This window comes from Gopherus flavomarginatus, chromosome 11 (genome assembly GCF_025201925.1).
Source record: "Gopherus flavomarginatus isolate rGopFla2 chromosome 11, rGopFla2.mat.asm, whole genome shotgun sequence".
In the NCBI taxonomy this organism is placed as follows: Eukaryota; Metazoa; Chordata; order Testudines; family Testudinidae; genus Gopherus; species Gopherus flavomarginatus.
This window is the reverse complement of record NC_066627.1, coordinates 11,526,044-11,598,132: the sequence shown is the minus strand read 5'-3', so window position 1 is coordinate 11,598,132 and position 72,089 is coordinate 11,526,044. Positions and strand designations below refer to the sequence as shown.

Sequence of the window (72,089 nt, the reverse complement as noted above, 5' to 3'; positions counted from 1 at the left end):
GGTGGGTCGAGGAACCATAAACCCCCTACAGGCCAAGGTGGATGCTATCCAAAAGTGGCCTGTCCCACGGTCCAAGAAGCAGGTCCAATCCTTCTTAGGCTTGGCCGGATACTACAGGCGATTTGTACCACACTACAGCCAAATCGCTGCCCCATTGACCGACCTGACCAAAAAGACCCAGCCAAATGCCGTTAAGTGGACTGATGAGTGTCAAAAGGCCTTTACCCAGCTTAAAGCGATGCTCATGTCTGACCCTGTGCTCAGGGCCCCGGACTTTGACAAGCCATTCCTAGTAACCACAGATGCATCTGAGCGTGGTATAGGAGCAGTGCTCATGCAGGAAGCAACAGATCACAACTTCCATCCTGTCGTGTTTCTCAGTAAGAAACTGTCTGAGAGGGAAAGTCACTGGTCAGTCAGTGAAAAGGAATGCTATGCCATTGTGTACGCCCTGGAAAAGCTACGCCCATATGTTTGGGGACGGCGGTTCCAACTACAAACTGACCATGCTGCACTAAAGTGGCTTCATACTGCCAAGGGGAACAACAAGAAACTTCTTCGTTGGAGTTTAGCTCTCCAAGATTTTGATTTTGAAATTCAACACATCACAGGAGCTTCTAATAAAGTTGCTGATGCACTCTCCCGTGAGAGTTTCCCAGAATTCAGTAGTTAAAAAGTGTTCTTAAAATGTAGAAGTCTGTTAGTTATATACTTAGTAGTATATGTAAAGGTGCATGTGTTGTAGTAATCTGTTTATTTTAAAGTTCTAGAAGGAAATTGCCGCCAGTGAGCTTCCCCACTGTCTGCAATTTGGGGGGCGTGTCATAAACAGATAGCTAAGGGTTAATGTCTTTTTCACCTGAAGCACCTGACCAGAGGACCAATCAGAAAACCGGATTTTTTCAACTCTGGGTGGAGGGAAGTTTGTGTCTGAGTCTTTTGTCTTCTGCCTGCTTTCTCTGAGCTTTGGAGAAGTAGTTTCTACTTTCTAGTCTTCTGTTTCTAAGTGTAAGGACAAAGAGATCAGATAGTAAGTTATATGGTTTCTTTTCTTTGGTATTTGCATGAATATAAGTGCTGGAGTGCTTTGATTTGTATTCTTTTTGAATAAGGCTGTTTATTCAATATTCTTTTAAGCAATTAACCCTGTATTTTGTCACCTTAATACAGAGAGACCATTTGTATGTATTTTTCTTTCTTTTTATATAAAGCTTTCTTTTAAGACCTGTTGAAGTTTTCTTTACTGGGAAATTTCAGGAAAATTGAGTCTGTACTCACCAGGGAATTGGTGGGAGGAAGAAATCGGGGAGATCTGTGTGTTGGATTTGCTAGCCTGATTTTGCATTCCCTCTGGGGGAATAGGAAAGTGCTTTTGGTTTCCAGGACTGGGAACGGAGAGGGGGAGTCACTCTGTTTGGATTCACAGAGCTTGTGTCTGTGTATCTCTCCAGGAGCACCTGGAGGGGGGAAGGGAAAAAGGATTATTTCCCTTTGTTGTGAGACTCAAGGGATTTGGGTCTTGGGGTCCCCAGGGAAGGTTTTTCAGGGGGACCAGAGTGCCCCAAAACACTCTAATTTTTTGGGTGGTGGCAGCAAGTACCAGGTCCAAGCTGGTAGCTAAGCTTGGAGGTTTTCATGCTAACCCCCATATTTTGGACGCTAAGGTCCAAATCTGGGACTAAGGTTATTACACTCTCTCTCTCTCTCTTTCATAATTCATAATCAAACTGAAACCTGTCTGCCACAGTGAGAGTATGTGATAGAACAAGGAATGATCATAGTTATATTCCTAATCAATCATACACTGTACTTTTATTTACTATATGCATACTGTACGCAGCCATGCACAAAGATAGCACTCTAGTAATTATTATTACTATCAGTGTCAGCAGCTGGTAAATTCAGAAATCCTGGACTAGGCAGAGCTCCTTACTGCCAACAATCAAAGCGCTGGTCATGTGCATTATCACACTAGTGCAAATTGGACTGGCTGTTACAGGTCAATGGGACTGCTTCACTTTATGCCGTCAGAGGATCTGGCCAAGCTGTCACTTGAGACAATACATTGTCAAGGTTGGAGGAACATACAACACAAATCCCACAATTCTGGCACAGGTAGTTTCTCTCTTGCTGCAAGCAACAGGCTCACAACTTGGGCATGAAACTAAAGAACTCAAACGCCAGCACAGACTGATTCTCACTTGCCAGGGAAATGGCCCATTGACTCACACAGCATCCATAGGGGCAGTTTGTCTGTGATGATTTCACCTTAACACCATATAGATGACCTGCTGCCCAGTTATGGCACCAGATCTCACCTCTGTATTTCCATCTGTGTGTACTGATGGGCTAGAAACACCACAGTTAGTGCTGTGTTATATCATATCACTCTGTGATTTTGTGTCTGGGTTGTGTGCGTCAGTGGCCATTCGGAGACTTGGATTCTGTTCTTGACTCTGCCACTGATTGACAGTGTGACCTTGAGCCAGTCATGTCCCCCTCCCATGCTTCAGTTTAGAGAGAGAGCTAGAGAGGACAGCTAAGCCTTTCTATGAAAAATTGCTTAATATCAAGCTCAATGTGGGGGAGGGGGACGTCAGATGAAATTGTCCAGTATTCAACACGTTAGCTGAAAATATTTGTTTCTCAGTTAGCAAAAAAATCCCACAAAAATTGGGGATTTTTGGAACATCTATAAAAAGTCAAAATTTTCTGCTGAAAATAAAAATCTGACAGGCTGTAGATGTTTGACTTAAGAGCAAAAGTCTGTAACAGTTCCAATTACAATTTGTATTTCTGTTACTAAATATGCCTTTGTATAGATATGCTATAGTAATAGAGTAAAATATTAAACTGAAAGAGTAAAATTTACTGTGTTGGTTTTGTAGAATTTTTCCTACTTTCTGATGCATTTAATCCTCCAGTGCTAGGATTCATTGGTCAGTATCTATCTGTCACTCATCACTGAATTATCCAGCAGCTGTTGCCAGGTACCTTTGCTGGATGTCCTGAATTGCTGGGCCTCTCTGCAGTTCATAGGAGACAGAGATTCACTCCATGGATGGGTGCTCCCTGCTCCCCTCCACGGGCAGCTTTGGCTGAGAGACAAAGGACTAAGTGGGTTCAAGGATTGAACCCCTCCACCAGTTCTTGACCTGTTCCTGGCTGCTGAAGGACTCAAACAAGGTCACAGCCCAGGACTTCCCTGTTCTGGGGCTAAATAGCTGAATCTGGCCTCCAGGGATGTGAGCCCCACCCTGATATCAGCTCAAGAGGAAACCACCATGACACCCTGCTCTACCTGATCCTAACCCCACAGAGGGGAACAATACCTAACCTGGATCTCACATGATGACAGAATCCCTAGAAAGACTCTTCACTAAAAAAAAAACACACCAAAGGCCGAGGTCCAAAGCGTTTCCCAAGGTGTTTGCAGAATGAAGTACATATTTGTCGCACAGACGTGTGAGGTACCATGGCTCAGAGCCTAGTGGCACCAAAACTCCAGCTGGCCTGGAATAGCCTGTTCCTTCAAAACTGTCATATAATTACCTCTGGGAGAGCAGGGATTTTGGTTTTCTCCTATATTGCACCAGCAGCACTTGGGATGCAGCTACCAAAAGAACCCATAGCTCAGGCTGCCATGGCTGCTTCATGTTGGTGACTAAGAAATACCCAGAGGCAAAGATTGAACACTTAGGGCAGGGACGGGCAAATTTTTTGGCTCGAGAGCCACTTCTGGAAATAGAAATTGTATGGCAGGCCATGAATGCTCACAAAATTGGGCTTGGGGTACAGGAGGGGGTGAGGGCTCCGGCTGGGGGTGCAGACTCTGAGGTGGGGCTGAGGATGAGTAGTTTGCGGTGGAGGAGGGTGCTCTGGGCAGGGTCCAAGTGGTTTGGAGGGTGGAAGGGGGATCAGGGCTGGGACAGGGGGTTGGGGCATGGGAAGAGGCTCAGGGCTGCAGGCTTCAGGCTGTGCTTACCTCAAGTGGCTCCCGGAAACAGCATCATGTTCCAACTCCTGCTCCTATGTGGAGGCACAGCCAGGGGGCTCTGCGTGCTTCCCCGTCCACAGACACCTCACCTACTGCTCCCATTGGACTTATAGAGGGTGCCACTGAAGCACATAAGAACTGGAGGGGGCCCATGCCGTGGCTTCCAGAAGCTGCGTGGAGCACCACCCCAACACTGTTCCCCAGCTGGAGTGCCGCAGAGCTGAAGCGGGGCAAGCCCCAGACCCTACTCCCCAGCAGGAGCTCAAGGGCTAGTTTAAAACAACTGGCTGGCTGGCCAGTTTGCCCATCCCTGACTTAGAGCAGTGCCCTGAGTAGGTGTAAATTGATACAGTTTGTGATGAAGTGGGGTTTTATTCACCTTGCTATGTTGCATGTTAGTCTTACTGCTCTATACTAATACTGTGTGTACCTCAGTTTCCCTGTGTGGTGCACCAATGCCAAGGTTGTGAGAACTGGATGTGTGACTTTTGCCTAGGCCCTCAGGGCAGCTGAGGCTGCTCAGCGGTCTGCATGTAGGTGATGGCCAGTGCCCTTCATAACCTGAATACCAGGAGTGGGAAGTGACCAGGAAGTAACATTGCCCGGGAAGCATGACAAAGACTGGAGGAGAAGCAACGGGAATATCAGAGGCCAGGCAAGGGCATCTGGGGCAGACTGCGGTGGAGGACTGGAAAGGAGGGAGTCCAGGACTTCTGGTCCAGTGTCTCCCCAAGATGGACTTTGCTGAAATTCACTGACTTTTGTGCAGCCAATCTCTGTTCTACACTATGTACTGGTCTACAAGTAAACCTTTCTGCTTCACAACACTGGCTGAGAGTCACGTCTGATTGTGGAATTGGGCTGCAGGGTCCTCTGGCTTCCCCCACCAAGGGGAAGTGTGCAGAGTGAACAGGGATGTCGACTGCCAAACAGGAAGGCTTAAGCCACCGAGGTTTTTTTGCCCTGGACAGCGTGCCCTGAGGGGAGTTAGCTACCCAGAGTCCTGTCTGGTTTCATGCAGAGCAGGTCCAGAATATCAGACCTTGACTCCGTCACACAGTTTCATTGACTAGCTAGGGCTAGTTACGCCAGCTAAGGGTCTGGCCCTCTGATTTCAATTGAGCTATGGCCGATTTACATGAGTTGGAGATCTGGTCCATTACACAGTTTTGAATCCATATTGTTTTCCCCCAATCACCTGGCTATTTTTTGTGAGCTTGCACACTGGATTGGGAGCTGCCAGTGAGTTAGGTGGTGGACTCCTAATCTTCCCCCTGTTCGTCCATCATGCTGGGGCTCAGACATTTTGAGGTCTTCAGTGACACGCCATTCTCTCTCCATGCCAGTGAGCTCTGTCTCTCTAGCCCACCCATCCATGTGGCATAGCATCTATTCTATCTCAGCAGCATAACACACACAGATACCAGCATCTCAGGTGCTGAAGAATGCCAGAAAGAATAGCAAACAGTTCCCCCTCTACCACACAGTGGGACTACAGAATCTGCAGCACTCAGTGAGTCAAATGCAGCCCTGCCATAAGAGGCCAATTCACGTGAGAGCTGTATTTGTGCTGCTATTCACGCGACCCACAGCTCCAACTGTAGAGGCCCCTCTAACGTACTCAAGTAGTGAAATTCTGCAGCTGTGACAGCAATATTTTTATTATTTATTTTGTTAAACTGATAAAAAACACATACCACAAGGTTATTCACATATGATCCCGTTTTATCTCAGGTGGTACGTGGAATTCAGCAAGAGCGGGTAGGTATAGCAATGTCATCTCAATTTCTCTCTCTGGCATGAGCTTGTCAGGACATCCCTCAGCATTAGTACAAATATGGTCTGGGATACTAGGAAATGGTGGGGGGACTGGCATGATGGTGAAGCTCGCTCCAGGAACTTTTTTCTGTTCTTTTTGTTTTTAAAAAGTGAATGATGGGTGGAATAGCCCATCCCCTCCATATTGTGTCCACCAATTACACCTAATATTTGACACTCCCATTTTGCTTCATTAACTTCTTTCTCCACATCATCTGTTTTTAACAAATAGAATTTTAACAGTTCTTGGATACTGTCAATGTGGCCTTTATAGTAGAAACTAATCCCATTTCTCTTTCTGGTTTTCTTGCACCTTTTCCCATTAACATTGGTTAATAGAAATTATGGTGACATTTTATGAATTTCCCCAGAACTTTTCACAACTGATCTTACCATCACGATACATTTGTAGTCCCAGTTATTACAAGAAGTCTCTGGATCATATCGTTTTGCGAGTAAATTTCTGGAGGAAGGATGGCCTTTGTTTTTTTTTGTCCTGTGTGATAGAGTGCAATAGGATGGTATCAGTTCATGAGCTCTGTGGGGTACTAAGTGGGTCTGTCTGCACTGCAGTTAGACACCACCGTCTGCCATGTACCAGCTGACTCTGTCTCATGGGGCTTGGGCTAAGGGGCGTTTAATTGTGGTGTAGACATTCAAGTCTGGGCTGGAGCCTTGGGTCTAGGACCCAGAATGGTGGGAGGGTCCCAGAGTTTGGGCTGCAGCCTGAACTTGAACTTCTATACTGCAATTAAACAGCTCCTTAGCCCAAAGTCTGCAAACCTTAGTCAGCTAGCCTGGGTCTGCCACAGGTGTCTAGTTGCAAGGTAGACATAGCCCAAGTGGAAATATTGCCATAGTGACTGCACAAGTGTGCACTTGCCCAAGGGCAATCTATTGTGCTACTTTCAAAAGAGATGTCCTGCTCAGAATAGGTGTTCCAGACGTCACTGAAGGACTTTCATTCAGAGCCATCAAGACTGCAGTCTGGAGACATCAACTATGTTTGTCTTTCAACTACTGCTGCAGCCTCTGCAAGAATATGGGCAATGGATGCACCTGTGAGTCATCAAAGCATGTAAGAACATGTGATATGTTCATGTGACCCTGGACTCCATCTTGAAACATAAACTTTCTATAAACAAAGGCTGTGAACTTTCTTTGAGATAGTAAAATTTCTTGCGCATGACAGAGGATATGAAAGACCCCTGAGCCATCTCCATTTTATCTTCATTTTCTGCTTCATTTCTATGGACTGGATTTTTACCAAGCAAACTTGGAACAAGGACTGTTGATCCCCTTATATGTTTGGGTGATTCCAGAGAGACATTTGCAGTCTAATAACTTATTTAATTACTACTATGATCCTGATCTTTGAATGCTGAAAGACCACTTGAATGTATATGATCTATTAACCATTAATAATTCTCTTTTTCATCTTTTATTAATAAACATTTAGATTTTAGTTACTAGAGGATTGGTATCAGAGTGATTATTGGCTAAGATCTAAGTTATATATTGACTTGCCTCAGTGGCTGATCTCTTGGGACTGAAAGGACCCTATATCTGATAAAATTGGTTTTCAGTAACCACTCATCCTTATACTCTTGTGTTTGGGTGGTGAACCAAGGGATGGGATGCCTAAGGAGACTGCATTTTTGGCTTCTTGTTAACCAATGTGGTGAGACAGAGGTTCACTTTTGTTACTCGCTTGGTATAATCTAATGGTAGAATAGCCACCAGTTTGCAGGAGTCTGGCCTATGTCTCAGCAGTTTGTCCTGAATTTGACTTTGTCAGCTGTGACCTGCTAAGGAATGGTGACATACCTAAAGACAGTCCTACCTGACTCTCTATAATGAGGACAAATATGGATCCTATTTCAGTTTTTGTTGTGATGGAGGAGGAGTTGCTATGTAATATTTTCTCTTATGTTATCTTTTGTTCCTGCTGTGTTAATTAAATTACTATTTTTTTTTAGACAAAGCTCTCTGGTCACTCAACTAAATACCGGTCACAGTTCCAGAGGGAATAACAGCAGGCACCAAATCCAATTGACCCTGCTAGGAAATCACAGTTGGTGCATAAGTGTTTATACCCCAGGACCCAATTTAAGCATTGGTGAATAACATAGCTCCCCCTAAAAAAGGGTCAGGCACAAGGCTGCAACATGATGGGTGCACCCAAAGAAACCAGAGGTGTCAGAGGTGCAGTTAGCCCTTTAACTATGATAGGATGGGCTTTTACCTTTTACTTCAAAGTGATCCAGATTTGGCCAATGATCTTTCATCCATACAACTATCCTAAGGTGACAAAACATGCCCTGGCCACATAATTTGGCTATTATTAATTATCATTAATATTATTATTTAATTTATTTGATTACCATGTTTGTACATACTTTTTTACTCACCTCTTCAGGGAATCAGCATTAGACAGATCGCTAGATCTAGATAGATAGATAAATAATCCTTGCAAATTATTGTACTTCTTTTTCTGTTCTTGACTGTAAAGATCCAGATAATTATTCAGTATTATTCATTAAAGAATTTCTGCAAATATTTTTTACTGAAACCAACAATATACCTGAGATACATTGATGGTTGTCATAAACAGACAGTAAAGGATTAAGAAGTTGACCTAGCCTAGCTGACACCTGACCAGAGGAACCAATGGATGGACAAGATGTTTCAAGAAGAAGAAGAGAGGTTCTTCCTTTGTTCTATTCATTAAGTTCTGTGCTGAAGTGAAAAGATCCAGGAATCAACCAGGGTAGTGAGTATTACGGAAGGAATGAATTAGCTTATGTTTATTTCCTTTTGTGACTTTAGTTAATTACCCTCCAGCTGTGCCCAGCTGGAAACCTATTCTAACAAAGCCCTGTTAGAAAAATCTTGTTTCTTTCTTACTTTGAGTTCAGTTACAGTAACAAAGGAATTTACAAGCTGTTTTTTTTCTTTCTACCTCCAGAGAATAGCTAAGGTAGACCAGGGGGGAAAATGTCAGACAAGAGGGAAAAAAAACTATGCAAAAGGAAATAGAGTTAACCAGTTTATAGGCTGAGGAAAACCAGAAAGACACAGCTAAATGCAGTTCAGTGCACTGGTGAGTGTCAGAAGGCCTTTAACCAGCTTAAGGCAACACTCATGTCTGACCGTGTGCTAAGGGCCCCAGACTTTGACAAACCATTCCTAGTAACCACAGATGCGTCTGTAACCCCTTTGGGGTTTAGACAGCATGGCCCCTTTAAATCTTTCTCCCAAGGGGAGGGGGAGAGTAAGAAAAATGGAGGGAAACTCCAGGGGGTGGGACTGGAGCTCCAGGAAGAGGGAGAAGCAGTCGGCAGGCCCTGGAGAAAGAAGCAGGAAGGACCTTCCTGAGGCCTGAGGAGGACAGGCCCACTCGGGGACAGCCCAGGACAGGAGTAGGAGGAGCCCTGTGCCAGCGGGAATTGCCCTAGAAGGACAGGCCGGAGCTGGACCCAGGATCATGACTGCCCAGAGCTGCGTGGGGCTGTGAGTACTGGGGCTGGTGACTGTATTGGGAACAAGGAAGGAGGTTGTAGCTAGTTAAGTGGGGAGGTGGTCGCTCTGTGTGGCTTTGCAGAGAGCGGCCGAAGAGGGCACTGGAGGGGTTTGCTGGGGAAAGTTGACTGGCGCCGAAGATGACCAGGAGCACCCATGACTCACTATCGGACTGGAACTTTACTCAGGCCTCCTGAACTCTGTGTGCAGACACATTGCTCAGCGTCTGCCTTCCAGACTGTGCTACCACTGGGCCTGTGGGGCCTTGGTTTGAATGCAGCCCTGTTTTACAGCTCCTCTTATATTTCCCCTTGTTGTATTTCTCCTCTCATCCCTCTGTAAATCAATACTTCCCTTTGTTATATCCATTGTACTTCTCCTGTGGGTGTGTGTGTTCACTCGGGGGGGGTTGGAACAGGTGCCCCTGGGGTGGAAAGGATTTCTCCTGCTGCATTCCTGTGCTTGCTGTCTCTTGGCCAGAGCTACCTGCAGAGCAGACTCCATCTTGGCCACGAGGGATCTAAAATTACATGTCCCAGCATGGCATGGGAGCAGTTTTAATGCAGGAAGGACCGGATCAAGAATTCCATCCTGTTGAGTTTCTCAGCAAGAAACTGTCTGAGAGGGAAAGCCACTGGTCAATCAGCGAAAGAGAATGCTACGCAATTGTATACGCACTGGAAAAGCTATGCCCAAACGTTTGGGGATGGCGTTCCCAGCTACAAACTGACCATGCTGCACTAAAGTGGCTTCATATCACCAAGGGAAATAACAAAAAACTTCTTCAGTGGAGCTTAACTCTCAAGATTTTGATTTTGAAATTCAACACATTTCAGGAGCTTCTAACAAAGTGGCTGATGTAGTCTCCCATGAAAGTTTCCCAGAATGAACTGGTTGAAATCATTCTTGAAATGTGAAAAATCTTGTTAGTTTTTACATAATCAGTAGTATATGTAAAGGTGCATGTTTTTTATTAATCTATTTATTCTAAAGTTCTAGGAAGAAAATCACAGCCAGGGTGGTCCAGCACTGTCTATGATTTGGGGGGGGGGAGGCCATGTCATAAACAGACAGTACAGGGTTAAGAAGTTCACCTAGCCTAGCTAACACCTGACCAGAGGAACCAATGAATGGACAAGATGTTTCGAGGAAGGAGAGAAGTTCTTCCTTTGTTCTATTCATTAAGTTCTGTGCTGAAGTGAAAAGATCCAGGAATCAACCAGGGTAGTGAGTATTACAGAAGGAATGAATTAGCTTATGTTTATTTCCTTTTGTGACTTTGTCCTTTTGAATTAGAGGAATAATCAAATTGGGTTTTCTTTTGTGTAACTAATGTTTTTTTCCCAGGGGAACATCCTCCGTGTTTTAAATCTGTTGTCTGTGAGAGTAGCTTGCATTCTAAACTCTCAGAGGTATTTCTTTTAACATTTTTCCTTAATTAAAAGTTTTCTTTTTAAGAACCTGATTAATTTTTTCCTTGTTTTAAGATCTAAGGGGTTTGGATTGGTTTTCACCAGGAAATTGGTGGAGAAGTCTCTCAAGATTACCCAGGGAAGGGTTACACTATCTGGGAGGGAGAGATTTTGGAGGGGAAGACAGAGTTTCCCAAATGACTCATAAACAGCTGTTTTAAACGATCTTGGTGGTGGCAGCAACCAGATCTAAGCTGGTAATTAAGCTTAGGGCTTCTCATCAGGGCCGATGCAGCGATTAGGCAAGCTAGGCAGCCGCCTAGGGCGCCAAGGTTTGAGGATGCTGAAAAACGGTGCCCAAAATGTCTGGGATGCCCACCCGGCGCTGCAGCTTTAATCAGCTCTGGCCAGCCGGGAAGTGATGTCATTCCTCCTTTGGCCACCGGGGGCGCTGTGCTGCTCTCTGCTGCTCTGGCTCTGCCACAGGGCCCCGCCCCTGCTCAGCCCCATCCCGCCCCCACTCCCATGAGCTCTGCAGCAGGGGGAAGTGGAGAGATGCGGCCCCAGCCACGCCGCTGAGGAGTGCTGGGGGTGGTTCCCCCCTGCCCTCCAAGCCAGCCCCGCCCCCCCCAGAGGCTTGCCCCCCCATGGAAGCCTGGGGCTCCTCCCAAGAACCCTACCCCCATGGAGGCCGAAGACACCATGCCCTACACCCCCTGCCCTGTCTCCAGCCAGCCCCTGCCACATACCCTGCCCTACCTCCAGCCAGCCCCACACCCCCTGCCCTGTTTGCAGCCAGCCCCTCACCCCTTTGTGTCCAGCCAACCCCTGCCACTCCCCCATGTCCAAAGCCAGCCAGCCCCACACCCTATCAGGTTATTCATTTATTTTCATTAAATATGTAGACTAAATAATGAAATTAATAAATGTTCAAGCTGAATGTGTATTAATTCTAATGAACAATGCCATATTTTGCAGTATTCATTTTTGAAATTTTATAATCGATGCTCTGGGGGAAGGGATGGGGGTGGAGGGCGCAAGGTGGAAGTTTCCCCTAGGGCGCAAAATATCCTTGCACTGGCCCTGCTTCTCATGCAGGTCCCCACATCTGTAATCTAAAGTTCAGAGTAGGGATGAAACCTATGACAATGATATTTTCATACTTTGGGCAAACAATCCAAACTTCTTCACAGATTTCTACCACAACTTCAGCAACCACCACCTATCATCAAATGTTCTCTAGAGTACTCCCACACCCGCATCAACTTCCTGGACACCACAATCAGCAATGGGATCCTAGAGGCAACTCTACACATTTAACTTCACAGATCCACTAAGCATCCCAGCACACCAAGAAGTCTGTTATCTGTAGCTTAGGAGAAAGTCTGGGGTACACACCTTAACATACTTAATGCCAGCTTCACCAAACATGGACACTCCAGCAAAGAAGCAGATCATAGCATGGAACAGGCCACCCAGCTACCCTGAGAGAACCTACTTTAGCACTGGTCCCTTGCACAGCATTCACAACCTAAATGCTGTGGCAGGGCCTGGGAATAGATTGTATCCCAATAAGGCATCTTTAAAGAGCAGGACAGTTTCTTGGTTTCGCCCCCCCAGGACACCTGAAGAGTTGAGATCTTAGTTCATAACCCATTTCCATGTGAATGCTACTGACATCTCAGAGCAGGATGCTGTTGGGATTCCCCCAAGACCTCTTCCACTCAGTGCCCCAGGAACTTAGTTTGACTCCAGTCTCATCACTCAGGTTCCTTTATCCAGCAAAGCTACACTGAGTTGATCAGCCTAAGCATGGGGATGGGTATAGGGCCTACCACACCTCCAAAGTTACACAGCAAACCTCTTCCTTTACATACATTTACACATTGCATTGCATGGTCTATACATTATATCACACATAAGGGGATCGGACTGACATTTTGTAGGAACCAATCCCTGTACAGCATGCTCTGTCCATGTACAAGTTGCATTTTACTTCATCTTACATTCCAGACTTGGTTTATTTCTTCTTATTTTGCCCAGTGTAGATGGTTCCCTGGGTATCCCCTCATTATCTTAGTTAGAACAGACATTCTGTCTCTTAGCTTACTGACCCATTTATCTCCCTATTACTGTCTCCCAAGAAATGAGGCCTCACCTATGTCCATTTACTCATGTCAAACTGGGTTGTCAGATAGGACAGACTGGCTCTGGAGATAAGAAATGAAATAGCTGTTTTCACCTCTAGGCCGTGTGTTTTAACCCAGCTCCAGGGAGCAGTAATCTCGTATTCTGATCTTTCTGGAGACATTGGATTTGTATCCTTGGAGATGTCATGACAGCACCCAACAAACATCCCATCCATCAAAGCAGGAACCAGATGACACCTTCTGAGCCGCCTCTGCAGAGAAAAAGGACAAATCTTGACCTGAAGAGACCATCTCAGACATGGGAGTGGGTAGTTCAGGATCCCAGTCCCATTGATTTCACAGCCTCGCCATGTTGTTATAAAGAGAAGGGTGCTAAATCATTCTTCTTATCCACCGGGACAGGACAAGAAGTAAGGGGCTTAGTTTGCAAGAAGGGAGATTTAGTTTAGAAATTAAGAAAAAAATCTGACTTGTTGGAGTGGTTAAACACTGAAACAAATTCCCTAAGGAGGTTGTGGAATCTCTGTCATTGGAAATTTTTAATAAAAGTTTAGATGAACATCTGTCAGCGATGGTCTAAATAATATGTAGTCCTGCCTTAGTGCAGAGGTCTTGGCTAGATGGCCTGTTGAGATCCCTTCCAGTCCCACGTTTCTATGATTCTATGTAAGGATTAGATTATCATCTCAATTAGACCCACGCCAGTACAGAGGAGCACCTTCACATAGGAAGCAGGTATAAGCAACCTGGGCAGGCTAAGCCTCTCCAAACAGGATGTGGTGCATTTCCCAGTGGAGGTGCGCTGACCTGCTGCATTTGGAGCACTGTCACCTAAAAAGCATCTGGGAGATAATCCTGCCCATGCTGTGCCCCAGGGCCCCCTCCTTTTTGTCCTTTTCCTCCATGGCCCACCTGTTTTTCTCCTCATCCCACCCCTGCTCTACCTCTTCCCCCTGAGGACCCCCTCATCGGCCACTCAGAGTGAAGAGGCATGATCAGCACGCAGGGGGTCTCAGTGGAGTGGGTGAAGAGGTGCGATTAGCAGGGTGGGGGGGAGGCTTGGGATGGGTCAAAGAGGCATGAGTGGAAGGTGGGAGGGCCTTTGGAGAGGGGATATAGAGGTGGGAAGGAGGGCCTCAGGGTCGGGGCAAACACCACTGTTGCTGTGAGAACAACCACTGCTGGCTAGTTCAGACAAAGCCTCTAACATGCAAAATCTGAATTATATGAATGCTCTGACCAGTCACTCATGAATTACCTTACCGGACAACGACACCAGCAAGCTCCCAGTCCCAGACTTATTCTCAAAAATGTGTGTCTTGTACTGCCCAGAACCCTTCTGGACTATGGAGGTTTCGTCAATGGAAAATGACATACACAAACCATGTTATCTCAGTTGGAGGTTCCCAAACACATGGGTTTAGATAAAACAAATTTAACAAGTTTATTAACTACATAAAGATGGAGTTTAAGTGATTACAAATAATGAGGCAAAAAAGTCAGAATTGGTTACAAAGAAAATAAAAGATAAAATGCAAATGAATATCTAATTTAGCAAGGTAAATACATTCAAAACAAAGGTGTTTTTTTTGCAACTCATGCTCTTTTCAGCCTTTTACTGGCTGGAAGTCTCTGAGCCAGGACTCATCCCCCAGTTCAGTGTTTTTGAGGTGTTTTTGATGTCATGAGCAGAGAGAAAGGAAGGACGGAGGAGGGATCTATGTTGTTTGTTATCTATTCTTATACTATTCCCTGCAGTTTGAGGATTATCTCCAGCTGAGGTTCAGGCAACTGCCAATCTGCTTACACAGGACCCCAGCTGTTTCCATTGCCAATATGTACATTTCTCAATTATACCCTTGTTTCTGCCAAAGTACAGCTGCTTACCTAGGTGACAGACAACTGGATTTTGTGACATGTGGCTGAGCTGTTGGTTAGCACTTTCTTTCTGGGGAACTAATCTGAAGCTGTTTTTTTCTAAACTTGGAACATACAGTAGAATCTTATAATTTTACATATAATGCTACCATACATATTTTATCAGTATAATAATGTCCAGCTGGTTATGAATTTTCAAGTAATACCTCACAAGACATACTTGGTAGAACATTTACTTTTGTAAAAAGGGTGAACATAAGAGTACCCTTTGTCACAGTATTTCTGAAACAAACTCTTTTCAGAGTTTTCAATATTCTCACAAACCAGGAATCCTACTGTTTGGTCAGCTTGACTTACAAGTTTTATTTGGTCTAATGCTATGCCATATTGCTCAATAAATACTGACATTCATTCATCACCAGTCAGATCAACCTCCTGGCCACTTAACAGTAACATTTCAAGAACTGAGGCCTCACCAGAAAACAGCAAGGTACAGTGTCTTTCCTCTCATATCTTAATTTAGACACCTGGACAACTAGAATCGTCTGAGAAACCTGAGCAGAGCAGTGATGGCCCATTGACAGTGGAATAGTTTTATGAAGCTGTAGCCCAAGTCTGTTAACATTCAGGAAGTGAACTGTGGTTTACCTATTATCTCAAAAAGGGGGTGGGGGACTAACAATGAGGTGGAAAAATTTGCAGATGATACAAAACTACTCAAGAGAGTTAAATCCAAAGCACAGTGTGATGAGTGACAAAGGGATCTCACGGAACTGGGTGACTGGGCACACAATGGCAGATGAAATTCAATATTGATATATGTAAAGTAATGCACATTGGAAAACATAACCCCAACTATACATATAAAATGATGGGGTCTAAATTAGCTGTTGAGACTCAAGTCATTGTGGATAGTTCTCTGAAAACATCTTCTCAATGTGCAGCTGCAGTCAAAAAAGTGAACAGAATGTTGGGAATAATTAAGAAAGAGATAGATAATAAGACAGAAAATATCATATTGCTGCTAAATAAATTATTATATGCTCACATCTTGAATACTTGGTACAGATGCAGTCACCCCATCTCAAAAAAGATATCTTAGATGTAAGCAGAGTCAGGATATGCTCTACCCTGACATCTGGTGGTGAATTATGGCAAGTATGGAAAATAATTTAGGGGGCTGATTTTGTTTGCATAGCTGCATCCACTCCACCTAGCATGAGCCCACGGCAACCAAAAATGATCACTTTGACAGCCATGGGATCCCCAATTTCTTGGTTATTGGGATAGGAGGAATAAAGTGTTGTTACCCTGATTATGTGAATGAAAGACTATGAGACTGTTTTATGACAGAGAGTCCCACCATAACCTAAGTAGCACTCGCTAGACAAGGAACATCGGTTCCAAAACCCAGTCAATTGAGAGAGGCTGAGGACAGGTATATGTATCTGATGGTATAGGTTCCTTTTGAGGGCCTGCACACCAACTGCACCTCTCTCTCTCCCCCTCCCCACTGTTGAATAGCAGCGCTAATTTTGATTCCATTAGGAGTCTAGCTAGAGGCTGCTGAGCTGAATTCACTTTGGCCCAATGGTGCACCAGCACTGGGGCTCCCCTACTACAAGCTGAGCTCACTAAGAGCTGAAACCAATAAAAGAGCTAAAATTACTGAGCTGAGAACACTGAGTGCTGTGTTAACTAGTGGGGAAGCCTGAAGCTATACTGCTAAGCGGCTGGCCGAGCAGTTTGTAGGATGGTTGGAGCGGTGAGCGGAGCACAGCAGAGTGGAGCTGAGCAGGTTGCAGGTACAGCTGGAGTGATTCATGGGACGGCTGACGGAATGAAGCAGCTTGTGGGACAGCTGGAGTGGCCCACGGAACAGCGAGTGGAGCAGAGCAGAGCAGTTTGCAGGAACAGCTGGAGGAGTGGAGCCGTTCGTGATGAAGGCTGCAGCAGAACTCCACAGAGAGGCAGGGTGGTCGGCCTCGGCCCATGTAAGGTGCCCTTTGATACCATGTGTGCCCCCCCCAATTCCACCCAGGCTGGGGGGGTAAAACTCTGCAGATAAACTTTTGAACTCCTAGGTGCCACTGATCAGGGACAGAGACTTTGGGGTTGTTGGACTTTGGGGTGATTGGACTTAAAACCCTGAGGGGAAAAGGACATTGCCAAGCTTACTTGGAGGTGGCTTTTTTGCCCATCATTTGTGTTATGAATCCTGTTTGTGGTGTTTCCCCAACATAATGCTGCATTGCTTCCCTCCTTTATTAAAAGGATTTTGCTACACTCAGACTCTGTGCTTGTGAGAGGGGAAGTATTGCCTCCTAGAGATGCCCAGGGGGGTGGTATGTAATTATCCCAGGTCACTGGGTGGGGGCTCGAGCCGGATTTGCATTGCGTTATTGAAACAGAACCCTTGGATACTGAACCTGGCCCTGTTGCTGCCAACTCAGAGAGGCAGAAGGGTTACATAGAATTGGAAAAAGGTACAGAGAAGGGCAACAAAAATGACTAAGAGTATGGAACAACTTTCATATGAGGAGAAATTAAAAAGACTGGGCCTTTCAAGTTTTGAAAAGAGGTGGTTAAGAGGGGATGTAATAGAAGTCTGTTAAATCATGAAAGGTGTGAAGAAGTGAATAAAGAAATATTATCTACTCCTTCACATAACATAACACTGGTCACCCAATGAAATTAATAGAAAGCAGGTACATTTTCACACAACACACAGTCAACCTGTGGAACTCATTGGCAGGGGATGTTGTGAAGACCAAGATTATAATGGGATTCATAAAACAATTAGATAAAATTCATGGAAGATAGGTCCATAAATGGCTATTAGGCAAGACAATCTGGGATGCAACCCCATGTTCTAGGTATCAGTATACTTCAGTTTGCCAGAAGCAGGGAGTGGATGATGGGATGTATCACTCAATGATTGCCCTGTTCTGTTCATTCCGTCTGAAGCATCTGACACTGACCACTCTTGGAAGACAGGATACTGGTCTAGATTGACTGTTGGCCTCAACCAGTGTGGCTGTTCTTCTGTTCTTATTTGCTATGCAGGGGGTTGACTACAGGATCATAACATCCCTTTTTTGCTTTCAGATCTATGAATCTGTGAACTTTTCGCAGTGGATCTCTGCTGCTGAGCTGTGCAGGGCTCTAGCGAGTAAAATACACATGGATAAATCACCTTCCCTTAGCACAGGTCCTTGAACGGCAGTGAGGGTCAGAGTCAGCTGTGCACAGCTCGTCTGCTGAGAGCAACGGATTGGACTCAAATACAGTCTTAGAGTGAAGAATGAGAGGACTCTTAGAAAGTTGTGTCTTTGGCTTGTAGATACTACTTGATAGTCAGACAGACAGACAGATAATGACTACAGAATCCTGGTGCTGGACTGAAAGAGCAACAGAGTAAGTTTTCTCATTCAATTTAATTTGTCCGAAAGATAACATCCAGGGGTAGTTTAAGAACAGTAATAGGAATTACACTCAGATGTGCTTTATATATTCCTACCAATTTACTCATCTATGACTGGTTAGAAATAATTTAAAAAATAAATAAAAAATTCCCCCTACAAATAATTAAAGCTTTTCATCAACAAACCAAAACCCATTTTTCTTCAGTGTTTGACACCTGAAAACTTTCATCTTAAAAGTTCAAATTTCAAGCAGAAAACCTAACAAGGTTTTTTTCTGAGTTTTCAGTTTTCCAACAAAACATCACAAATTTTTGAGGAAAGCTAATGCATTCTGAAGGGGAAATATTGTTTTGATAAAATCCCATATTTTCCATTAAGATATGAAAATTCCCAAGAAACTTTAAACTTTAAGAAGGGAAGGAAAAGTTAATGTTGTTTAATAATATATAATTAGAAAACCCATTCATTCTCTGGCATCTCTGTTTATTTCTCTTTCAAAGGAAGGAACAGCAAAGTAACCAACATAGCTGATAGGTCACAGAATATGTGTCATACACACTAGCCCCTTTAAAAACTGGGTTAGAGTTGTACCAAGCATCCAAAGACTGTCTACTGGGGCACAACCCATGGCCGCAGAGGGGGTCAACAGAATCAGAACACATCCTGCTTCAGCAGTGTGTCCAGCATACAACACGGCTGCCAGCTGAGCACAAATACTGTAAATGGGTGCACTGATCATACACGTGCTAAGACACAGCCCATCCCCCAAAGAGCTTACAGTCAAGCAGAGAGGGCAGAGAAAGGAAGGCTAAACTGAAGCACAGAAAGGGGAAATGACTGGTACCGTATCACACAGCAGATCAGTGTCAGAGCCAAGAAAAAAAAGGTGTCCTCTGACTGCCACTGAATCACATAGCACAGATCTAAAGTCACAGCTGGAAACAATGAAACATGCAAGTAACTGAGCAATGCTACTAGTCCATTGTTACACAGATATTCAGAGATTCACAGAGTCTGTGGCCAGAAGGGATTAGTGTGATCATCTAGTCTGGCCTCCTGTATATTGGAGGCCAGCAAACTTCCTCAAAATAATTCCTAGAGCAGATCTGTTAGAAAAAGACCCAATCTTGGTTTGAAAAGTGCCAGTGATGGAGAATTCACCACAATCCCTGTAAATTGTTCCAATGGTTAATCACACACACTGTTAAAAAAATTATATTTTATTTCCAGTCTGAATTTGTCTAGTTTCAAATACAGTTATTGGATCATGTTAGACCTTCCTCTGCTAGATTGAAGAGTTCATATTAAATATTCGTTCCCCCCTCTAGGTAGTTACAGACTGCCCTCAAGTCACCTCTTAATCTTCCCTTTCTTAGGCTAAATAGACTGAGCTATTTGAGGGTCTCCCTACAAATCATGTTTTCTAATCATTGAATCTTTCTTGTGGCTTTTCTCTGCACCGTCTTCAATTTATCAACATCTTTCTTGAATTTTGAGCACCAGAAGTGGACATCATATTTTAGCAATGGTCACACCAGTCCCTAATACAGAGGTAAAATAACCTCTCTACTCATATTCAAGATTTCCCTGTTTATGCACCCCAGATTTCACTAGCTATTGGTCACACTGGGAGCTCATCTTTAGCTGATTATCCATCATGACCCCCAAATTGTTTTCAGTCACTGTTTTGCAGGATAGTGTCCCCCATCCTCTAAGTAAGGTTTGTATTCCTTATTTGCAATATGGAATGTGGGTGCAGCTAGGATTTGGTGCCATAAATCTAGGTAGCAGACAACTGTGTGGTGTTAGGGTGGAATCAGTACAGATCTACCCCCACAGAATGCTGGGTGAGTCCTTGTCATATTTCCCGGAAAAGAGGGAATCAGGTGGAGTTAGTGTTGTAGTATTTTTAGTGTAATGCTCAAGAGGTGAGCCTTCTATTTGTAGCAATAGGGGATCCAACTTGGCCAGAAATGGATTTTGGATGTACTTTGTTCCATCCTTCATACTGCATTTATAAAGCCACACCATGGGCCTATTTCTCCTATGGGGTAAAGTGATGAAGCTCTGTTGACTTTAAAGGAGCTGATCCAATTTACACAACCGTGATAACACAATTGAGTGATTGTCAGAGGTGAGGAGCACTAACATCACCAAGTCATTGAAGGTGATGAGCGCTGGGCAGCTTTGACATTCATACCATGAGGAAGGGGAATCAGGGCCATTCTCTCTGTTACTTTAACCCTGACCATAAACTTTCTCATTCCTTCCCTAGGCATCACACAATGTACTGAGGAAGAAAATGTCCAATCAAAACACTGTGACTGAGTTCCTTCTCCTGGGATTCTCTGACATTTGGGAGCTGCAGATTTTACACTTTGTGGTGTTCCTGGTGATTTACCTTGTGGCTCTGGTGGGAAATCTTCTCATCATCACAGCCATAGCACTTGACCATCATCTTCACAACCCCATGTACTTCTTCCTGGTGAACCTGTCAATCCTAGACCTCGGCTCCATCTCTGTCACCATCCCCAAATCCATAGCCAATTCCCTCATGAACACCAGGTCGATTTCTTATTCTGGATGTGTCACACAAGTCTTTCTCTTTATCTTCTTTATTTCAGCAGATTATGCCTTATTGACTGTCATGGCACATTACCGACATATCGCCATCTGCCAACCACTGCACTATGAGAGAGTGATGAACAGGATGGCATGTGTCCAAATGGCAGCAGGTGTGTGGATCAGTGGTATTCTTTACTCTGCTCTGCACACTGGGAGCACATTTGTGCTATCTTTCTGTGGAGGCAACATGGTGGATCAGTTCTTCTGTGAAATCCCCCAGCTCCTCAAGCTTGCCTGCTCTGATTCAGACCTCAATGAAACTGAGGCTGTTGTCTTCAGTGCATGCTTATCCTTAAGCTGCTTTGTTTTCATAATTGTATCATATGTTCAGATCTTCAAAGCAGTGCTAAGAATCCCCTCTGAGCAGTGCTGGCGTAAGGCCTTCTCCACCTGCCTTCCTCACCTCACTGTGGTCTCTTTGTTAATTTGCACTAGCATCTTTGCCTACCTGATACCCACGTCCAGCTCAGCATCAAGTCTAGATCTCTTGGTCGGTGTTCTCTACTCCGTGGTGCCTCCAGTGATGAATCCAATCATCTACAGCATGAGAAACAGGGAAGTGAAACGTTCATTGAGTAAACTGATAGGCTGGAGGTTATTCAGCAAGAATAAAATGTCCATATTTCTCCTTTGATTACAATTTCATTTTGAGTTTCCTTATAAATATAATCGGCTGATGACAATATTGCCTCCATGTGAACTTACCATGCAACATCTTTATGCAAAATTGAGTATTTACACGTGTAAAAATCCAGACAAACATAACTCAAGACAAATAAGACTTAATTTAGGTTTAGAGTAATGTAAATGAAATCCAGATTCTCTCTCTCTCTCTCTTTCTGTCTCTCTCTCTCTCTCATCAACCTTGCACATAAAATGAGCAACCATAGCAAAGTCGCTAGTGGGGTCTCTGGCTCTTCTTATTTTTTAGGATAAAAACTCTGATCGAAGTATCAATGCATTTGTTCATTTTGGATTTTTTTGTTTGTTTGTCCGTTCTTTAATTTATATTTTTGGAGTTGTTTGATACTTTTATTTGTTTCTTTGTTGCAGTTATGTTTGAGGTGGGAAGGCATGGAGAGATGGTTACTCAAGGCACCATCTGAACTGCTAAACAGCCATCTAACCCCCCTTGTAGACAGTATTATGTTGATGGGAACCACATTTTCTGTCAGCATAGCTACTGTCCCTTAGGAAAGTGGATTAACTACTGTCAGTGTAAAAGCTTCTTCACTTAACCACTACAGGGGTACAGCTGCATCAGGGCACCTATGCCGATGCAGAGTTTTAAGTGTAGACTTGCATTTAGGTACCTGTTAGAGGATGTGGCTTAGCACACACCTATCTGGTCGGTATTTCCCATAGATTAGTTAGGTACCTCCCTACAAAGCATACTGGCTTCGCTGGATCCCATTCTTCAGTGTCTGTCTCTCCCTGTTCATTGTACAGGGAGCTTGGGCACCTAACTCAGGGTTTGCAAATACCAGTGATTTTCTAAGTGCCCAAAGGTTAAGTGCTGAGATGTTCAGGGTTGCAATACAAAATGGCCAACTTTCTAAATGTATCTGAGTGCCTTGTGGGATTTTCAAAAGTTGCTAGGTGCACAACATTCATGAAAACTATGAATTTTAGGTACTTCAGTCCTTTTGAAAGTCCTTTTTGGCATCCAAAAACCTTTGAAAATGTGGCACCCAAGTCCTTTTGTGAATCTATCCCTGAGTGTCTGAAATCCCCTAAGAGGCTTTACACATATAAGCTTGGACAATTAGAGAGAGATCCAAAATGTTCCCAATATTGAGGGCTTTGGAAACTTCAGCTGAGTGTTACCAATGGCTCCTTCCTTCCTTGACCTGCTCCTCACAAACAAGGAAGAATTTGTAGAGGAAACAAGAAAGCATAGGAGCCTGGGAGTCAGTTACCATGAGATAGTCAAGTGCAGGATCTTGACACAAGGAAGAAAGGAGAGCAGCAGGGTATGGACCCTGAACTTCAGAAGTGCAGACTTTGACTCCTGCAGGGAACTGATGGGCAAGATCCCAAGGGGGAATAACATGAGGGGGAATGGAATCAAGGAGAGGTGGTTGTATTTTAAATATTCCTTATTGATGTTGCAGGAACAAATCATCCCGATGTGTAGAAAGAATTGTAAATATGGCAGACAACCAGCTTGGCTTAACAGTGAAATCCTTGCTGATCTTAAACACAAAAAAAGAAGCTTACAAGAAGTGGAAGCTTGGACAAATGACCAGGGAGGAGATAAAAATATTGCTCAGGCATACAGGAGTGAAATTAGGAAGACCACATCACACCTGGAGTTACAGCTAGCAAGGGATGTCAAGAGTAACAAGAAGGGTTTCTTCAGGTATGTTAGCAACAAGAAGAAGGTCAGGGAAAGTGTGGGCCCCTTACTGAACAGGGGAGGCAACCTAATGAGAGAGGATGTGGAAAAAGCTAATGTACTCAATGATTTTTTTTTGCCTCTGTCTTCACGAACAAGGTCAGCTCCCAGACTACTCCACTGGGCAGCACAATATGGAGAGGAGGTGACTAGCACTCTGTGGAGAAAGAAAATGTTCAGGATCATTTAAAAAATTGGATGAGCATAAGTCCCTGGGGCTGGATGCTCTGGATCCGTGGGTGCTAAAGGACTTGGTGGATGTGATTGTAAAGCCATTGGTCATTATCTTTGAAAACTCATGGCAATCATGGGAGGTCTTGGATGACTGGAAAAGGGCTACTGTATTGCCCGTCTTTAAAAAGGGGAAGAAGGAGGATCCGGGGAACTACAGACCAGTCAGCCTCACCTCAGTCCCTGGAAAAATCATGGAGCACATCCTCAAGGAATCAAGCACTTAGAGGAGAAGAATGTGATCAGGAACAGTCAGCATGGATTCACCAAGGGGAAGTCATGCCTGACTAACCTAATTGCCTTCTTTGAAGAAATAAATGGCTCTGTGGATCAGTGAATAGCAATGGATATGTTATTTCTTGAATTTAGCAAAGCTTTTGATATGGTCTGCCACAGTATTCTTGCCAGCAAGTTAAAGAAATCCTTGTCAGAGCTCACAGTCTGGAGCAAAAGTCCATTGTATTGCCCCACATTGTGCAGCACCCACATCCCCTTCTTTCTGCTCTAATTGCACAGGATTCTGCAGTCAGTTATAGGTCTCTCCACAGGGCCAAACTCATCCCTGGTGCATCTACATGAAATCAGTGAATTTGTATCCAGGATACATTAGGCCAATTCTGTTCAGCTATTCTCTACTCACTCGCCTGCTTATGCTTGCGGGAGATAATCACATCTCTGTGGCCCTCATTGGCATTTCATAGAGGATTCCCCTCTTGGTCCAATAGTCTGATTGCTTTAGTTGCTATCAATAGCTGAACTCCTGGGATAATGTTATGTCCTTCGCACAGCAGGCAGCACGTAAATGCAGTGGCAGGGCCAGGAACTTGATTGTTTCCCAATAAGACATCTTTAGAGAACAGGACAATTCCTGGCCTTAGGGTCCCTGGACTTTTGAAAGGAAATGAGGTCTCAGTTCACACCCCATTTCCATGTGAATGCTACAGACTGTGCAGAGTACTATGGCATGGGATAGCTCAGGAGATAAGAGATGAAATCCCTGCTTTCATCTCCAAATCTTCTGTTCAAATCCAAAGGCAATGGCTCTGTGTCCTTCCCTCTTCTGATCTCTGTGAAGAGGGAAGATTTGTGTCTCAACTCCTTGGACATATAATGATAGAATCCACCAACAGCCCATTCATCCAAACTGGGTCCAATTGATACTCGGTTAGCAACCTCAGCAGAGACAAAGAGACCATCTCAGAAGTGGGAGGGGGTAGTTCAATCTCTCAGTCCCAGTCACTTCATGTTCTATCCATGGAGACTGTGATAGCCATCAAAATGGACAATTGTTGCCAGCCAAACATTGGGATATGTTATGTAGGCATGAGTTCAAAGCTGGTGCATACAATAAAAGAGTGAGCTGTGTGATAACTTCAAGTCATTTTAGGTCTCCATCAATGTTTGTATGTGATGTCTTTGTTATTATTAAGACAATATTTGAAATAATTATTTGGAGCCACATTTGCAAATGTTTCTTTTATTCTCCACCCCCAAATTACACCATATTGGCACATGCAAATGACATATTTAGGCTGGAATGTCTATGGAGTCTAAGGTAGTGCACTAGAAAGAAATTTAGAAGAACTCGATGCAGTCCCAGGTCCTCAAAGGTTTTTAGCACTTAACTCCCATGGGCCTTGGCTCATTGATTTGTCAATGGCATATGTAGTGACTTTGGGCAATAGGCAATACTTAATGCACCACAGGAAGACTAGAAGTCACCTGATCCATTCACAACCTATACAATTTGTGTCCCTAATCCAGCAATCAACTTCAACACTTTTCACTCACCCCGACAAGGTTATTCCTCATCTATTCACCATAACACTCTCGCACCTCAACTAATAAGTCCAGTCATGCTACCTCTTCTATCCATCACTTCATGGAAAATTTGCAAGAATGAGTATGCCTCAGGCCACATCCTGAAGGTCAAGAGATTTGGGCTGTAGCATGAGAAGGCAACTCTAGTGTCAATGAGCCACCACCTATTTTCTCAAGTGTCTCAGCAAATAATAATAAACTGGAGTACAATGAGCATCACTACTGAAATAAATAGCACAGCATTGCATGAAAGGAAACTTCAAAGGAATTTGAGATTTAAATTCATAATTATTGTGTGTTTGGACAAGAAGCTACTATTGTGATGGTACCTCCCATAAGGCTTTATGGAAATACGCTTAGAATGTCTTTTATGCTACATATGCCATGTGACATATCTCAAAGGTTATCATCTACTGACTTTATTAATCCTATTAGTATGCATGTATCATTTTTATATTCAGGTTATGAATGTTATGAATATTGGCAATGTACTGGCTTGATTTCTAAATAACCTTAGTAGAGCATTTGGTCAGTTCCTGGAGAAAGGAATGTTGAAATTAAATATCTAATGGAGAATCACATAAAGGACATGGATCTTGAAATTCTCCAATCCACTTAAGAAGTCTACTTGAGGACCTTCAAACTAGCATGTAAACAATGGATGCTACCTGTAAAAACTGTGAGTCATGCATGGACATGTGACTTGCCCGGGTGACTCCTAAACTCCATCTTGCAGCTGGACTTTGCATAGGGGTGAGGAGGGGGGTCTCCACCCACAAGAGAAAGTCTATTTAAACTCTCAGGAGACCCCATCCGTATTGTCTTCAGCTGGCTTAAGAGAGAGCGTCCCCCATACAACTCCCCCCCCCCCTCGCAATGATACTTGGAAGAAACTGGAACAAAGGGCAGTGACTGCAAGAGGTGTAAGTGATTGCTGGACCCAGCCTAAAAGATTAGTCTGTAAAAGGGAGAATTCTGGAACTAGTGAGGATCTTATCTGTATTCAGTTTGATTAGACATAGATTTGCGCATTTTAAATTATTTTGCTTGATGACTTACTTTGTTCTGTCTGTTACTACAGGGAATGTTAAATCCTACTTTCTGTATTTAATAAATTCAGAATATATATTAATACCTGGGGGAGCAAACAATTGTGCATATCTCTCTATCATGGGTATAGAGGGCGAACAATTTAGGAGTTTATCCTGTAAAAGCTTTATACAGGGTATAATGGACTTATATGGGTTTAGACCCATTTGGGAGTTGGGTGTCTGAGTGTTAAAGACAGGAACACTTCTGTTAGCTGCTTTCAGGTAATCCTGCAGCTTTGGGGCAAGTAATTCAGACCCTGGGTCTTTGTTGGCGCAGACGGGAGTGTCTGGGGCCCTGAGCTGGCAAGGAAGGCTGGGGTAGAAGTAGTCTTGGCAGATCGGGTGGCAGCTTCCAAGGGGGGTTCTGTGATCCAACCCATCAGAGCTATTATTTAGACCAACTGAGTAGCTTTGTTTTTAAGAAAACTCATTTTATCCAATAAGACAAAGAAACAGAGCATATTATAATGTATTAATTTAAAAGGCTCAAAGCTGAAAGGTACTGCATGTAATGAAGTTCTTGTAAAAGAATAATGGAGTAAGAAACATTAAGAGCAATAACAACAAATGATAAATAGTCACAGGAAAATCATGAGTTAGACATCAGCGGTCATAGACATAAAAAGAGGCATGATAATTTGGCATTGATTTTTCACGATCTATCTATCTATCTATCTATCTGTCTATCTATCTATCTATCTATCTGTCTAACTACATGATCTTATTTTATCTATTGTATATGTAGTACACACAACTAGGCACAAACATGGTTTAATAAATATTAATTAATAATAATTACAGCAACCAGCTTCAGACATCTAGACACATTTAGATACTTGTGTGGATGAAAGACGAATAGTTACATAAAAAGCTACATGTTGAAGTGAATGGCTATATTCAAATTGTAATGATTAAAAGATTAGCTCAATCTCTTCTCCCTGCTCTGGTCTCTAACTTCAAATCTTCTGGTCTAAGCTTTGTGCCTATCCCTGTCTTAGGGTGGAATCATGTCATTCCCCATCTCTCAAACTGGGTCCCAACTGTGATTTCTCCAGCTGTGTTTGGTACCTGCAGTTCTTCCCACAGGAGCTGTGACAAATAGTAAGTTGAGTGACTAGATGTCTTCACCATGCAAAATGTGATTTATTTACCACAATAGGAACAAAGCATAACATAAGAGAAAATATGAGCACTTCCAGATGGATCACTACAGTAGTTTGGTAGAATCAAAATTTTGCCTTACTATTCAGACTTAGTTTGTTTTTAGGAACCATTTTAAAACCTTTCTCTTCCAAATATCTTTCCACCATAGGAAAAACAATACAGTATTTATTTATTTTAATAAATTTAAATAAATAGCAATAATACATACAGTTATATAAGGCTCTGGGTGCCCTAACACATCACACATGACACAATAAAATCCCATCAGCATTAAAATAATCACTTGAACAGACACCGGCAGAATCTTTTTTTCAATTCTTTATTAATGGGGAAAGCAAAATGTCAAATCTCTCAGAAAACTCCATCAAGGTGATTCTGACATTGACACCTTGAATAGATGACAAAATAAATGGATACCACAATTTAGTCAGACATACTCCACCCTCCCAAGCTTCTCCCTCCCCCAGAAAAGCCACCTGAAACAAAGAAACAAGTCAACGAATGAATCAACAAAATCAAACAAAATGAAAAAGAAACAAGGAAACACACAAGCCAAAACTCTCAGATCCCAGGCTATAGGTGACAGTAGCCCTGTAAATCCCTATGACAGATAGGTAGGTGCATATGTAGATAGACTCTGATCTTGTGCACACTGGTGTAATGTTATTCTAACTCATCTGACTTCAGTGAAGCTAGCCCAGATTTCATGATTTCATCAACAGATTGCACCCAATGCTCTCAAAGAGACAATTTTGTCATCAGTTGATTATATCTACAAAGAAACTCAGAATGAAATCACAATCAAGTTGCAGGGATGGACATTTTAACTCTTTGAGAATAACCTCCACACAATCAGTTTCTTCAATGCAGCTTTAATCTCTTTGTTCCTCATGCTGTAGATGATTGGATTCATCACTGGAGGCACTAGGGAATAGAGAACACCCACCACAAGGTCCAGACCTGATGATGAGCTGGAGGTGGGTTTCAGGTAGGCCAAGGTGCCAGGGAAAACCATCAAAGAGATCACGGTGAGGTGAGGAAGGCAGGTGGAGAAGGCTTTATGCCGGCCCTGCTCAGAGGGGATTCTCAGCACAGTTTTGAAGATCTGAACATAAGACACAATTATACAAACAAAGCAGTTTAACAATAAAAAGATACCTACTGCAATACCCCCAACTTCACTGAGGTACGAATCCGAGCAGGTGAGCTTGAGTAGTTGGGGGATTTCACAGAAGAACTGGTTGATGTCATCGGACTGACAAAAGGGTAACCTGAAGGTGTTGCCAGTGTGCAGGGCAGAGTAAACAATACTAGTAATCCAGGCACTTGCTGCCATTTGGACACAAGCTCTCCTGTTCATCACTCTCTCATAGTGCAGTGGTTGGCAGATGGCAACATATCGGTCGTATGCCATGATGGTGAGTAGGGCAAGATCAGTTGCAGTGAAGAGGATAAAAAGAAAGACTTGGGTGACACACCCAGGATAAGAAATCACCCTGGTGTTCATGAGGGAATTGGCCATGGACTTGGGGATAGTAACGGAGATGGAGCCAAAGTCTAGAAAGGACAGATTCACCAGAAAGAAGTACATGGGGGTTTGAAGATGGGGGTTGAGGGCTACGGCTGTGATGATGAGAAGATTCCCCATCAGGGCAGCCAGGTAAATCAGCAGGAACACCACAAAGTGCAAAATCTGCAGCTCCCGAACATCAGAGAATCCCAGGAGAAGGAACTCGGTCAGGGTGGTTTGGTTCGACATTTTCTTTCTCAGTTCATTGTCTGATGGCTGTGGAGGGAAGGACAAAGACAGTGGGGGAATTTTAGTGACAGAGGGAGTGGCCCTGATTTCCCGCAGCAATATGAAGTGAGTGTCAACAATGCACAGCATTCATCACTGCTATTAACTAGGACTAGTGGTGACTTATCACATGAATGTAAATTGGCACAGGTCCTTGAAGTCAATGAAGCTGCATCAGTTTGCACCATGTGAAGATCCGGCTCATGGTGTAGTTTAATAAAATGCTGTGTGAAGGATGGAGCAAAGTACAATCCCAGTGCAACAATTCTAGCCAAGATGGATCCCCTATTGCTACAAACAGCAAACTCTGGATTTGGGCAACACTGCCTGATATCCTCTTTTTGTGAAAATAGGAGATAGACTTGGCATTGTGTATGACAGCTCGCCTGTAATGATTTCACTTCAAGACTACGTAGACGGCCGGCTGCCTACAAACATATTGATTTATGACCCCAAATCCTGACTCCATTTCCATCTCTGTGTACCAATAGGCTAGCAGCATCGCTCCGTTACCTCTCTGCTGTGTCATTTGGCTCTGTCGCTTTATGGGTGTGTGGATCAGTGGTCATCAGGAATCTTGGGTTCTGTTCTTGGCTCTGCCAGTGACCTAGTCTGTGGCCTTGGGTCAGTCACTTCCCCTCCCTGTGCCTCTCTTTCCCCTCCATCAATTTCTCTGTCTTGTCTCCTTGGACTGTGAGTTCTGTGGAGGATGAGCTGTGTCTTATTATATGTATGTTCACTGCACCCATTTACAGCATTTCTGTTTAGTGGGCAGCACTGTGGGGCAGCGCATATGGCAATAGAGCAGAATATCTCAGTTCTAATTCCATTGAGATGCTCTATGTCTTTGGGCAGAGATAAGAGAGACAGGCTTTGGCTGGGGACTTCAATTAACTGTTCTCTGTCTAAGGCGCTAGTATGTTTAATACCCATGATTTTGTCTGCCAGCTTTGCTGTTTACTAAGTTTTGCCATTCAACAAGTGTCTCTTTGAAACAGAAATAAACACAGTTGCAATAGAGTTACAGGGTTCAAACTGTATAATGATTGGACTATATCAGTGTTTCTACCTCTCTTGAAATCTACATGTTCAATCTGGTGTATTCAGACATTTTCAGTTTAAATTATTTCAAAGGAAAACTTGATTTTAAACTGAGACATACTCCAAGGTAGTCTCTGCTATTCTTGAATAACGACCTATGTACTGGAAAAGTCAAAACATTTTTATTTTAAATTCAGTGACTATGTTTCAGTTTTAACCAGTTTACCTGAAATTGTCTGGTTCTCAATGAACAAAAAGAAAAAAAGTTTTGGTTTTCACAGTTTCACAGTTCCACTGCCCTCCTCTATGTCCTTGGGTAGAGACAGGCTTTGGCTGGGGGCTTCAGCTGTCTGTGCCTAAATCTAAAGGTGCCTGCATGTATAACACATATTCTGTGGGTATCAGCTTTTCTCTTTACACAGTTTTACCATTATGTAAGTAACAGTATGAAACAGCAATTAAACCTAATTCCAATAGAGTGAATGGGTTTGTAATTGTGGTGTTATTTGAGAATGTTAATGTTATCATTCAGGCTTAATTATAGATTTCTAATCTGGGCTAAATTTTCAGTCTGTTTCCAATCCATTTAAATTATTCCAAAGGAAAACTGGATTTTCAATTGAAAACATTTTCCTGCAAAGTCTTTGCTATCCATAAAAAACAACATATGTATTGGCAAAATCAAAACTTTTTTTCCAGATTTCTGCAGTTTTTAACAGCAATTGTTTGGTTCTCGATACACAAAAGTAAAAAAATGTTTTGATTTCCACAATTTCTATAAAAACTGAGCTCTAGATGTTTATTAAATGATTGTAAAAGACTTACAGTTTCAGTGAAATCATAGTTCTATTATTATATTTTCTCCAGTATATTAAAACCCAAATCTATTAACTGAAATAGCAAACTTACAGTGTTGGTCTTTGTGGAATGTTTCCCAGCCTGAGAAGCATTTGATAGTCCACTGCCAGGATTCTCATTCGTTGTCTGTTTCTATATCACTCAATAATGCCCCTACCAATGTGTTATCCAACAGCTATTTCCCTGCCCCATCACCATATTCCCTCAGAGGTTGGGTCTCTGCACTTCCAGACAGACAGAGACCCACTCCACAGATGACCACTCCCTGCTCCTATCTTGGGTCAGGCTTGGTTGAGAAGTGAAGGACTAAATAGGATGGAGATTGATAGCCCCTCCCAACTTTATAGCTGATCCTGAGTTATGTGGGATTCAGATATGATCACAGCCCAGGATGTACCTATCCTGGTGTTAAATAGCTGAATCTACTCCCTACAGATGTAAGCCCAGCTCTCATCTCACCTTGGGAAGAAACCACCCTGATAACCAACCCTAACCAAACCTAACTCCCTATAGGAGGAAATGGCCCACCCTGAATCTCATATGATGGCAGCATCCCTGGAAGGTCTCTTGGCCAGGAACAAGGCAGGGATGAATGACAAGTGGCATTTCATGGAGACTGCAGAATAAAATATGTATTTGAAGCACAGACGTGTGACCTACAATAGCTCAGAGCCCAGTGGCACCAGAGCCACAGCTGGCCTGGAATAGCCTGTTCCTTAAATAACGCCACATAAGCAGCTCTTGGACAGCAGAGATGTTTTTCTCTGCATTTCATTAGCAGTTCTTGAGATGCAGCCACCACAGTAAGCCACAGCTCAGGTTGCCCTGGCTGTTTGATGTTGGTCACTAAGAAGCAGCCAGAGGCAAACACTAAAAGCTCCCAGCTACATCCTAAAATGTTACTAATTGACACATTTCCATTGAGTTTTGAATAGTTAGGACTATTTACGCCAAGTGGAGATGTCACCCTTTGATTTCCACAGAGCTACTTTGATTTACACTAGATGGGGATGAGATGCCGATGAACTATGTAGTTTTCAACAGCTGAATTAGGCCTCATTAACTCCAATGGAGCTACTAGGAATTTACACCAGCTGGTGATCTGGCCCATTCTTCAGTTTCAAATACATATTTTTTGCCTGTGACTCTGAAGAGAAGACAGAAATTCCTAACCATTCTGCATGTTCTTAACTCTTTGCCCCATGGAATTCAATTAAAGAATGGAACTTTCAATGGCTAAGGAGCATTTCTTTCCCACTGGGGAGTGAACTTTTGAGGAATTCAGTGTTGCTTTGATTTTCTGTATCTGATTTTCAATTTCTGTTTGGATGAATGAACCCACTTTCTTTCTTTCTTTCTTTCTTTCTTTCTCAACAATTATATGGTTTCTTTCTGCAGACATCACTAAAATAAAAGACTCATTATGCTGAAGGTGCAATGCAATATGACATCTTAAAAATGTTTATTTCACACTGATTGTAGGTATGACAGAGAGACTGACCAATGACGAAAGGGTCAGATCCTCATCTGGTGTAAATCAATTGTAGCTCCATTTGCATTAAGGAGTCAAAGCCACACACCACCCCCACACAAACCTTGGGTAAATCTGCCATAATGCAGTCTGGATTCTGTAAATTAGCATAGTGATATGGAGCTATTCTAGTGGACGTGACTTCAGTATCTGTACCATGATGCCTGGTATTATGTTTGTTCCAGTATACAAGGTTCTCATTGCTTAGAACCTCTGTTCCATTGTAATAAACATAAAATATTCTAAAATCTCTAGATTATAGTTCACAGACAGATATCTGTGAGATGTGCTCCCTGCTGCTAAATATATAGACACTAGGTCTGGGGCCCCAAGGTAAAATGACAGTGATGATGAGAGATCAGAGACTGGGAAATGCCCGGTATGAGAAACACAGCCAGAGGAATGACCTACTCTGGCTTGTGGAGGGCCACCTTAGAGGCACCCCCGGAGAGAGTGGGGAGAAATGATGCCGTATTTGTAAAAAACTGGGTTCTATCTCCCCAAATTGTCCCATCTTTCCACCAATGTTGAGAGCAACCTAGAGCAGTAGCCTTCCCCTCAACCTTATGTATTTATCTTTGTGACTGGTTCAGGGTCTCTGCACATTCAAGCAGATGTAGCTATATCAGTCAAACCCAAAGCAGTTTCCCTTCTCAGAGCTATTGTCTCAAACTTTCCTGTAGATTCTGGGAGGTGGATTCATATAGTCCAACCCCCATCTCAAAGCAAGACCAAACCCCAGACACATTTTTACCCCAGTCCCCTAAGTGATCCTTTCAAGGATTGAGCTCACAACTGTGCAGTTAGTAGGCAAATATTCAAACCACTGAACTATCCCCCCAACCTTTAGCTCTCCTTATCTGGTGGTGATTTTCAGGAAAGGAGTGTATTCCTTATAGCCCAATAACACCTTATTTCAATGTGACTAGTTTCGACTGTGAGGATATGACCGTACCTTTCCAACTTATGGCTGCTTCTGCTGCTTAGTCAAAGGCCTTAGCCTAAGAACCAGGTCTCATACTATCCTAATGAGTGAAGGCCCATACACAGGTGGACTGTGATTTTGATCCTTTCTTTTATACCCCTCTAACTAGCTAAGTAATAAAAATAAGCCCAAATTCTTAAAATATATGCCTTTACAGACAGGCCTGAATATCTATATCCTAACAGGAACTAAATTGGCAGTGTCAAGTTCTGCATTGGTTCCCTTCATCCTCCAGGGACTTCTTCTGTAACTTTGGGCAAATCATTTAATCTCTTTCTTCCTCAATTCCCTTTCTGTATAAGAGGGACAATGGCATTTGTCTACTACAGCAGGGTGTTGTGAGGACTTAGGGTTGTGCAGTGCTCAGATACTCTGTTATGGAGGCTGTATACATACATAAAATTGAATGAATGAAAATCTTGTTCAACAATTCTATCTCATAGAGCAGAGGTGGGCAAACTATGGCCTGCAGGCCACATCTGGCCTTCGAGATCGTCCTGCGTGGCCCTTGAGCTCTGAGCTGGAGAGGCTAGCCCCCAGCCCCTCCCCCGCCGTTCCCCCTCCCTCATAGTCAGGAAACAAGGATCAGAGTGGGTTGGATGTGGGGGGTTCTGAGTGGAGCAGTCAGGGAGAGAGAAGTCAGAGGGGGTGTGGGCCAGACTGCTTGGGAAGGCACAGGTTTCCCTACCCAGCCCTCCACACTGTTTCAAATCCCCAATGCGGCACTTGGACCAAAAAGTTTGCCCAGCCCTGTCATAAAGACTATAATTAGGTTCTTTCATGTGGATCTTCTCTTGAAATTAAAATAAATATAATTTCAGATTGAAGGTTTAGAATCTCAAAGCTGCCTAAGGGATTAAACATGCCTAAATCCCATGAAAATTTGATCATCTAGGTACCTAAGAAAGCTTGGAAGTATTTAGAAAAGCAAAACACACAGTTGACCTCCAGCATAAATCTGTTAGAAGTTTGCGTTCCTCCCTGAGCACAGGAACCTTCCCATTAACCTCTTGATGGTGTTTTTCAACTCAGTGTTCCTCAGCGTGAAGATCATTGGGTTCAGTCTTGGTGTGACCACTGTGTACAGCACAGACACTGCCTTGTCCACTGTGAATTTCTGGAAAGGCTGGTCATAGATGAAGTCACAGGGCCTGTGCAGACCAGTTTGATGACTTGGGGGACATTGCATTAGAAACTGTCTAGTGTTTTGGGTCCACAGAAGGACAGTTGGTTGATCAGAGCAAGCTGGACAATGGAATGGACAAAGCCATCCAGCCATGACCCTGCCACCAGCCCCATGCACATACTTCTGTTCATGATAGACAGGTAGTGCAATGGCTTATAGACGGCCACATACTAATCAGCTGCCATCACTACTGCGAAGAAGATCACAGTGCCGCCGATGAAGTGGAAGAAGAACATCTGGGTCAGACACCCATTGAATGAGATGGTTTTGTGCTGGTACAGGAGGTCCATTGGCATCTTGGGGGCAGTCATCTTGGCATGTAGTCCCATAGACTAGGGAGAAGACCAGAAAGAGGAAGTTCTAGAGTTCACTGCTCTGAGAGATGCCCCCCAATATAAATTCTGTCATAGGGCTGGTGAGATTCTCCTGCTCCATTTAGGGTCCTTGAACTATACCTGCAGGGAGGACATTTATAAGACTCACTCACAACCTTAACAAAGTTTTTGTTTTGTGCATTATTTTGCTTAGGAATTCCCTTTCTGATTGGGAAAGCACACACACACACACAAAATAGCAGTGTAACTGCAGTGGAAAAGGGTAGATGGTTAATTAGGTACCTAGGTCCCCTTATTTGTGGTGGCTCACATGCTAGATGAGTGTATGAACTACTGGGCTGCAGCGTCCCAGGCCCATTGTCTTTCATATTGGCAATTCATAGTCATTCTTAGTATTTGTGGCAGAAAGTTGGTGAGAATGATTCTATAGCCTGGTGGTTATGGTAGTCATGGGGATTCTCAAAATAAAATCCTTGCTCCAGTCTATCTTTTAAGTATTTACACAAAATAGCAAAGCTTTAAGAGTGGAGATTGAGTAAACCCCAGACCCCAATATCCCAAAACTCAGGGTATGCTCCTCTCTTACATAAGACCTAAATTCAAACCCTTTCTCTGTATTAGGCAAAAAGGGGAATCAAATCCAGTTGTCCCACCTCACAGGTAAGTCTACGAACCACTAAGCTTCAGCTTATAACAAAGGCACCACCTCCTCGAAATGTTTGGAAATTTTTGATCCAGCAACAACTTCTGAAAAATATGTTCACTTGCTTTTTTATATTACTATTCTTCAATTACTGGTAACAACTGTCAATCTTAACTCCAGCTTGGCAAAGTTTTTGTTTCTTGTTGTCGTTTTTTCCTTTAGGAATTCCCTTCTTTCCCCCATCACTGTGAAGTGACTGTGAGCATTTCCATTCTTTCAAATATTAGGTTTCTTTTTAAGTTCTGTCTTAACACTGAATTTCCCTGAAGCTCTATGCCCCATTGTTGGCCATGACTTCCATCTGTTAATGACTTTCTTCTCCCTTTCCTGAGGAAATAAAGCTGGGACTTACTGAAGAGCCAGATTGTTAAAGTTATTTAGGTGCCTTGTGGGATTTTCAAAAGAGCCTAGATGTCTAATATACAACACAATCTTTGTGTTTTAGGGACCCAGAGTGGGATTCACAAAGGTATTTAAATGCATTTTGAAAAGTAGCTAATGGTCAAGTTTTAAAAAGTACTTAGGCATCGAAAAAAGCAGATAGGTGCCTAGTGGAACCTTCAGAAACACCTAAGCATGTTAGACATCTAATTCTTGTTGAAATCAATGGAAGTTTAGGCATTTTTGAAAATCCCACTAAGGCTCTATCTGCATCTTTAGGTGCATAAATACTTTTGAATTTTTTTAAATTTTTGAAAATCCCACTTTTTATCTGATGGAAGAGACTTAGAGCCAGGGACTGATCCCAGACCCAACTCCGTGAAATAGTGCTAAGGTTTGACACGTATTGCCTAGTTTTTCAAAGCAGCCTAAGGATGTCAGATATCCACTCCTTTGAAAATCCAGGGCTAAACCCAGCAGTGCTGGGAACAAGCCATGTAGACCATGAACCTTTAATGAGAATTAGGTTCCTAAGGATATATCTACACTGCAGCTTGGAGCAAGCTGGCACATTAACATTATCAGTGTGGATGTTGCAGTGCAGGATCTCAAGCCCATCTGACTCTCCTGGGTCTGAGCTTGGGTGGCTAATGTTAGGAGATGGGATCTGGGCTCTTAAATCATGAAGATAGCTCGGAACAATGTACCCTTAGGCTGAGGTATATTGGGCTTCCAGACTACGATTTCCAAAGATGTTTAGAGGAGTCAGGCACCCAATTCTCAGTACAAGCAGCTGAATATTGAAATCCACCAGGGAGCATAAATCTTAGTCAATAGGAGCCAGATTTGTAAAGATATTTAGGTTCCAAATGATGCAGACCGGCACTTAGTGGGGTTTCAAAAGCACCTCTGCACCAAAACACTGAAAGCTATGGGAGTTAGGCACTTATGAATTCTCCACTAGGATCCTATGTGCATCTTTGGGTGTCTAAATATCTTTAAAAATCTGACCCTAATTCCTAAGAGGCACAAAACATTTCAGTAACTGAGGATGCAGTAGCCAATTAAAGTCCTGCTGTATTTGCACAATTGTCCCATGTCAAACAAATGCTGGCAAACAAGCACAGCCAGGTAGAGGCAACTGGGCTCCACATCTCCTGCTGAAGAATGTAGAGAGGGAAAGGGTGTGACTCTCTATGCAGGCCGACATTACATGGAGGATTCTTATTATCAGCTTCTATCCCCTGATTCCACTGGTCTTGGTGAGTTTATGGTCTGCAGCCATTGCACAGATCTGGGAAGCAAATTCCCATTCCCATCCCCCCACGGGAACCTGCCCCAAAGCAGCAGATATTTCATTGCTTCGGTTAAAGTCTTCTACTTAGTGGGGAAGGGTTGCTCAATGGTTAGAGCACTAGGCTGGGACTTGGCAAACCAGCATTCAGTTCCTTGCTTCTCCATTTGCATCCTGTGTTTGACTGGCCTGGTATTGTGTTACTCCGCCGCATTTCCCTGTTGAACACTGTCCCTCCAAACAGCACCTGTCACAAGCCGGTGGAAGTTGTGCCTGGCCCACTGGCTACTGCAAGAGGGGACATTTCCATTGGCCCTCCATGCCACTGCATGGAAATTAGCTTGACCCAGAGCACTGAGCGAGACATCAGGAATGTTGCTAAGGGCCCAGCATGTGCTGGGTCAGTTAGCATCATCCCTATCCACTCAGCAGATAAGGAAGGATGATTGAGTCCTTAGGATAGCAGCCTGCCACTGCAGAGATGCAGGTTTCATCCCCTGTGCTGTCACACACTCCCTGACACGAGTCACTTACAGCATATTTTTAAAGGTGTTCTGGCTTCTTAAGGCAGCTGAGCACTTCTGAAAATCCCACTGGGCACCTGTCTACATTTCTGAGGTCTGACCACCTTTGGAAGCCTGACCCTTAGCCTCTCTGTGCCTCAGTTTCCCATCTCAATGGGGATAATGCTACTTCCTTACCTCATTGGATTGCATTAATATAACTACTTGAAATATCTTGAGATGCTCATGTACTGCAGCCATTGGGCTGCTAGAAATACTTTAAATATATGATTACAAATACAAAGGCTGAGATTTTCATGGCTCTCTAGGGGACTGGGATGCTAAATTCCCTGTAAAATGAATGGGGGTTGAGGTTCACCTCCTTGAGCTGGCTTTGAAAATCTCAGCCAAGTAACGGTGAGTCTGACTTGGAGAGGAAACCTCCTTGTTTCTGTCCATTTATAGCCATCCCTGTGCCTAAGCACATTGCTAATATCCCCAGCCTGAATCCTAGTGTCTGAGAATGTTTTCATCAATATTTTAAAATGTATGATTAAAAATTGCAACAAATAAAGTTTGAAATTTCTGAAATTTTAATGAAACTGCACTTAGGTTCCTCAGCCAGCTCCAAAGCTAAAATATGATTTGCAGAAGCCAGATCTAAATGGCCAGATTTTTTTCTGCACTCTTCAGTCTAACAGATATCATGAGCCAATGGCTAGACATTGAAGCTAGACACACTCAGACTGGAAATAAGACATATATTTTTCAAAGTGAGCACAATTAAGTACTGGAACAATTTACCCAAGGTCATGGTGGATTCTCTAGCACTGGAATTATTTTGAGGACATTCTCTGACCTGTGTTGTACAAGAGGTCAGGCTAAATGACCACTATGATCCCTTCTGGACTTGGAATCTATGGGCTCTACGAATTTATGGGGAGATGTATGGGTTAGGTAATTTATATTTTGTAAGAATGCTATACATAGAAATGCTCTGGAAGCATCAAGGGTCAAATTTTTAAATGTCTTTGAGTGCCTAAAGATGCGGATAGATACCTATTGGGATTTTCAAAGGCACTGAGATGCCCAACTCCTATTGATTTCAATGGGTGTTAGATGCCTACATTATTTTGAAAATGCCACTAGGTACCTATCTGTAAGTATAAGTGTCCACGTACCTTTGAAAATCAGGTCATAAGCGTTAAACCCTACTCAAAATATTATATCCTTATGTGAGCATTTCTCCCCTCTCCATAACACAAATGCATAGAAGCTGGTCAGAACATTTCCAAATAAATGTATTTTCATCAAAATATGCTGCTGTTTCACTGAAGTGGAGATGCTTGCCAGAGATGGATTGATTCAATTAAGTTTCTGATGGGAAGACTTCTGAGTTTCAGGGCTCTCAGATCGCTTTTGAGGATAGATAGATAGATAGATAGATAGATAGATAGATAGATAGATAGATAGATAGATAGATAGATAGAAGAAACTGAAAACCTAACCTTTTTACTCCAATACCAGAAAGTTCAGCCAATTCCATTTCATGAAAATGTTCCAAGTGTTTTGGTTTTGTTCCATTGCAGAAGAAAAACAAATTTTGAAACTTTGAAACTTGTCACAAAACAGAATTGTCATAGAACAGTTTCAAATTCTTGGTATTGCAGTTAACATTTTCCATAGTTTATGTCTAAATTCTCAACCCTTCACTCTGCCATGTCTGTGATCTCAGGGCCAGCTGACTTTAAGCAATGAAGAATGCCACGAGGAAGTCACATCTCAGAGTTGTTCACCTCTCTCATGGTGAAGAAAACACATCTAGGTTCAAAGACGTATCAGCCCCAGAAATCTCATTATATTATTTCTGACCTTTCCACTAACACTGGTATAAGATGAAACAGCTCTGAAATCCCTCGAGTTTCACTAGACAAGACCAATAAAAATTCTACATTGGGGATTTGGGCATTAGGCACCTGGCATTTTGCTTCCAAGGGAGATTATTGAGAAATATATGAAGTTTTTAGATTTGGGATTTACATATTGCAAGTGTTTTCCACATGTGTGGAGTTGGCTGAGCTTTGAGTTGCTGGAAAGTATGTGAGACTCAGGGAAAATTTGGACATTTGATTGGCTTTTGAGTCACAAAAAATCCCAGGACTCCTGAGTTTAGATTGCGATGTCACTTAGGTGTTTGTTTAAAAACTGTATAGATGGAAATATAGAATCATAAAAGATTAGGGTTGGAAGACATCTCAGGAGGTCCAATCCCCTGCACAAAACAGGACCAATCCCAACTAAATCCTCCCAGCCAGGGCTTTCTCAAGCCAGGACTTGAAAAAATCTAAAGATGGAGATACCTCCACCTCTCTAGGTAAACCATTCCACCCTCTTAGTTATAACGTTTTTCCTAATATCCATCCTAGACCTGCCCCCACTCCAACTTGAGACCATTGTTTCTTGTTCTAATATCTGCCAACACTGAGAACAGCCTATCTCCATCCAGTGCCGGCTCCAGCTTTTCTTCCGCCCCAAGCAGCAAAGAAAAAAAAAAAAAAGAAGAACTCAGTCGAGCTGCCGCCGAACTGCTGTAAAAGAGGAAGAAAGAGAGTGAAGGACCTGCCACTGAATTGTCGCCTATCTGATGCAGGCCGATTGAGCTGCCACCGAAGTGCTGCCATTGCCAATCTGAATGTGCCTCCCCAACAACGGACATGCTACTTAGCCTTTCTATTGGCCGCCCCAGGAACCTGCTTCCTTCGCTGGTGCCTGGAGCCAGCCCTGTCTCCATCCTCTTTGAAACCCCCTTCAGGTAGTTGAAGGATGCTATCAAATCCCCTCTCACTTTTCTCTTCTGCAGACTAAATAATGCCAGTTCCTTTAGCCTCTCCTCATAAGTCATGTGCCTCAGCTCCCTAATCATTTTTGTTGCCCTCCACTGGTGTCTCCAATTTGTCCACATCCCTTCTGTAGTAGGGGGACCAAAACTGGATGCAGTGTTCCAGATGTGGCATCAATAGTGCTGAATACAGGGAAATGATCACTTCCCTCTATCTGCTGGCAATGCTCCTAATCATGCAGCCCAATATGCCCTTAGGCTTCTTGGCAACAAGGGCACACTTTTGACTCATATCCAGTTTCTCATTCACTGTAATTTCCAGGTCCTTTTCTGCAGAACTGCCATTTATCCAGTCCATCCCCAGCCTGTAGCTGTGCATGAGATTCTTCCATCCTATGTGCAAGACTTCACTTGTCTTTGTTGAGCCTTATCAGATTTCTTTTGGCTCAAGCCTCCAATTTGTCTAGATCACTCTGGACCCTATTCCTACACTCCAGAATATCTATCTCTCCCTCCAGTTTAGTGTCATTCACAAACTTGCTGAGGATGCAGTTCATCCCATCATCCAGATTATTAATGAAGATGTTGAATTAAACCAGCCCCTGGGGCACTCTTGCTTGATACCAGCTGTCAACTAGACATCGAGCCACTGATCACTACCTGTTGAGCCCAACGATGTGGTCAGCTTTCTGTTCACTTTATAGTCCATTCATCCAATCTATGCTTCTTTAACTTGTTGGCAAGAATACTTTGGGAGACCATATCAAAAGCTTCACTAAAGTTAAGGTATATCGCTTCCATGGCTTTTCCCATATCCACAAAGCCAGTTATCTCATCATAGAAGGTAATCATGTTGGTCAGGCATGAATTGCCCTTGGTGAATCTATGTTGACTCTTTTTGATTACCTTCTTCTCCTGCAATTTCTTCAAAATTGATTCCTTTAGGACCTGCTTCATGATTTTTCCAGGGACTGAGATGAGGCTGACTGATCTGTAGATCCCTGGATTCTCCTTCTTTCCTTTTTAAAAAAAAATTGGACACTATATTTGCCTTTTTCCAATTGTCCGGGATTTCCCCTGATCACCATGAGTTTGCAAAGATAAGAGATTAGGAGTGAAGGCTCCTGATATTTTCCCCTGGCTCCAGGAGTGGAGTGGGGTTTTAGCAAGAGAAGTCCATGAATCCAGATTCCTGGGCTATATCCCCAAATCTGGGAGGAGAGTAGTGTATGAGGAGTTAGAAACAGGTGTGGAGGAAGCTGGATTCATAGATTTCACAAAATTAAAGGCCAAAAAGAACAATTAGATCATCTAGTCTGACCTCCTGTATATCACAGGCCATTAAATTTCACCCAGGTAGCCCTGTACTGATCCAGTGACTTGAGTTTGGCTAAAGAAGCGTGAGGGAGCCCAACTTCACCCTATTCCGGAGGAAGTTAGCAAGCTGTCCTAAGCTCAGGCTGGAGGGAGGATGATTAAAAAGAGAAAGCCTGCCACAGAAAGGGATGGCAACTGGAGGAAGATGGCTGTGCCTTGGAGACAGCAGGGTACAGGGGTAGATCAGCAAAGAGAGAGAGAGAGAGAGAGAGTTGTGGCACCTGCTGCCCTAAGACTGCCTGAACATGATATAGAATGAGGGTTACAAAAAGTGAGGAGAGCTAAGGGTGGACTCTAATCCTGATCAGGACACTAAAAAACCTACAGAAAAGCTGGGTCTGGAAGAGGTGAACAAAAGACCAAGCTCTCTATTTCCTTTCTTTGTTTTGATTTTCGCTGTCCTTGGAAAGGGAAGATAGAACCTGTTTTTGTTTGGAGAGACTCTAGTATGCCCGGAGCAGGGGAAGGACTTGATTGAGTGCTAGAGAAGGGAAGGATCCCAAACCATCTTCTGGTGGAGATTCAAGGGCTCCCATCCACCATAGCATCTTCTAGGAAGGCATCCAGTCTGGATTTGAAGGCATCAAGAGATGAAGAACTCACCACTTCCCTTGGTAGCTTCTTCCAGTGGTGAATGAAAAAAAAATTGTGTCTAATTTGCATTTGTCTGGCTTGAGCTTCCAGCCATTGGTGGTTGTTCTGCCTTTCTTCTCTAGATCAAAGAGCTCTTTAGCACCTTCATTCCTCACTGAATCATATTGCATTTGGCTGTGTTAAAACACATTTCGTTTGAATATGCCCCACTTCCCAAGCAATCCAGATCACTCTATGTCACCACCCTGTCCTCATCATCCTGTATCAGTCCTCTAGTCTTTGGTCATCTGCAAGTTATGTCAGAAGCTATATATCTACTTCAGATCATTGATGAAAATGTTGAATGGCATCGGTACCACAGAACCTCTCTAGAAATACCTCCGTTAGGTGATGAGTCCTCCGTTAGGATATAGATATTCAGGCCTGTCTGCAAAGGCCTATACTTGAAGACTTTACGTGTATTCTTGTCACTTGGCTAGTTATAGAGGTATAAAAGAAAGAATAAAAAATCACTGTCTGTGTAGTGGCCTTCTCTTACTGTGACAGTCTGACGCTTGGTTCTTTAGCAGCCATAAATTTGGAAATGTATGGTCAAGTCCTCACATTCCAAACTAGTCATATTAAAATAAGGCAATCTGGGACTGTTAGGAAGGTGATTCGATCTATCACCTCCAGAAAAAGGGAAGAGCCTAGAAGATGTAAAAGGAAACTTAGTTTGATCGCATCCTGTCTGGCAAGAACTCACTTATCAATAGACAGCTGGAGAACCCTTATGTCTGTATAGATGTAGTTGTGAAATCCTTACTTCTGTATTGTTTTGTATGTCTATTTGCATGGTCTCTATCTGGTTCTGTGATTGTTTCTGTCTGCTGTATAATTAATTTTGCTAGATGTAAACTAATTAAGGTGGTGGGATATAATTGGTTAGCTAGTCATGTTACAATACGTTAGGATTGGTTAGGTAAATTTTAGTAGAATGATTGTTTAAGGCATAGCTGGAAATATTACTACATAAATTAGGGGCAAACAGGAAGTAAGTTGGGATTCGAAAAATAAGGATAAGGAACTTGAATTTAAGCTTCCTGGAAGTTCACCCCAATAAATATCAAATTGTTTGCACCTTCGGACTTCGGGTATTGTTGCTCTTTGTTCATGTGAGAAGGACTTTTTAAAAAAATCAGTCTGTTCACTAGTTCTTAATCTGATTAATATGTGCTGTGCTAAATTTGTATCAGAAAATCATGTGGTACTAAGCCAACACCTTACAAAAGTCTAAGGGTTAGATCAACAAAGGCGGTTAGGAGCTCAGATCTACTTTCGATGCCTGAATCCAATATTTAGATACTTAAAATCCCTGCTTAGCTTTCAGAATTGTGCACTAGCCCCTAGACTATACAGTCATTCTGTCTCTTCTTCTGGCATAACATTTAAGTAAAATACTTAAATATTTTATATAGCATAGAATAGCTTCCAGAGTAGAAACTGAAAGAAACATATCTCAATATGCCCTATAGACTACGTTGGTTAGGACAGTCACCTAGCAGGTAGGTGACCTGGATTCAAGTTGTTGCTCTGAATGAGGCTGGGGGGAGGTTTACATTGGGGTGTTGAGTGTGGTTGGCGACTGTTTAAAACACTGGGCTATTGGGCAAGATGACAAACCCTTTCGTTTTCTGCAAGAAGTTCCTTACCTACATTAGACATCTGAGTTCAGGAGAGTGAACATAAGAACATAATGTAAGAATGTCCATACCAGGTCAGACCAAAGATCCATATAGCTCAGTGTCCTGTCTCCCACCAGTGGCCAGATGCTTCAAAGGGAATGAACAGAACCTGGCAATTATTCAGTGATTCATCCTTTGTTGTTCCATCATAGCATCTAGCACCAGAGGTTTAGGGACACCCAGAGCATGGGATTGTGACGCCGGTGATTTTGGCTAATGACCAGTCATGGAACTGTCCTCCATGAACTTATTTAAGTCTTTGCTTGAGCTAGTTATATTTTTAGCCTTCACAACATCCCCTGGCAATGAGTTCCATATGCTGACTGTGCATTGTGTGAAGTACTTCTTTTTGTTTGTTTGTTTTTTAACCTGCTGCCTATTAATTAATTAATTAACCAATTAATTAATTAACCAATTAACCTAGTTCTTGCTTTATGTGAAGAGATAAATAACACTTTCCTATTCATTTTCTCTATGTCATTCATGATTTTATAGACTGCTAGCCTAGCACTCCTTACTCATCTCTTTTCTCTCCTCATATGGAAGCTGTTCAATCCCTTTTATCATTTTATTGTGAGTCTGCACCTTTTCCAATTCTAATATACATATTTTTGGATGGAATAACTAGAACTGTCTGCAGTACTCAAGTTGTAGGCATACAAGGAAGTTATATGTTGGAATTATGATATTTACTGTTTTAGTATCTATCCCTTTTCTTATGATTCATAATATTCTGCTAGATATTTTGACTGTGGCTGCAGATTGAGCAGATGTTTTCAGAGGACTATTCATAGAATCACAGAATCACAGGATATCAGGGTTGGAAAGGACCTCAGGAGGTCATCTAGTCCAACCCCCTGCTCAAAGCAGGACCAATCCTCAACTAAATCATCTAAATTAAGGCTTCGTCAAGCCTGACCTTATAAACCTTCAAGGAAGGAGATTCCACCACCTCCCTAGGTAACCCATTGCAGTGCTTCACCACCCTCCTAGTGAAAAAGTTTTTCCTAATTTCCAACCTAACCATCTCCCACTGCAATTTGAGACCATTACTCCTTGTTCTGTCATCTCCTACCACTGAGAACAGTCTAGATCCATCTTCTTTGAGCCCCCTTTCAGGTAGTTGAAAGCAGCTATCAAATCCCCCCTCATTTTTCTCTTCTGCAGACTAAACAAGCCCAGTTCCCTTAGCCTCTCCTCATAAGTCATGTGCTCCAGCCCCCTAATCATTTTTTGTTGCCCTCCAGAGGACTCTTTCCAATTTATCCACATCCTTCTTGTAGTGTGGGGTCCAAAACTGGACACAGTACTACAGATGAGGCCTCACCAATGTCGAATAGAGGGGAATGTTCACGTTCCTCGATCTGCTGGCAATATCCCTAATTATACAGCCCAATATGCCGTTAGCCTTCTTGGCAACAAGGGCACAATGTTGCCTCATATCAAGCTTCTCATCCACTGTAACCCGTAGATCCTTTTCTGCAGAACTGCTTCCTAGCCATTCAGTCTCTAGTCTGTAACAGTAAATGGGATTCTTCTGTCCTAAGTGTAGGACTCTGCACTTGTCCTTGTTGAACCTCATCAGGTTTCTTTTGGCCCAATCCTTTAATTTGTCTAGGTCCCTCTGTATCCTATCCCTACCCTCCAGCATATCTACACTCCACCAAGTTTAGTGTCATCTGCAAACTTGGTGAGAGTGCGATGCATCCCATCAACCAGATCGTTAATGAAGATATTGAACAAGACTGGGCCCAGGAACAACCCTTGGGGCACTCTGCTTGAAACTGGCTGCCAACTAGACATGGACCTGTTGATCACTACCTGTTGAGCCTGATGATCTAGCCAGCTTTCTATCCACCTTGTAGTCCATTCATCCAGCCCATAATTCTTTAACTTGCTGGCAAGAATACTGTGGGAGACCCATCAAAAGCTTTGCTAAATCAAGGAATAACACATCCATTGCTTTCCCCTCATCCACAGACCCAGTTATCTCTTCATTAAGGCACGTAGGTTAGTCAGGCATGACTTGCCCTTGATGAATCCGTGCTGACTGTTCCTGATCACGTTCCTCTCCTCCAAGTGCTTCAGAACTGATTTCTTGAGGACCTGCTCCATGATTTTTCCATGGACTGAGGTGAGGCTGACTGGCTTGTAGTTCCCTGGATCCTCCTTCTTCCCTTTTTTTTAAAGATGGGCACTCCATTAGCCTTTTTCCTGTCATGTGAGACCTCTCCCGTTCGCCATGAGTTTTCAAAGATAAGGGACAATGGCTCTGCAATCACATCCGCCAACCCCTTTAGCACCCTTGGATGCAGCGCATCTGGCCCCATGGATTTGTGCTCGTCCAGTTTTTCTAAATAGTCCTGAACTGCTTCTTTCTCCATAGATGCCTGGTCGCCTTCTCCCCCATACTGTGCTGCTCAGTGCAGTAGTCTGGGAGCTGACCTTGTTTGTGAAGATAGAGGCAAAAAAATCATTGAGTACAGTAGCTTTTTCCACATCCTCTGCCACTAGGTTGCCTCCCTCATTCAGTAAGGGGCTCACACTTTCCTTGACTTTCTTCTTGTTGCTAACATACCTGAAGAAACTCATCTTGTTACTCATAACATCTCTTGCTAGCTGCAACTCCAAGTGTGATTTGGCCTTCCTGATTTCACTCCTGCATGCCTGAGCAATATTTTTATACTCCTCCCTGGTCATTCATCCAATCTTCCACTTCTTTTTTAAGTGGTTGTCATAGTATAATTCCCAATTCTGAACCTTAGCTTCCAAAATATGGGTACTAGCATGAATTCCCCTAAGCTTAATTACCAGCTTAGATCCTGTAGTGCTGCCACCAATCAAGACTTAGAGTAGAGTGCCTAATAAACTCTGGTCTCCCCCAAAACCTCCGCCGGGGACCCCCAAGACCCAAATTCCTTGAGTCTCACAACAAAGGGGAATAAACCATTTCCCTTCCCCCTCCTCCCCTCCAGGTGTTCCCTCCCTGGGCTCCTGGAGAGATATACAGATTCAAGCTCCGTGAATCTACACAAAGGGATTCCCCCTTCCCCTTTCTTCCTCCCAGATCTTTCCCGCCCTGGGTACACTAGGAGATCACCGTGATTCAAACTCCTTGAATCACAACACAGAGAAATCAGGTGGGTTCCTCCCTCTTTCTCTGCCCCTCCCTTCTCCTTCCCTGTTAAGTACAGACTCAATTCCCTTGAGCCTCAACAAGGGGAAAAATCAGACAGGTCTTAAAAGCAAAACTTTTAATAAAAAAATATCATTGTAAATTGAAGATGAAATATTACAGGGTCTGTCAGCTTATAGAAACTGGAGAAAAAAGCCTCCTTCAGCAGAAATACAATTTAAAATACTTTTAGCCAAATACACATTAGACCCCTACCAGCCAGATACACATTTGCAAATAAAGCAAAAATAATCAAAAAGACTAAACTGCCTTTCTATCTTTTTAACTTACTAAATTGGAATAGAAGATTAGAGAGCCTGTAGGTACGTGTGGTCACTCTCAGAGCCCAGAGAGAACAAAGCAAAACCCAAAAAACACAAACAAAGACATCCCTCCACTGAGATTCAAAAGTATCTTGTCTCCTGATTGGTCCCCTGGTCACATGTTTGGTTCCCTGTTTGTTAACCCTTTCCAGGTAAAAGAGACATTAACCCTTAACTATCTGTTTATGACACGCCCCCCAAATCGCAGACAGTGGGAAACCTCACTGGCGGTGATTTCTTCCTAGAACTTTAGAATAAACAGATTAGTACAACACATGCACCTTTACATATACTACTAAGTATGTAAACTACAAGACTTTCTACATTTTAAGGACAAATTTTAACCAGTGGATTCTGGGAAACTTTCACGAGAGAATGCATCAGCTACTTTGTTAGAAGCTCCTGAAATGTGTTGAATTTTAAAATCAAAATCTTAGAGAGCTAAACTGCATTGAAGCAGTTTTTTTGTTGTTTCCCTTGGCAGTATGAAGCTACTTTAGCGCAGCATGGTTGGTTTATAGCTGGAACCGCCTCCCCAAACGTATTGGCGTAGCTTTTCCAGGGCGTACACAATGACGTAGCATTCGTTTTCACTGACTTTCCCTCTCAGACAGTTTCTTGCTGAGAAACACGACAGGATGGAAGTTGTGATCTGGTCCTTCCTGCATGAGAACTGCTCCTATACCACGCTCAGATGCATCTGTGGTTACTAAGAATGGTTTGTCAAAGTCCGGGGCCTTTAGCACAGGGTCAGACATAAGCGCCACCTTAAGTTGGGTAAAGGCCTTTTAACACTCATCAGTCCACTTAACTGCATTTGGCTGGGTCTTTTTGGTCAGGTCGGTCAGTGGGGCAGCGATTTGGCTGTAGTGTGGTACAAATCACCTATAATACCCGGCCAAACCTAAGAAGGATTGGACCTGTTTCTTTGACTTTGGGACAGGTCACTTTTGAATAGCATCCACCTTGACCTGTAGGGAGTTTATGGTTCCTCGACCCACCTGGTGTCCCAGGTAAGTCACTCTGTTTTGGCCTTTTTGACACTTTTTGGCCTTAACAGTTAGTTCTGCCTGCCTGATGCGCTCAAAGACTTTTTCCAGGTGTTCTAGGTGTTCGGGCCAGGAGTCAGAAAAAATGGCCACATCATCGAGGTAGGCAACTGCATATTCTCCCAATCCTGCTAGTAGGCCATCTACCAGCCTTTGGAAGGCGGCGGGTGCATTTCGCAGCCCAAAAGGAAGTACATTAAATTCATACACCCCCGCATGAGTGATGAATGCTGACCTTTCCTTGGCAGGTTCATCTAGCGGTACTTGCCAGTACCCCTTGGTTAAGTCTATTGTAGATATGAATTGGGCACCTCCCAACTTTTCCAATAGCTCTTTGGTGCATGGCATTGGATAGTTGTTTGGACGAGTTACCACATTTAACTTATGGTAGTCCACGCAAAAGCGTATTTCCCCATCTGGTTTGGGTACCAGAACCACTGGAGATGCCCCTGCACTGGTAGATGAGCGGATTATACCCATCTGTAGCATGTTTTGGATCTCCTGTTCTATAGCAGCTTGGGCATGAGGAGACAACCGGTAGGGTGAGGTTCTAATTGGGTGAGCATTATCTGTGTCAATGGAGTGGTATGCCTGTTCTGTCCGTCCTGTGGTGGCTGAGAACAATGGGGCGAAGCTAGTGCACAGCTCCTTGATTTGTCGCCGCTGCAGATGTTCCAGGGTTGTGGAGAGGTTCACTTCTTCCATGCCACTGTCACTTTTTCCTTCGTAGTAGACACCTTCAGGCCACTCAGCGTCATCTTCTCCCTGGGCTGTAAACTGACAAACCTGTAAGTCTCTGGAATAAAAGGGCTTGAGAAAATTAACATGGTACACTCTGGGCTTTAGGGAGGAATTGGGAAATGCTATGAGGTAGTTAACAGCTCCCAGTCACTCTTGGACCGTGAATGGCCCTTCCCATGATGCTTCCACCTTATGGGCCTGTTGCGCCTTCAAGACCATAACCTGGTCTCCCACCTTGAAGGAATGCTCTCTAGTATGTTTACCATACCAGGCCTTTTTTTGTTTTTGAGCATCCTTTAGGTTTTCTTTAGCAAGGGCTAAAGAGTGTCGGAGGGTGTTTTGTAGGTTGCTTACAAAGTCTAGAATGTTAGTTCCTGGAGGAGGCGTAAATCCCTCCCATTGCTGCTTCACCAACTGTAATAGCTCCTTAACCTTGTGGCCATACACAAGCTCAAACGGTGAAAACCCTAAACTGGGATGTGGTACAGCGCTGTAGGCAAAAAGCAACTGTTGCAACACTAGGTCCCAGTCATTGGAGTGTTCAGTGACAAATTTACCTATCCGCCCACTCTCAAAATTTCCCTTCACTCCAAGAGTATTAGAGAGGCATCTGGGCCTGGGGATCTTTGGTGTGAGGGTGGTGTAATGAACTGCACTCAGCTGGGGTTCTTTGGGCAGTTGGTCTTTATATGTCCCAGTTCATTACATTTAAAGCATCGCCCAGCTGACTGGTCACTGGGCAGAGGTGGGTTACTGGAGACTGGTAAGGCGAGAGAATAGGGCGTCTGTGGCTTCCCTTGGGTTGTAGGTGGGGTCTTGGGCTGCCCTCATTTATAGGGTTTATTGTCGGTGTGCCCCCTGGGGTATTCGTTCCCCTTGACAGTAGCTTTTTTCTTTTTTGCCACTTCCATTCATTTGGCTCCAATCTCCCCTGCCTCGGTTACCGTTTTGAGTTTCCCATCTAGGATGTACCTCTCTATTTCCTCAGGAACACCATCTAAGAGCTGCTCCATTTGTATCAGGAGGTGCAGCTCGTCCATATTGTTAATCTTTTAATCTTTGTTCCTGATATCCAGGCCTCATAATTCTTTGCAATGTGGTAGGCTTGTCGGGGGAATGACACATCTGGTTTCCATTTTAGAGCTCTGAACCGCCGACAGGTATGCTCAGGTGTTATTCCCATTCTGTGTCTGGCCTTGGTTTGAAAAAGTTTATAATCTTTCATGTTCTCCTTAGGCATTTCAGCCACCACCTCTGCTAAAGGTCCACTAAGCTGTGGCCTCAGTTCTATCATGTACTAGTCTTCAGAGATGTTGTACCCAAGGCAGGCTCTTTCAAAATATTCCAAGAAGGCCTCAGTGTCATCACCTGCCTTGTAGATGGGAAATTTCTTGGGATGTGGAACAGTAACTGGTGAAGGGTTGTTAGGGTTGACTGGAGCATGCTGCCAAGCCTGCGCTAATTCCAGGGCCTGCCGGTGGGCCTCCCTCTGGAGTTCCAACTCTTTCTCTTTTATTTCCAGCTCTCTCCTGTGGGCAGCCTCTCTTTCTCTTTTTTCAGCTCCATCTCTTGTTGTTTTTTTTCCATGTCTCGCCTGTGGTCTGCATCTTTGATTTGTTTCTCTGCACCCAGTTTTGCCCTGGAAGTCATGTTTCCTGCTTTTTTGGTGTTGGGGCACCCTCTGCTGGTTCACTGCCTGAACTGCTGCTTCTTTGTTGCCTCCTTGGGTTTGCCTAGCAGCAGTGCCTTTTTTAACTTCTTCTACCTAATTTTTCGAGTTTAAATTAAAACAAAAGAAAACCCTTTGGTATGCAAATGTGTTCTGCTGGTGTCTGTTGCTGACCACTTATGCCTGCTTTGTTTAACAAAAGACCCTTGTTAAACCTTAATCTCTCTGCCTTCAGTGTACTCAAAAAGAAGAGAGAAAGAAAAAAAAACCTGCAGACTTGCTTTTAAAATCCCCCTTTTCTCTGCTTATAACCAGCTAGCAGAGAAAAAAGAGAAATAATAATCTTACTGGCTTTTGGATTCTTATCCCAACGCTGCACATCATGTCATAGTATAATTCCCAATTCTGAACCTTAGCGTCCAAAATATGGGTACTAGCATGAATTCCCCTAAGCTTAATTACTGGCTTAGAACTCTGGTCTCCCCCAAAACCTCCGCTGGGGACCCCCAAGACCCAAATTCCTTGAGTCTCACAACAAAGGGGAATAAACCATTTCCCTTCCCCCTCCTCCCCTCCAGGTGTTCCCTCCCTGGGCTCCTGGAGAGATATACAGATTCAAGCTCCGTGAATCTAAACAAAGGGATTCCCCCTTCTCCTTTCTTCCTCCCAGATCTTTCCCACCCTGGGTACACTAGGAGATCACCGTGATTCAAACTCCTTGAATCACAACACAGAGAAATCAGATGGGTTTCCCCCTCTTTCTCTCCCCTTCCCTTCTCCTTCCCTGTTAAGTACAGACTCAATTCCCTTGAGCCTCAACAAGGGGAAAAATCAGACAGGTCTTAAAAGCAAAACTTTTAATAAAAAAAAATCACTGTAAATTGAAGATGGAATATTACAGGGTCTGTCAGCTTATAGAAACTGGAGAAAAAAGCCTTCTCCAGCAGAAATACAATTTAAAATACCTTTAGCCAAATACACATTAGACCCCTACTAGCCAGATACACATTTGCAAATAAAGCAAAAATAATCAAAAAGACTAAACTGCCTTTCTACCTTTTTTACTTACTAAATTGGAATAGAAGATTAGAGAGCCTGTAGGTACGTGTGGTCACTCTTGGAGCCCAGAGAGAACAAAGCAAAACCCAAAAAACACAAACAAAGGCTTCTCTGCACCGAGATTTGAAAGTATCTTGTCTCCTGATTGGTCCCCTGGTCAGGTGTTTGGTTCCCTGTTTGTTAACCCTTTCCAGGTAAAAGAGACATTAACCTTTAACTATCTGTTTATGACAGTGGTTGTCATAAACAGATAGCTAAGGGTTAATGTCTCTTTCACCTGGAAAGAAGTAATCTGAACCACCTGACCAGAGGACCAATCAGGAAACCGGATTTTTTCAACTCTGGGTGGAGGGAAGGTTGTGTCTGAGTCTTTGTCTGTCTGCCTGTCTCTCTCTCAGCTTTGAGAAGTGATTCTGTTCCTGCTTTCTAATCTTCTGTTTCCAAGTTGTGAGTGCAAAAAGGGTTTGTTGTTTTTGTATTTACATGTCTATAGTGGCTGGAGTGCTTTGATTTGTATTCTTTTTGAATAAGGCTGTTTATTCAATATTCTTTTAAGCAATTGACCCTGTATTTGTCACCTTAATACAGAGAGACCATTTGTATGTATTTTTCTTTCTTTTTTATATAAAGCTTTCTTTTAAGACCTGTTGGAGTTTTTTCTTTAGGGAGGAATTTCAGGGAAATTGAGTCTGTACTCCCCAGGGAATTGGTGGGAGGAAGAAGTCAGAGGGAGATCTGTGTGTGTTAGATTAACTAGCCTGAATTTGCATTCCCTCTGGGGGAAGAGGGAGGTAATTCTGTTTTCCAGGACTGGGAACGGGGAGGAGGAGTCCCTCTGTTTAGACTCACGGAGTTTGCTTCTGTGTAGCTCTCCAGGAGCACCTGGAGGGGGGAAGGGAAAAAGGATTATTTCCCTTTGTTGTGAGACTCAAGGGATTTGGGTCTTGGGGTCCCCAGGGAAGGTTTTTGGGGGGACCAGAGTGCCCCAAAACACTCTAATTTTTTGGGTGGTGGCAGCAGTACCAGGTCCAAGCTGGTAGCTAAGCTTGGAAGTTTTCATGCTAACCCCCACATTTTGGACGCTAAGGTCCAAATCTGGGACTAAGGTTTGACAGTGGTAACAGCTAATTTAGTCCCCATCATTTTGTATGTTTAGTTGGAATTGTGTTTTTCCAGTGTGCATTACTTTGCACATATCAATACTGAATTTTATCTACAATTTGGTTGTCCAGTCACCCAGTTTGTGAGATCCCTTTGCAACTCTTCGCAGTCAGCTTCAAATTGAAGTATCTTGAGTAATTTGGTAACTTTTACAAATTTTGCCTCCTGTTTACAGATCATTTAAGAATATGTTGAGCATTACTGGTCCTAGTGTAGTTTCTTGTAGGACCCTGCTATTTACTTTTCTCCACTGTGAAAACTAACCATTTACTCCTATACTTTGTGTCTTATCATTTAGCCAATTACTGACCCATGATAGCACCTTTCCATGCATCCTGTGACTGCTGAGTTTGCTGAAAAGCATTTGAGGCGGGACTAGGGTGGTCACAAACACATTCCCGGAATACTAGAGATCCCTGCACTTCCAGGAACAGCGTGGGGCTCCCCACTACCAATGTGACCTTGTTATGCTGCATGGTGGATGCCATGTTAAAGGAAGTGCTGCCCTGCTCCTGCAGGTTGGGCGACAAATCAGCCAAAAAGAAGACTGTCTGGTATAAAACTGGTCAAGTGGGCCCCAACTCCATCTTCCCTCGCCCGAAGCTTGGCCCCTCACTTCCATTCAGATCGGAACCCTTATTACTCCCACTCCATTGAGACCCCTCTCACTCCGAGGTCCCTCTCAACCACTTCAGCCAACCCCACTGAGATTACCCTGTTTAGTTTGGTGAAAATTGGAAAGGCCTGATTTTAGTGGCCTGCTTTTACAGTTTTCCAATCTTTACCATCATCCATTGAGTTCTGACCAGAGTGGGCCAGGAGCTGGCCATAGAGGGGACCCGGCCCAGCTGGGTGAACAGCTTGGCCTAGAGAAGCAAGGAAGTATGTGACATTCTAGTTAATTAATGATAATGATTAATGAGGTACTGGCAGAGTATGGGGCCCACACAATGGGAACCAGACAGGATTTTGCTCTTCCCCTGGCTTGGTAAAAGAGAAACACATTATCCCCCAGCAACTTGAGGTCTAAACTTGGCCCGTGGCCTCCATGTGCATAGCACACCTCAAATGCAGTCAGCTCTGGGGTGGGGCAGCTGGGTAATGACTCCACAGTGGCACCACATGAGGAAAGGTCACCCAGCACTGAGATTGAGCAAGCTCTGAGGCGAGGGAGCAGCCACAAAGTGACACCACATGGGGATGGCTAACCCAGCACTGATGTGTGGGGGGGTGAGTGTCCTAGCTTCAGGGAATGGACCTTGTTCAATGGGTGGACAGAGAGAGGGATCCCAGCACCTCTTAGAGAGCACAGCACTGCCTTAGTATTGCCAGCCATTGGCTGGGATTTACCATGTGCCCAAGGGGTGCTGTGGTGGCTTTCAATGTGGCCTCATCTTGACACCTTACCTGTTGTGTATGAGGGGGTGAGCTCTGTGTGTGTGTTTGTTGGGGGTGGGGTTAGAAGACTAGGGGGCACTGAGGGGAAGAAGGAGGGGTCTCCCTGGCCCTCTTGTGGGTGTCCACAGATCATTCAGGGTTCAAATCCAGATCTCGCTACTCCCACCCACTCCAGAGACCAAGTCCCAGAGAGTCAGTGGCTCACAGAGCAGATATCAACCACTCTCTTCTTCACAAAATCACAAAACAATGCCACACTGGGATGGCTAACCCGGCGCTGAGAGGGGGGTGTGTGTGTGTGTGTCCCTGCTTCTGGGAATGGGGCCTGAGTAGTGGGTGGAGAGAGCAAGACAACCCAGCACCTCCTGGAAGACAAAGCACTGCCTGAGTACTGCCAACCCCTGGCTGGGATTAGCCATGTGCCTAGGGGGCTGGCACTGCAGGCTTTCAATGTGGCCTCATCTTGACACTCACCGTGTTTTGTTTGAGAGGGTGAGCTGTGTGTGTGGGGCGTGAGGGCAGAAGGCTGGGGGATGAGAGGCAGGGACATCTCCCTGGCACTTTCTGGGTGTCCATAGACCGTTCAGGGATCAAATCCAGATCTGGCAGTTCCTACACACCCCAGAGACTAAATCCCAGGGACCTAGTGGCTCAGAGAGCAGATATCAGGCCTCTCTCACTCAGCTCCCTTCACAGAGGAGGCAGAAAGAAGAGGATGCTGAGATCTCACATCCACTTCCTTCTTGCTTTGATTTGTCCCTGGCTGCTGCATTGTTCTGCCATCTGCCCCTCCCAGCTCCAACCACTAACCTGACCAGGCACAAAGTCAGCCTGGCAATTAGTAGAAGGTTTCTAACCATCAGAAGGAGGAGGTTCGGCAGCAGCCCCACAGAGGAGTTTTGGGGGCACACAACTTTGTTCGTTTTAACACAGAGGTAGAGATATGTATGAGTGTGATTGCATGATGGAGCTGCTTGTGATGGTGGAGACAGGGCTGAGCAGCCCATGGGCTCACTTCCAGTTAATGTCCTGTGTTCTGAAAGCTCATACTTAAGGTTTCATCTGGCCACCAGCAGGGGTCAGGAAGGGATCCCCCCGACCAATATATTCTGAGAGGGTTTATTTTATTTTGTTTTACTCCCCTTCCTCTGTAGCTCCTGGCAATGACCACAGCTGGAGATTGAGGCCTGGGGGCGGGGCCAGGCTCTGAAGTGGCACAGGGCATTGTCTGTCTCTCTCGAGTGGTTAGCTGGCTGATTCTTGCTCACATGCCCGGGCTCTTACTGATCAGCATATGTGGGGTGGGGAAGGATTTTTCCCTCAGTTCAGATGAGCAGTCACTTTGTCATGGAAGGGGCAGGGGGTCGCCTTCCTTTGCAGCGTGTGGGTGTGGTCACTCACCAGGACTATCTGGATGGGTCTCATTTAACCATTTCCCTGCCACAGCTGAGGTCTCAGGCACTGGTGCATCTTAGTCCCACCTGCTCTGCCTGTAGCAAATAATAATCTAGGCCCTAAAGGTGCTAATTCTGTGTTCTCATTTCAGGTGCTCTCGGTGGCCTGTGCTATACGGGGGGAAGGAATAGGTGACTGGGTGGTCCCTTCTGGCTGCCCCCAGAGCCCAGAACTTCCTGACTTCCTGCCCTAATGTTTAGTGGCGGAGCCAGGTGGAGGGAAGTGGGGACCGGAAAAACAAAGGCGCCACCTGCTTCAGTGCTTTTACTGACGGAGCAGCACTCCGGGTCTTCAGTGGCACCTCAGCAGCGTGACCTTCACTCGCTCCACAGGTCTTCGGCAGCATTTTGGTGATGAAGCTTCAGTGCCGCCTCCTGCATAGCACAGACCCTGAGGGCTGCCCTGTCAATAAAAGTGTCTCAGTGGGTGGCACCTTTTTTTCTTTCATTCTCAGGTGAGTAAAATTAAAAAGGTGCCACTTGTGCTCGGTGGGGGAGCGGCTGCTGCCCTGCTTCCCCCCTAGCTATGCTACTGCCAATGTTTTATCCCTCTGGCCCCAGTTCCCTATCAGAGCTGGGGACAGAACCCATTAGTCCTGATTCTCAGCCTCGCCCACGCTGACCACTACATCTGACTATCCTTCTTCCATGGAGCTCTGCTGATTTACACTAGCTGGGGATCTGGGACATTGTTTTTTCCACTAACACCCATTCAGTTCCAATGACTAATTGACATGGTGGAGAAAGGTACTCGAATTTCAGTTCTAATCCCTTCACCTCTTCAATGCAGGTGTTAGTGCTTCCAGGAAACATCTCCCAGTCCTCCTTGTAATATCCTAAGAAAACCAGGGAAGACCACATCCATTTCAGCCTCACCCAGTGTAATTTGCACTGTGAATTTAAACTGATATAGTTAAATGAATGCCAAAAGGGATGTGGATGTTCTTAATTCTGTTGAAACCTGATTATTCTGGTTTAGTTTAAATTAATTAAGAATAGGTTTAAACTACACTGAAATCAGCTTCTTTGTGACCAAGGTGTGTCCACATAGTAGTGTAACTACATCAGTTTAAAAGCCAATTCAAGTTATATGAATTGCTAAGGCTTAAAATTATTGATAGCATCCAGTAAACATTATTGTACTGGCCAATAGCTCTTCAGCAAAGAGCAGATTTTCATTTTAGACTGACAGGTAGACAACTAGATAAACAAAAAAGTAAGTGTGAGAATAGATAGGCAGTTAGATAGACAGATATGTCTCAGTTTAAAAGAAATAGAAAAGTGCTTTAAAACATTTTGGATGGATTGTTTTTCTCTTTCTTTCCTAAAGTAGTAAGAAAAAAACAAAATACAGTTCCTTTGTAAACCTCCTTCCAGTGATATTCTGATCTGTTGTCTATTCTCTGCTCTAAGATAATCAGATCAGATACTTCTCTGGGTTTGTCCGGGTCCCAGAATTGACACAGGATTTTTTACATCAAATTTGGAAATACATAAAAATATATTTATTGATTTAACATTTCCCATTTATCTATTTTAATTTTACCAATCTAATCTATGAATTAATAAAATACATATTTACCACTTTAATATTTGACTTTAACCTGGGAATTAGCATAATATAGTGTTCATAACCCAATATTTCAACAAATTCTGGAAATTTGTCCTATACAGAATTATTAACTCAATATTTTAATCGGCTCTGGAGGTTAAAAAAATGAGAACCATAAATGTAATATTTTAACCAAATCTAAAAACGTATGCAGTTTTCAGTTTTTGTTTTTTTCATAAAAACTAGACATTTTTATACATATTAGCTTAAAATTATAACCATGTCTGTGAAGTACCATTTATCATTAATACAATTTTAATAACATCTGGAAAATAGTACAAAATATACTTACTAACTAATATTTAATCAAATCTAGACAAAAGTAATGTTTAATTCTTAATTTACTATATTAATGAAAATAAGAATATATCATTATTAAATATGTTAATGATAATAGGAATTCTTGTCAGAGGTGTTGTCAGATGCTACCAGTGTGGTGCTCTGCTCTCTCCAGTGTTGGTATCACTCGGCTGTGTGCATGTGTTTCCTCTGTGTGCTGTCCCAGCTCTTCAAAGATAGCTGCCACAGCAGACCCGAAGAGAACCCCCAATGACCACAGAGTCTAGTAAGGTATGAAGGCACTTCGGCCAGGTTTATTGCCGTACTGGACACAATAATAGTTCCCTTTAGACTTCTTAGTCTAATTCAGGGCATACTACGAATATGTGCCCCCGGTCAATGGACTCGGCTCAATCAGTGGCGGGACTTTCCACTGCCCCCTCGGCCGGACAAAGACATCGCCCCAGGGATGCATTCTTATACACAGCTACAAACAAGTTACACATCACTCCTGACGTATTGAGGTGCAACCCCTCTATGTAGCAAGGTACAACCCCTCTACGTAGTAAGTGCCGCCTCTCACCTTGTACATGTTGGTTAGAACAAAACAACTCTATCCATCATATTACCCTTTTGGCCCTGTCATTGGGATGGGTCAGCCTGTTCCTTGTTATCTGTGTGGAATGTGCAAGTATGTGAATGTTCTGATTTCTAGTGTTCAGTACCTTTTAGGTACGTATCTTCTTGCAGTATCAGCCCTTTCCTTGCCAGCTTCTGTGAGCAGAGCCTGCCTCTGGCTCACAGCTTAACTTTGCTTTATGTTAGCAAAGTCTTGACCATTACTTTAGTTCAGGTCTCAGGCCTCATACCGGGCCTCTGATAAAAATGTTTATGTCTCAGGGTCTCCTCTTACTACACCATTTATCATTAATACAATTCTAATAACATCTGGAAAGTAGTACAAAATATACTTACTAACATAATATTTAATCAAATCTAGACAAAAGTAATGTATAATTCTTAATTTACTATTTTAATGAAAATAAGACTATATCATTATTAAATATGTTAATGATAATAGGAATTCTTATCCAATATAATTATTAATGCAACATGTTTAATAAATATGGAAATCATCACAATATATACTTATTAATGTAAGATTTTAATCAAAAATCTATAAATTAACATAGTATGTAAATATTAATTTAACTTGTGAAATGAATCTGGAAAACAATAATATATGGACTTACTATTAATGAGAAATGAATACAATATCTACTTCTTAATTTATTATATTAGTTAAAATGGTAATTCATGATATACATAATTATTCATTTGTTATTTAAATGGGAAGTAGAAATTGATAACATATATTGGTATAAAATTATTTTAAATATACGAATTGAAATCTTAGGTAGTTATTTATTTTTAATCAAAATTCTGAATACTTTTCATTTTAATCAAATTTTTGAATTAATATAGCATGCTGTTGTTAATTTTACAGTCTGAGTCTCAAAATTAATATAAACTGTAACTCTTAATTTACCAATTTAATCTATTTTGGAAAATATAATGTGTAAAATGCTTGGGGCACAGAAATTTTTTTTAAAATATACACTAATATAAACCATAAATGCTATAATTCTCATTTGACTCTATACATTCATTTCAAGCACAATAATAATTTGTAGAGTTTAATCATATTGATACTTTTATATAGATTTTTATATATTTGATCTAGATTTTCCTTCAGCAGAGCCTTTTGGGCCAATCCATGATTAATGTCATCCTTGGAGCTGTCCAAGGAATTTTTAAAGGTCCTCTCTATTCAGTTCTGTGCCACTCATTAGCTAGACGGGGGGAAGGTTTGGGGTACATTTGCCTAAGGTGCTTTACTGGTTTAGGATTCCAATCTTATTTACCAAAGCAATTTAGGGCCAGACACTCAAGTGGATTTAGGTGCCCAAATGTGCAGCCCCAGCCCAGTCAATTCCATGTTAGTCTTGAAGAATAGGGAGGAGGGGACATTAAATCAGCTCATTCTGCTTCTGTGACATCATCCACTGTTTTGACCAGCACAAATGGGGTTTGTGATCCTAGCCAGGTCCATAGGAGCTGATCAAGCTATGGAAGCAGGAGCAAGAGTTCACTGGCCAGGCAGGACAGCTGGCTCAATACCTCAGTGCAGGATCTTTATCCAGTGCGGAGGGTTTCCAAAGGCAGAATAAACCCAGCTCAGTGTCAGATCCCAGGCAAAATTTGAAATATGATATGCAGGAAAGAGAGAGAGAAAGTGGTTGTGATTGTGTGTGTGCTAGTTCCTACTACTGTAACCATTAGACCCCTCTCCCATCCCAGCACTCTGGGTAGAACCTGTGAATCCTCTTGATTGTTTCCTTTCATCTCCAGGGCCCCCTGATACATCCGACCAACGACACCATCCCAGTGACCAAGTTCATCCCGCTGGGTTTCGCCTCCATAGACTGAGAGAGCCGCACTTTCCTCTGTGCCCTTCTCTCCTCCGCCTACACTGGGACACTAGCAGGCAACCTGTGCATTGTGTGGACCGTGCTGCAGGACTCCTGCCTCCAACGCTTGCCCATGTACATCCTGCTGGGGAACTTCTCCTGGCTGGAGATCTCCTACCACGGTGCCAAAGATGCTCTCTGATTTGGTGTCCCCTGGCCTTTCCATCTTCTTCCCTGCCTGCTTTATGCAGTTCTATTCCTTCTTGTCCATGGGGGCTACCAAGTGCCTCTTCCTTGCTGCCATGGCCTTGGATAGGTACCTGGCCATCTGCCACCCCCTGCGCTACCCCGTTCTCATGTCCCCACACAGCTGCTGGGTGCTGGTCTCCTCCTGCTGGCTTATCGGCTTCCTGTGGGTCATAGTGCCTGTCACTCTCATCTCCCAACTCTCCTTCTGTGGCACCAACACCCTGGATCATTTTATCTGTGACCCAGCCCCATTGCTGGCTGCTCCTGCACCCCAGCTCCCCAGGCTGAACATTCCTGCTATGCTTTGAGCTCCTTCATAATCTTTGCCACCATCCTCTTCATCCTGGCATCCTATGGGCTAGTCACCAGAGCTGTGCTGAGGCTGCCAGCTGGGGCTGGGCGGCACAAGGCCTTCTCCACCTGCTCCTCACACCTGGCTGTTGTGGGCCTGTTCTACGGCTCTGGCATGGTCAACTATGTCAACCCGGCAGCCTTGGGGGCCGGTGGGAAGGTGGTGACTCTCTTCTACACAGTGGGGACCCCCCTGCTCAACCCGCTGATCTACAGCCTGAGGAACAAGGAGATGAAGCAGGCTCTTAAGAGGACCCTGCTGGGGGAGCAATAGGGGGTTCTGCTCTGTCCGCACTCTGCAAGGACTGGCTGGTCAGAGGTGATAGAAAAGGCCTAAAAATTAACAGGCCCAGGCCTGTATCCTCTTCTCTTTCTTTGGCTTTAGCTCAAAGATGGGCCTAGGGATTTGAATAACAAACGAAACCTGGGAATCAAGGACAGGACATGTATCTAGTCTCACATTTAACCATGTCAGCTATTTACTAATTAGTCCGCTTGGCACAAAAGTATATGCAGCTGTTTTCTCATGTATCCTCAAAGATATTTAATACCAAAGGTCAAGGTATGTACCTTATACTCCCTTCAAAATGATAAATGTATCCACAACAGATGTATCCTGTATCCCCCTCCCCAAAATAATCCATGTATTCTGTGTGACCTGTTATCTATAGGTCAGTATAATGACGTATACTAAAGTTGTTTGTTACTGATTATAAAAGGGGCTCATGTCACCCATGTAAGGTGTGCTCTTCTCTGGCATTAGTCGAGAAGAAACACCCGCTCAGCTGAACGAAAATAAAGGTGTGGTACCCGTCTTCTTGTTCTCCGTGCCTCCTTGGTGTAATTAGGTAAGCTCCAGGGGGAAACGGGCCCTATTTGGCCAACAGAGGGGTGGGCAATGGGATATGGGGACTTTTCCTTCTGGGGGCTCAGACCCCAATGAAGCAGGGGGAGCACACAGAGCATTTTGCATTACCTCTAGATTGTACTATAAAATTTCCCATTTGACAATGTACTCAGAACACAACTGAGAACTGGAGGAGAGGGCGGAAGTGTCTGTTTGTATGTGTGTGTCTTTGCTGGAGGAAATATGCCCTGCTCAATGTGTGTGTGTGTGTAGAAGATAGGAGACTGAAATGAGTGTGTGTGCAGGGAGGCTGGCTTGTATATCTGTCTAGTGATATTTGAATACAGTTATCGGATAAATGTGTCACCACACTTAGATCCCAAATGTTTTTAATATTGTTTCCAACTTTTGGTAAAAAGCTACTGTTAAATAAGTTTCTATTACAAAAAAAGATTGACCAGTTCTGTTTATAATTTTTTTTTAATGTCAGGATTAGTGGAAAAGGCAACCAAAGAGAATTCTAGTTTAAACTTTATGGACAAAAATAGAACTAGAAATGTTGTATAAAAGTTTTAACTCTTATTATCTGTGAAAGTAAAGAATGGATTTTATTAAATCACACTGCTTACTAATCAGATGAGAAACATTAATATTCAACAACTGTGTATAAGGAGAAAAGAATAACCATGTAATATAAAACCAAAATTGCTAATTTGGAACATTCTATAATAATATTATGGTATTTAGAAAATTACTTATGATACATAAAATATTCTTCTTTTAAAAGATTTTCCTGAAAAGACTTTGATTTCCCTGATTTTTTTTCCCTTTTGAAATTATTCATAGATTTTTAGCAAAAATTATCAGACTCAGATCCTCAGCTGATGGAAGACTTTCAGGGAGTGACGTCAAATTTCATTAGCTATGGATCTGGCCCACATAGCCTATGGAACTATGCTGATTTACACTACCTGGGATTCTTGTCCATTGACTCCAATGGAGTTGCATTTATTTAAACCAGCTGGGGATTTTGCTTATTGACTGCAATAGACCTATGAACATATACATGGGCTAGGGATCTTGCTTTCTAAGCTCAGGCAGCTAGGCTGATTTACACCAGCTGGCCCCAGAGACCTCATTGATGATTCAGGCCCTTGGCTCTGACTTATTTCTGAACACAATTTTTCATGATTGACCAGCATTTGATCTCTTTTCACGTGACAGGTATATATATCCCCTCTATGACATATTGAGATCTGGTATCTAATAGCAATGACCCTTCAAGAATAAATCATGTCTTTGTTTTCCCCTGGCATCAGCATTCTATTCATCAGTTTCTGATAATGGCCTTTTTTATCTCAGTGTTTCTCAGCGTGTAAATCATCAGGTTTAGCATGGGAGTGACTAGAGTGTACAGAACTGAGACCATCTTGCCATGGGGAGTTTCTTGAAGGGCTGAGCATAGACAACGATGCTTGGGAATGAAAATTAAGCTCACAATGATGATCTGGGCTCCACAGGTGGTCAAAGCCTTAGGATTTCCTTCTGTGACATATGTCTTTATCTTGACTAAGATGACAGTGTACAAAGTGAATAGAATGATGAAGACTATGATGGGGAGCAGCCCACCATTGGAGACCATCAGTATTTTGATCAAGTAAGTATTGTTGCAGGCCAGTTTGATGACTTGAGGGACATCACAATAGAAATTGTCTAGGACATTAGGACCACAGAATGGTAACTGGAATATCAGTTCAATCTGTACAGTAGAGTGAGCAAATCCACCTATCCATGCCGTTGTCACCAGCCCCGCCCCACACATCCTGGTTCATGAGAGTCAAGTATCGCAGTGGTTTATAGATGGCCATATACCTATCCACTGCCATAATCACAAGACAAAACATTGTTGCAGCACCGATTAAGTGGAAGAAAAACATCTGGAGCTGGCACTCATTGAATGAGATAATATTGCATTGAGAGAGGAGACCTGACAGCAGTTTTGGGGCATTAACTGAGGAGTCGTTGACATTTAGATAATACTTAGTCCTGCCATGAGTGCAGGGGACTGGACTAGGTAACATCTCAAGATGCCTTCTATGATTCTATTATTTTACCCCATTTTTTCAACCTTAGAATTGGGGGTTGAGAATGTGAAAAAGTGTGAAAAAAAATACAGCACTCTCTCACATTTGAAATGGAAGAAACAAAAATATTGAATCCAAATGAAATTAAAACTTTATTTTATTTTGACATTTTCTAAGGAAAAATTAAGATTGTCCATCCAGAAAAAGTGATTTTTCCAATCAAAAAATGTTGATTCCAACAAACCCCCTTTTATGAGACAGATTTTTTCTTTTTTTGCAGATGAATGTCAACCACTGCTAATAATCTCGTGTATAGAGGACAGTGCCGTGTCACTGCAAGTGTGAGCAGTGGTGCAGGGATGGTTTGGGAAAATCAGGGAGGGAGAGCATAGCTGTGTCACTATTCAGGGTTATTCAAGGTGTCCAGACTGAATCACTACTACCTTCTTACAGCATGAGACAGGCTTGTACCCAGCAGGGTAAACCTTCCCCAAACACCAAACACAAGCTCTCCACTTTGAGTTCCACATGTGTAACTTTGTCCCCATGCAAACTAACTGTTTATACATCCCACTTTGTCACAGTTGAGTGCCCAGTCCCCTCTCTTCTGGACACCTGCGTTGCACATCAACTCCCTGGCTCTGCGGAAGTCACACACCCCAGCTCAATAGTTTCATTGCAATTCCACACTCTTCTTGCCACAAAGCACTTAGCCCTGTCTGTGATGAAGTGGAAATTTTCTTAATTTTTTTTATGAATTCAGTGTGGGCCTCAGTTTCCTCTGTGCATTGCACAAATATCTAGGTAGTAGGACAAGGTTGTGTGATGGTGGCAGAGACCCTTAGAGGGTAGGTGTGACTGCCGTCTATTTCCCTGGACTCAGACAATGGCCGGAAACTCTGTATCCCGGCAACTGATGGCCTGGGCCCACCCTGCAAGAGCCAGCCAGAGGAGTTGGAGAATGAAGAGAGATGTGGAGGTCAGGTGACCAGTTTACCCAGGAAACAGCACAAAGGATGCAGGAGGAGCAACTGAGAGTAACTGACGGGGGCTTCAGTGACCTCATTATGTTTGTATTTGGGCATGGTAGGCTGTCCTCTTCACACCCTGCTCTCAGTGACCTCTGTGCAGACCAATCTGTCACATCCTGGAGCGCAATCCAGACTAGTGAGGAGCTGTTTCACCACCTGCCCTGTTAACCTGGGTGCCTTAATTGCTCTGTTATTATGATTCTCTTCTCTGGGCACCAGCAGCCAGTGTAGAACTTGCTGGAGGTCAAGGCATGGCTATTATATGAACCGAAGTAGATGGTGAACCAAAGAATGCCTCGCTAGAATAGTAACCACTAACATTCTTAGGAAAATGGTACAGGAAAACACAGACCCCCTGTCAGATAAGGAGGAATGACAGGATAATGGAAGAGGATGTTTTGTTCAACCTATCCGGTACAAGGTACAAGTATGGTAAGTAATAACGTCTGGAGTGTAATACATAACTTGTTTGTCTCAATGTATAAAAGAAGAGTTCTAAATGAATTGACAATGGCTTATCAATATTCCTTAACTTCAGGGTACATGTCCTTACTATATCAGACACAAAGAGTGCACAGAGGTGATAAAACACAGTTTCCATCCTACAACCTTTGTGTATGCAAAAAACTCTCATGGTCCTCAGATTGCACCCTTTCCTCAGTGGAAGTAGAGTTATAGGAAGGGCAGCTTTGTACTGGCCATGGGGACAACACTGTGATGGGCAAACGTGTGCTAGTGAACCTATAGCTTGGTATGCAGCTTACTGATATTGTGCTTTGTTGACAGTAACCCTGGTTGACCTTTCATCACGAGATTGAGCCTGTGGTCTTTCTTTATGATTAACCTTGAGGTCTGCTGAATCAGCCAGCTACACTGGTGCAGCTAACACTGGCTCTTGGGAACAACAGAAGAGTTACCCAGGGAAAGCTGTGCACAGAACAGCAGGCTGCAGACAAGTATTCAGGTCACACCCCGCATATCTGTGCATCCCTGGACCAGCAACTGTGACTCCAGAAGCCTGCTAGCAACACCCTAGTCACACTCCCTTGTCTCCACCAGCCTTGGTGGCTACTCACAAGGTGACCCCAACACACTTCCACTCCTGACTTTTCCCCAAACTATGTGCCCTGAAGTATCCAGGCCTCTCCTGCAACATTCAGAGAAATAATAAAGTTTGTTTCCTCCTTTAAAGAAGAAAAAAAAACACTGCAGGTTATTAACTTAGCTGGGGTAAATACATGCTTTCCTGCAAACACAGCACTGAGACTAACAGGGCTGCTACTCTGAAACCTGAGCACTGAGACTGTTTATTGTAAAAATAAAACAAATTTATTAACAAAGAGACATAGGTTAAGTGATGCCCAACAAAACCTATTAAAAGCAGAGATGATTCAAAGCAAGTAAAAGTGAAAACACACACCTAAAAGCCTAAAACTCAATCTAGCAAGGTATAAGCTTTGTTCAAGAAACTGTTTTCCTCATTTGGTTATTTATTTGGCTGTCCAACACACACACACACACCTCTTTCCCCCTCTATCATTAGTTATCATCAAAATTACAAGGAGGAAAAATTTAACAAAATAAACTAAAGTACCATTTGTGAGATAAAAATACATAATGTGTATGAACATATTTGTGTGTAGGGCTTAAGAGAGTGGGAGAGAGAGTTAATTCTTTGGGATAGGTGTTCATTTGGCAGTGAGGATGTGTGTGCAAAGTTTGTTTGGAGGTGTTTATAGGGAATGAGATGTGGGGTATGTACAATGGATATCTGTGGAGAAGGTTCAATGTGTTGAGAGGTGTAAGATGGAGATTGCTGAAGAGTGTGTGTGTGTGTGTGCGCGCGTTTGTGTGTGTGTGAGAGAGAGAGAAAGTGGTGAGGTATATGTGGGGTTGGAATATGTTGTAAGATGAACTTCTTAGTGGGAGGGTGTGAATTTCAAAGAGAAGTGGGACATCTTTGTGTGTGAGCTTAGGGTCTTTGTTGGGCTAGTGTGTAGCATCTGAAGATGTGGGTGTCCAATGTGTGGGTGTAGCTGCAAGGGATGGGGTTATAAATGGGGCATGGGGTGCTTTTGACAGGGGATGGCATGATTATATATAGGAGGTGACTATATGTGTGTGCATATGGGGCACAGGTATGTGTTGGCTCAAGTTATGTCGGGGTGCTGAGGCTGTGAGGGGAGAGTTGAGGTGGGTGGAAGGTTTGCAATTTTAATATGTGGGAATGTAGCTGTTGGGTATGTGTTTACTCATATTCAGGTTTGGATGTGTGTGGGGGTGTTGGCTGGAGGTGTGTGTTGGATATCTGTGGAGTGTTAGGGATGCTGGGATATCTGACACAGAGTTATGTGGGTGTTTAGGTACTTGAGACGTGTGTGGATGTATATGTGTTTGTTTGTATGCTTGGGTATGGAGTACAGAGAGGGAGTTGGTGTGATCTGAATGAGAGTTAGGAACCTCACCCGCTTAAGAATGTTTGAAAATCCCACTAGGAACCTATCTGCATCTGTAGGCATTTAAATACCTGTGATAATCTGGCTCTGTTAACCAGATGTCAGGGGCACTCTCTGTCCCCAATTCCCTACTCTGATTTCCCCAAAATCAATAGGGTCTTGCCCAGTGGTGCCTAGAACAATCCATGAAAATGCTGATCTGGGCATTCAGACACTGCCATTTTGCAGAGAAACAGAGAAATACCATCAGGTTGAGTTTAGCCAATAAACCACTTAACAGACTTATTTTCTTCCAAAAAAGTGTGCTTCACAATGGTGAATAAGGCCTGTTACCTTGCTTCATGTCACACAAGGGATAAGCAGAGCAAGTTATAGACTCCATGAATCCTGAATCTGAGCCTCTGCTAATATGACATACTCCTCTCCCATAGCCAAGTGTACTGCCCAGGAGTCCTAAATCCCATCCATCACCTGCTTTAACCCACTAGATCACTAGACCACACTCCTCTGAAAGAGCCAGAGATAAAACCCAGAGTCCTGACTTCCTGCCCCCCACCCTCCAGTCTAACCCATTAAACCCCACAATTCTCCAAGATCTGAGAATAGAACTCAGAAGTCCTGACTTCCCCCACACAGGTATTTCTTTCTCTAACCGCAATGCAGAAATGGGAAGAGCACCCTACTATTAATTGCTGACCAATAGCTTCCATCATCATTTAAACCTTTGGCCTTGGTGGATAGGAGAGTCTAACATTGAAGTCATCCACAATCCCCCTCCTTTTCACTTAACTATCCTAGTCAATGAGTCCAACGTTCTTCCAATTCAGCCTTCTTCTGCCACACAGCACTCTCCTCAGTGCCTCCTTCACTTCCTTGTTCCTCAGATTGTAGATGACAGGGTTGAGGAGCTGGGTGACTACACAGTAGAAGACAGAGACTACCCTGTCTGCCTGGAAGGTGTAGCGCACTGTGGGCCAGACATACATGAAGGTGACAGTGCTGTAGAAAACGGTGACCACTATGAGGTGGGAGGCGCAGGTGGAAAAGGCCCATTGTCTGCCAATGGTGGAGGGCATCCTGCAGATGGTGGAGATGATGAAGCAATAGGACACCATAGTGAGCAGGAAGGAGCAGAGGATGATGACCCAGGTGAAGGTGAAGAATATCATCTCGCTGACTGAGGTGTCTGTGCATGAGTGGTTCAGCACTGGTGCCAGGTTGCAGAAGAAGTAGTTGATCTTGCTGGGGTCGCAGAAGAAGAACTGAGTGGTAGAGATGGTGAGAGGCAAATTGCCAATGAAACCACTCACCCAAGAGCCAACAGCCAGCCGGGTACAGACCTTTTTTTTCATCAGAGTGCTGTAGTGCAGCGGATAGCAGATGGCAATGTAGCGATCATAAGCCATCACACCCAGAAACATTCACTCTGTGGTTCCCAAGCAGCAGAAGGCATAGAATTGGATGATGCAGCCCGACACAGATATGGTGGTCCTCTCCACCATGAAGCCGGACAGCATCTTGGGCACGGTGACTGTGGTGTACCAGATCTCCATAAAAGAGAAGTTGCTCAGGAAGAAGTACATGGGTGTGTAAAGGGGGTTGTCCTTCCACACGGTGGCAATGATGGTGGCATTGACCGTTATAGTCAAAGCATAAGTAAGAAGGAAGAAGGTAAAGAAAAGAAAGGCCTGCCATCTTTGTAGGCTATTGAACCCTAAGAGGATGAATTCAGCAACAGCACTCTGGTTTCTGGCATCCATCCTTCACTGTGTTTAGAATTGGAGAAGGATTAAGAAGAATATGAAATAATAATAATAATAATAATGGTGAAATATAATGTAAATGTTACTGATCTGAAAGGTTTTAAATGAAGCTACCATTGTGGAAAGAGGACAAACTGAGGGTCTCTCGGTCGCTCTCTCTTTTTGTATTATGTCCATCATAGATTCCAAGATTTTAAGGCCACAAATAATCATTCTGATCTTTTAGTTTGACCTCCTTTACAGCATAGGTCATAGAACTTCCCCAAAATTATTCCTAGAACATACTTTTTTTTTAGAAAAAAAAGCATCCAATCTTAATTTTAAAATTGTCAGTAGTGGAGAATCCACCCCAGCACTTAGAAAATTGTACCAATGGTTAATTACTCTCATTGTTAAAAAAAATCCCTTATTTACAGTCTGAATTTCTCTAGCTTCAACTTCTGGCCATTGAATCATGCTATACTTTTCCCTCCTAGATTGAATAGCCCATTAAATATTTTTTTTCTGTGTACATGCTTATAGACTGCATTCAAGTCATCCCTTAACCTTCTCTTTCTTAAGCTAAACAGATTGAGTTCCTTGAGTATATCACTATAAGGCAGGCTTTCTTACCATTTAATTGTTGTGTATTTTCTCTGAAATCTCTCCAATTTATCATCTTCCTTCTTAAACTGTGAGCATTACAAATTGATGCAGCAGTGGTTGCCTCAGTGCCAAATACAGAAGTAAAATTGTTTCTCTATTCGTACTCAATATTCCCATTTATGCAGAGAATAATTCTCAGAATGCCATTGTCTGTTACAGCTATCCCCTATTCCATTTTGTTTCTTACAGCTGTCCCCAGACTCCATTTTGTTTTCTGTTCTCCTGTGGCCACCCTTCCCTGGCTGTTAAGTTGTTTACCAGGGCCACTGCCTTTCTCAAAGGGAGGGCCCCTTAAGTTGTTTAACAAGAGCCATTGCCCTTCTCAAAGGGATGGCCACTTGTGCTGCGTGCTAAGTGGGACCACTGCCCTGTTCAAAGGGTTAGTCCTGTAATCACCTCGTTGAGCCTGGGCTTGGTGTAGGGTAGGCAATGTCCAGAGCTGCAAGACCTAATGTGTTTTTAAGATCCTGGGCATGAGTCATAGGCCTCATGTGCTCTTGAGTCACCTATTGCACAGGACTATGTCCAGGCATGTCTCTGGGCTTACCTTCAGTTTTTTCCCTGTGCCCCCTCCCCTGTGACAGAGGGAGCCTATCAGGATTACTGGCGGGAAACTGCCCAAGTTTGCCTTTAAAACCAGACATTTTTGAAACACACCTCAGAAAGGTTCCTGCATTGCTGCCTGGTCTGATCAGCCAGGGGTTCTGGGGGGTCCTTTCTCCGCTCTCATTTTAATTTTGAGCGTACCCTCGTTTTTTGAACGCCCCCCCCCCACGAAGAACGAATTGCTACCTGAGAGATCTCCTGATTATTGAGACTGTACCGAGCCCTCCTTGCCTCTTCTGATGTTGCTGCTGCTTCTGCCTTTGCTGCTGCCTTGGGGACTGGTAAGAATCCCTCTGTAAAACTTTCTATACTTTTATTTTATTATTTCAGCTGCTGGCTCTGTTTCCCCAGCACACAGACTCAAGCTAAACCTTGGTCTGTGTCTTAAAACCTCTCTTAAACTCCGCAGCACTTTGCTGCTAAAAATAAGTTTGTGCCGCTGCTAAGCTCTGCTCCTGGGGCTTTGCCTCGGGGCTCCCTGCTTCCAGCTGTATCCCTTGGCTTCAGCCACCATGCCTTGGCTTCCTTGGGAGCTGTATCCTGGGCACATACCACTCTGCCCTCTGTAACCTCCCCATAGCATAAGGTGCACCATAGGTCTTGTTTTTTTTAGTTTAATAAGTCATAGTTTGTTAAGATTGTAGAGCTTGTAAGTTTCAACTGCCTTGTTATAGTTTACTGTTTTGTTGCTCCGTATAGTTGCTTGTTATAGCTTTGCTTAGAATTGTGATATTTGTTGTTTTGCCTAGTCGTTGGTTAAGATAGATAAGGTTTTTTACTGCTTAAATTCGCCTTCCTGCTGTCCCGATCTCTCCCTGAACTTTCCCGTGTGTGTTTTTCCCCCGCTCCAATCTCCCCCTCTGTGTGCTCCTCCGTGTCTCCCTGTTATAACCCTTTGCTGCTTTTCCCCCGCATCTGCTCTCTCTCCGAACTTCACAACTCATTGCTGCTTCCCCCTCCCGCGTCTGCATCACCCTCCGAACTT

General features: G+C 43.4%; 1 protein-coding gene and 3 pseudogenes across 1 annotated transcript; 2 read left to right on the top strand and 2 right to left on the bottom strand.

The window, feature by feature from the left end:
- The first annotated feature begins 19,706 nt into the window (after positions 1–19,706).
- LOC127031314 (olfactory receptor 14A16-like) lies at positions 19,707–21,461 on the top strand. Its single transcript, XM_050918064.1, has 2 exons — positions 19,707–19,754; positions 20,478–21,461. The coding sequence occupies exons 1-2, from the start codon at positions 19,728–19,730 to the stop codon at positions 21,459–21,461; spliced, it is 1,011 nt and encodes a 336-aa protein (XP_050774021.1). The 5' UTR covers positions 19,707–19,727.
- A 6,894-nt stretch (positions 21,462–28,355) lies between these two features.
- On the bottom strand, positions 28,356–31,321 carry LOC127031135 (olfactory receptor 14A16-like; annotated as a pseudogene).
- A 23,448-nt stretch (positions 31,322–54,769) lies between these two features.
- LOC127031828 (olfactory receptor 11G2-like) lies at positions 54,770–61,946 on the top strand (annotated as a pseudogene).
- Positions 61,947–68,884: 6,938 nt separating this feature from the next.
- Positions 68,885–69,850, bottom strand: LOC127031827 (olfactory receptor 6B1-like; annotated as a pseudogene).
- Between the last annotated feature and the right edge of the window lie 2,239 nt (positions 69,851–72,089).

Excerpts from the sequence above, each read along its gene's own strand:
- LOC127031314 (XM_050918064.1), top strand. The coding sequence starts at position 19,728 with ATGGTCACACCAGTCCCTAATACAGAG. Across the intron at positions 19,755-20,477 it reads CACCAGTCCCTAATACAGAG|GCATCACACAATGTACTGAG; the intron begins GTAAAATAACCT and ends TTCCTTCCCTAG.